The sequence below is a fragment of the Musca vetustissima genome, unplaced genomic scaffold (assembly GCF_032173495.1).
Source record: "Musca vetustissima isolate MV318-11 ecotype Yass unplaced genomic scaffold, APGP_CSIRO_Mvet_v1 utg29110, whole genome shotgun sequence".
In the NCBI taxonomy this organism is placed as follows: Eukaryota; Metazoa; Arthropoda; class Insecta; order Diptera; family Muscidae; genus Musca; species Musca vetustissima.
The window spans coordinates 11,923-84,011 of NW_026887431.1; the positions used below are offsets into that span (position 1 = coordinate 11,923).

Below are 72,089 nucleotides of genomic sequence, written 5' to 3' on the forward strand. Positions count from 1 at the left end.
TATATATACCCGGCAAACGTTGTCTTGCCTTAGCAGACCCCAGAAAGTATATGTATAACCCCACATATAACGGTACCCCCAATATTCGTCATTTTGTCTGTAATTTGGCATTTTTTGCGATATGGTCCCCATTTTTATACCCTTCACCACACTGTGGTACAGGGTATTATGTCTTTGTGCATATGTTTGTAACAGGCAAAAGGAAACGAGATAGAGACATGGTTCCTTTCGAGAATATGCATAGAATCACTTTCTAAGTCGATTTATGCATTTTCCGTCCGTCTGTCTGTCTGTCCATGTTAAATTGTAAACAAAGTACAGGTCGCATTTATGATCCGGATTGGATGAAATTTGGCATAGGTCACTTATTCGGTGCCCAAAGTCCCTATATATCTTTTGATTTGCACGAAATTTGGCATAACGTACTGAATTAAGCCTAGAGAGATGTCTGCCAAGTTTGGAGAAAATCGGTCCAGATTTAGATATAGCTCCCATATATAGTTTCGTCCGATTTGATGTAAATGGTCCACCAAAGTCCCTAAATATCTTTCGATTGGCACGAATTTTGGCATAACGTACTGAGTTGAGTCTAGAATGGTGTCTGCCAAGTTTCGTGAAAATAGGTCAAGATTTAGATATAGCTCCCATATATAGTTTCGTCCAATTTCATGTAAATGGTGCACCAAAGTCCCTATATATCCCTCGAGTTGCACGAAATTTGGCATAACGTACTGAATTGAGCCTAGAGTGATGTCTGCCAAGTTTCGAGAAAATCAGTCCAGCTTTCTATATAGCTCCCTTTTATTATAGATTGATTTTAAGTAATTGACGCACCAAGGAATCAATACGAACAAAACGTTCTGAAATTAGTATAACCTATCCTATGACAAGTTTGTTTGAAATTGCTTGATATTTGGATAGTGCTTCCATATATATTTTCGCCCGATTTTAAGTAAATTGGGCATCAAACTCCTCATGTTAGTTAGCCAATTTTATGTTAATATTCCTGTTTAATATACCCATAGTGGTGAAGGGTATCATATAGTCGGCCCCGTCCGACTTTACTACTTTCCTTACTGGTTTATGATAGCTCTTATATCACGGTACTACCCATTATTCCGTATTGTAGGATGTTTGGCTAATTCGGTTATAACCGGTTATATAATTCGGTTATAACATATGGTAGCAAATCTTTCTACCAAAAACTATGAATATTGGTTTAATTTTTAAGATATCCCCATATAACGCTACCACCATTAGTGTTTTGGTGTTTATGCACGTTTTCAACCAATTGCCTGTAATATAATACATTGAGTTCCCATGGGGTAACAAATCTCCTTACCAAAATTTATCGATATCGATAAATTAGGATAGTCTCCACAATCTCCGAACGACTGCTGGTATAAAGTTTGGCCCGGTCGAACTTAACGACGTTTTTACTTGTTATTAGATGTCCTCATTTTATATATCGGTAATTGGCATGTTGAGGTATTTGTAAAACGAATTGGTAACATCATGAGACTCTATGTTATAATGTATGTTTTTGACGGAAGTTTTGGTATATCCTTCACATTAGATATTATGTTTATTATGCATTTTTTATATTGATGGTTTACCGATATATCCCATTTGCAATATGAAACATCTAAGGAGTAATAACAATATATGTGCAAAACTTCAAAGCTCTATATATTTTTTATATTGCTGCTTTATATATTTTCATAGTCGAACTTTGCATTGAAGAGGAAAGTTAGAGAAAAAAATCGATTCAAAGTATCTTGTTATATTAGTTTTCTCTGTGATAAACATTTTGATATCGGATATATGCAAGGTTTTGTGTTGATATTGACCCTCGATCAGATATATAACCACCATATAATGGTACCTGATTTTATACTTCTCGTGGCATAGGTAATTCAAGGAATAACATGTTCCTATGGAATTATTATTATTATTTTCAAACAAAATAATCTAGGCATGGATCTTAAAATCAAAATTCTATGAATGGAGACATACTCGATTCACAATGTCTTCTAATTTTCCATCCTTGCATTTGTCCCAAAATTACGTGAATTCTATGTGAATCGCGTGTGCATTCAATAATATACTTTTTAAATAATTTTTTTTTTGTATTCTGACATAAAATATTTTCAATACAATGTCAATCTAATTGAAAAAATTAAATACTTTGAAAATTTTCAATAATTGACAAATGAGGGCTCAAAAGAATGATACGCTACCAATTTTTGATCAAAAATCTCAAAATAAAACTACGACATGGTGCAATCAAAATAGCTCGATACTAAATTCGTGGAAATGCAAATATGCTTCATAATATTTTTTTGAAAAATTTTCGCGGTTTTCGACTTTTTCTCACCTTTTAAACTCTCCCTGGAGCTCCACGAACATATCAAGACAATGATAAGAAAAATCCGTTCAGTCGTTCTCGAGTTTTAGTGAGACTAACGAACAGCAATTCAATTTATATACATATATATATATACATGGACGAACAGACGGACGGACATGCGTAAATCGACACAGAAAATGATTCTATGCATATTCTCAAAAGGAACCATGGGTCTATCTCGTTTCATTTGGCCTGTTACAAACATATGCACATATCTCCCATGTAACAGTACCCCCCAATTGTCGGTATTTTGGGGTTCTTGAGTGCGTTTTTCAACCGAATATGTTGAAATTTGGTACATTAAATTCTTATTGGGTACTAAATGTTCCCACAAAAAATTATAAATATTGGTCCACTTTTTCTGGTAGCCTTTCATATAACTCTACATCCTAATTTTCAGTATTTTGGGGGGTTTGATCGTATTTTTCCACCGAATTGGCTGTAATTTAGTATTTTGAGTTTATAATAAGTACCAAATCTCTCCACAAAAAATTATTCACATAGGTCAATTTTTTCGGATAGCCCCCATTTAAGGGTACCCCTAATTTTCGGTATTTTGGTGAACGCGTTTTTCAACCGAATTCGCTGCAATTTGGTATTTTGTAGTCGTATATGGTAGCAAATCTTTTTGGGGTAGCCCCATATAACTAAGTTTGGAAGAAATAATAAGATGGGCAAAGTTTGGATAAAATCTAAATTTCTAGAACCAAGTTTTTAGAAATGTCGGTATAGTTCCACTTTTTGGTATGTTTTCTATATTTTCATTTTTAGTAACTGTCAGTATATCTATCACTTGTTTTAATTGGTGACGATATATAGCTTCCTTATATATTTAAAACTGGTGTCTGATTGAGATAAAATTTTTAACAGTGCGGCATACCGCATAGCATTTATCAAGTGTGCTATAAATCGATTTTCATAAATTTTTCTTATTGTACACAAACGACTCCAAATCTGCCCGAATGAAATGAAATTTAGCATAGATTACAGGAAGGCATGTGCATGGATTGGTGTTGGCCGGTTCACTTATAGATCACATCGAAGGAGCATTGACATGAATTTGTTAGGATACATATCGCTCATTTGCTACAAAGAGGCATAACTCACAAAACGTGATTTTCTAGTTATACCCTACACAACTATGTTGTCAGGGTATTATAGCTTTGTGCAGCCCCAAGAGTTTGCAACGATTCCGAAATGACTATGTATTGCTACATTAGTTTTATATTTTAATTATGATACTGAAATACGATATTACAGACTGTTTGGATGAACAGGAATTTCGGCAATGACGTATTTATTAACAGTTGGTAAAACCAAACACACTTTAATGTGTTTAGTTTGTACATTCGATCTTGAAAATGGAAATTATTACAGATTCCGAAAACTGTAATAGATTAACCCTAATGTTTATATAATCGCTACTAACATTTGTTCTTTAACGTATCTATTCTCATTCTTCTAATTTCAGTTGGTATACACACAATGGCCCCGGTCCATTGCCTGTTTTAAGTGGTCCACGTATTCGTTTGCTGGGACCGATTTTAGCAATTGAAGCTGTTACCGGTGAAGATTCCGGCGTCTACAAATGTACGGCCAGCAATGTAGGCGGTGAGGCAAGTGCCGAGCTACGTCTTTCGGTCGCTACACCCATTCAAGTCGAAATTCAACCAAATATACTAAGTGTCCATATGGGTGGTACGGCTGAGTTTCGTTGTTTGGTGACCAGCAATGGCAGCCCGGTGGGCATGCAAAACATCCTATGGTACAAAGATGGCCGGCAGTTGCCATCGTCTGGCCGCATTGAGGATACCCTTATCGTACCACGAGTTGGTCGTGAAAATCGTGGCATGTATCAATGCGTTGTTCGTAGGCCGGAGGGTGATACATTTCAGGCTACTGCTGAGCTGCAATTAGGAGGTAATCTCACCATTAATTTAGCTTATGTCCATTATTGCTACAGCTAGTCGTTGTAGTTTATACGAATTCATTCCATTTCATATTTGAGTACTGTTGCTGGTCATTCGGCTTTTATTTATTTTGTGTTTTGTTTTGTTTTATTCATTTGCCTTTTTCATTCTTTTCTCTTTCTGTGTTTTTTCTCGTTTACAGATGCCCCACCCGTTTTACTGTACAGTTTTATTGAGCAAACATTACAACCGGGTCCGGCAGTAAGTTTGAAATGCTCGGCAGCCGGAAATCCAACGCCACAAATTTCATGGACACTGGACGGTTTTCCACTACCATCAAACGGAAGGTAATTGAACTTTTAGTTGAAGTTGCCACACGAAAAAAAGCAAAATAAACTTCACACACACTGAGTTACGGACAGGAACAACAATTTTAAAGCTATCAAAAAATCCGTCGAATAGCAAAACAAAAATATATTTTATTTGTATTCCAATACACAAATATTTGTGCAAATTCTACTCTGGCTTCTCAATTTATTCGCATAGCTTTACAAAAAACATATTTTATTTTAAACAAATATTTACTCCAGGAATATTTTATGGTTAACAAAACAAAATTTTCGATAAGAATAGTGCAAAATATTAGTTTTTGTACGGAGATCAAATGAATTGATATATACGCGTATGCATAAATTTTTGAAAGCAGAGATTGTGTTTCCCTGAAAACGAATAATCAAATGATTCTAAAAAAACAAATCTGGGTTAATATTAAAGAAAACATACATTATGTATATTTATATATTAATCTTAAAAAACGTCATTAGGGATATGCTCTCAAAATATGAACCGAAATTCGAAATACAATGACAACACATGCCATTGGTTAATTTTTTTTATGTCTATTCCAATACCGTGTCTTATATATATTTATTTTGTTGATAAAATATGCGAGCCTACGTTATGCACTTTTCAAGAAACATTTTTTAAGTTTCTCGGCACCTCAGAGTTGGATTAAATGTAACATAGTGGAAAGGATACGGTAAAAGATCGAGGTTCAAATGTTGTATATGAATCTGTCCGCCATATATACCATATATATCAGATCTGACAGTATCCAGAATTGGACACTGTAATTAAAATATGTAAAGTTCAATGATCTGTCATCCGTAAGTTTCATCATATATTGTCGAAATATGTGGGCTCAAGGTCCCGCCTTATTATCGTTCAAAATCTAAGCACAATTATTCAACCTGCGTGTTTTTAATTAGGCATTTCATTTTCCCAAAGATCAAAAAAAAAACTTATTAAAGAAAATATACAATGGTATGGCCCTAATTTTAATGTTCCGTCCTATTTGATAGCGTTTCCTATGAAAAATTTACAATATTGGTCCACTTTTTATGACAGCCTCCATAAAATAGGCACATCTCTAATTTCGGTATTTAGGGGAATTGGTCTGAAATTTGATGTTAGTTTGAGGAAAAAGAAATCCATTATTATTAGCATTATTTCATTGTGTAAATGGTTTAAAACAGTTTTGTGGCCGATTTTTAGCTCCTGGACGATGTTACGACTGCTAACATGCCGGTCAAGTTCGATCATATCTCCGATTTTATCGACATTTTCGACGACCGGCGACGTCTATCTTTAACACAATAATTCCTGAATGGAGTATCAGAACCATAAACACCATTCACATTTTTAGCCGCTTGTGAATGCTACCCAAGATTCTAACCTCATTGTCTATAATTTGGACATTATATTTTCAGAGCATGAACTACCAACTACCACATAATGCAACCAGTAAAGAAAGTAGTAAAGTCGGACTGGGCCGACTATACGATACCCTTCACCACTTTGGATATATTCAACATATGTACCCTAACGGACGTCGTCGGAACACAAATTTCAGTACGTTGTGTCAATCAATTTACATAAAATAGGACTAAAATATATATGGGAGCTATAACTAAATCTGAACCGATTTTCACGAAACTTATAACACTTCATTCTTGACCTAATTCATTACCCTATGCAAAATTTCGTGCAAATCGAAAGATATATAAAGATTTTGATACACCTTTACATAAAATCGGACGAAAATATATATGGGAGCATATATCTAAATATGAACCGATCTTCAGGAAACTTATAACACTTCATTCTTACACTAATTCATTACCCTATGCTAAATTTCGTTCAAATCTAAAGTTTTCCGGGACTTTGGTACACCATATATATAAAGTCGGAAGACACAATATATGGGAGCTATATCTAAATATAAGACATAATTCAGTACGCTCTGCCAAAATTCGTGCAAATCTGATGATTTCCAGGGACATTGGTGCACCATTTAGTTAAAATCGGACGAAACTATATATGGGAGCTACACCAAAAGATTTGCAGGGACTTTGGTGGAACATTTACCTAAAATCGGGCGAAACTATATATGGGACCTATATCTACATCTGAACCGATTTTCCCGAAATTTAGCACGCGTCATTCTACACTTAATTCTGTACGCTATACAAAAATTCGTGCAAATCTAATGATTTTCAGGGTCTTTGGTGCACCATTTACCCAAAATCGGGCGAAAATATATATGGGAGCTATATCTAAATCTGAACCGATTTTCTCCAATTTTATTTCATTTTCGTCCTGGGCCAAAACCTAATGTAATGATTTTCAAGGACTTTGGTGCCAAATTTCTAAAATTCCTATATATCGGATATATAAATCTGAACCGATTTTCCTGAAATTTAGCACACACCATTGTCGACTTAATTTTGTAAGCTATGCCTAAATTCGTGGGCTGTGCCAAATTTCATCCAAATCGGATCATACGGACGGACATGCGTAAATCGACTCAGAAAGTGATTCTATACATATTCTCAAAAGGAACCATAAGTCTATATCGATTCCTTTTGCCTGTTACAAACATATGCACAAAGACATAATACCCTGTACCACAATGTGGTGAAGGGTATAATGACATAGTCGCCATATAAAAGTCCCGATTGATTAAGGGCATGTTTTTACACGTTCCCTTTAAACTGGAGAATACTAAACATTTTTTTAATTACAAAACTCACAGACACAGACGATATTCATGTAAAGAAAAAACTTCTGATTAATCTGTGGTATTGTTGTTTACCTTGAAATGTGTAGAGAATCCCAATCGTCAGTTGGGTTACACAGTGTATCCTGAAATAATTACAATCACATAGCTGCATTTCTTCATTTGTTATATAAAACATTAATAAACCAGTACATAGATGTAATGATTAAACATAAATGAAATGTATATGGGCAATTCAATGTCAAATTGAAAATAATTGGTGTTTTGTCAATTCCGAATTGTTGTGTTTTTTTAAAAAATATTAATTATTTTTGCTGAACCTAACAATTTGGCCTTTATACTTTACATGTTTATACTTTACTTACACTAAATAACAAACGGACTCTGAAAGCTTTTTATATAGAATGACGATAATCTAAGTCCTTAACCATATTGTTGCCTGTGAACAACAGTGGGGCTTAGAGTTTTATTGTTACTTAACAAACATGCCTAAGTATGTTTAAATAAAAATATCATCGACCATTTCGACCGGGTCTTACTTTTGATATCCTCCACTATGAGGTTGGCATTCAAAACAACTTAAATCGGCAGATATTCCTATATGAGGGCTATGTCGAATCATGGATATACATCATATAACCGTACCTCCAAGTATTTCAGTATTTTGGAGAGTTTGGACACGTTTTTTCATCCGAATTGGCTGTAATTGGGTTTATTGAATTTTCATTGGTTAGTAAATTTTCCTACCAAAAAACAATCAATATTGGTCCACTTTTTATGATAATCCCTTAAAAATAAAAACCATCGAATTGTATATATCGACGCCTCCGAACCATAGTATGCTAAGTCGACTTAGCATGTTTTAAAGTTCTTCACGTTTTTAGATACTACGGTCCTTAATTTAAATTCACTGAAATTTTGGTAATCATCGGCCAATCCAAACCAAAGTTATAAGCAAAAATGTACTTAGCATGGCAAGTACGATTAAAAAAACTTCCATACTTTGAAAGCTTCTACTGAAAAGCTCACTTTTCAGACTTAGCATACTATGGTTGGGAGGCGTCGATATGTTGACAATAATTTCAAATAATAGCTATCTAGCATTACACTCTAATGTCAGACAGTATTCATGTAAACATATTTGTGTAGCTATTTTCAAACATTAATAGATGGATTTCTATATTCCCTACACAGGAGAATGACGAGGAAAAAAACAAATGACAAAAACAATGTATTTCAAATTAATTACTAAACAAATATGGCGTGATCCTCCCCTTATACTGTATACATAAATCTATGTGTGTATGTCGTTGATAATTATCTGGTATACACATATCCCTATACATGTACCATGACATTGTCGTATTAATCACTGCAAATGGCTTTGTTCATATCTGGAATGAGAATATTGTTGATTATCCGACATAGATATGCTAGAATTTATATACATACATATGTACATCTATATGTACTATAGATATAATGGGTAAAAAAGACAACATAATAATGATTACACTGACGAGAAATGAAGGTTGTGTTGGACGCTGCGAATGACATTGTGTCGTATACTCTTACATACATTCAGAATAAACTCTTATTAATCCAAAAAGCTTTTCCAATCAGATGTAAACAAAGGATATATCACATGGACACATATATACCAGACAACAGGAGATATGTATATGTAAAGATGTACTATCTACATATATATATGACTAAATAATGTGCTGTTATGGGTATGTTTCAATGGGAATCAATTCAATGTTTTTTTTTTCATCTTAGGTATGTTGTCATACAAAAAATTTTTAAAAATAAGAATGCGGAGTATCTGCACATTTCCATGCAATTTTCATAAAGAATAACGATTTTTAATATAAAGTAAAATTTATCGACGTTTTAAAATGGTCTTTAATGTTTCATTCGTAATTATTTTTAACCAATAATTTTAATTCACAGATTTATGATTGGCCAATATATAACGGTCCACGGTGATGTTATCAGTCACGTTAACATTACCCATGTCATGGTCGAGGATGGTGGAGAATATTCATGCACTGCAGAAAATCGAGCTGGACGAGTTCAACATTCTGCGCGTTTAAATATTTATGGTAAGTAAAAAATAATATGAAACTGAATATGCAATATTTCCTCTCGATAAAATTGAAAACAAAACGAAGAATTTTAACCAATAATAAGGTTGGTATATATGGAAAATTTGGCGGTTAAATTTTTATAAATTTTATTCCAATGTTAGGGCTAACCAAATAACGTCTAAAATAAAATTTATTGCACGAAAATTGGATTATAAATAAATTATTAATTAATAGAATACATCATAAACAATTTTTTTTTGAAATTTGAATTTTTTGTAACAAGTTAAAAAAAAAACAATTAAAAAAACGTTGAGTTCGGCCGGGCCGAACATTGGGTACCCTCCACCATAGATATACTGACAGTTACTAGAAATGAAAATATAGAGAACATACGAAAAAGTGGACCTATACCGACATGTCTAAAAACAGATTATGTAAACCATAATGTTAACCATAATAAAAATTTCAGAACTTTTTAATGGATAATTATACCCTCAGCCTAATGGCTAATGAGGGTGCATACACTTTAACACGGTGAAAATGTGCTTCATCGAAATATTGGTTCTAGAAATTTAGATTTCATCCAAACTTTGCCCATCTTATTATTTCTTCCAAACTTTGTTCAAATTCGAAGATGGTTAATATCAGTGCACTCCCTCTGGAACCTCCACACAAGAAATGATTACAACAGAGTCTTAGAACCAAACTCAAAACGCGGAACAAATCAGATAACTATTTTAATATAAAAAATTGTGTTATATGGGGACTACCCCAAAAAGGAGACGAATATTAAAAATTTTTGGTGGGGAGATTTGCTACCATATATGACTACAAAATACCAAATTTCAGCGAATTCGGTTGAAAAACGCGTTCAAGAACCCCAAAATACCGAAAATTAGGGGTACACTTAAGGGGACCCACCCATTCTCGAGGTCAAAATTTTTGTTGATATAATTCGAACCTACACTGATTAAATAATGTCCCTACAAAATTTCAAGTGAAAATCTCAAGAACTCTTGAAGATATAGCCGATTTATTGTGTCAGCATCAAGTGACGGCTGAAGGGTTCTCAAACTTTAAACGCGTTTTTCTCTAAAAATTTTTTTGCGAATGGCGGACACGATAACTCAAAAACTAATAATCCAATCGGTTCCAAATTTTGCAACGTTTCTCTGGGAGTGTATAGCTCTCGTATGAACTAGGATAAAGCCAATCGGTGAAGATCTTCCTTATTTTTTAACTTGTTTTTTGGTAAAAAATCGGCTATTTTCCAAAAATATTTTTTCAAAGGTCCACCATTTTGTTAATTTTAGAGCGAAGTCAATAATCCTAGTTCATACGAGAGCCAGGCATTTTTTTTCGGATTCCGATGTTCCAGTGAGGAGTTATAATGCCCTCCATCAAAAATAAGGACTTTTTTAATTACAAAAAACAACAACAAAACAGTAACAAAAATTTTTTGTAAATTATTTTTCTTCTTTTTTTATCTTCAATTATATATGTGCAAAGTTACAAACCTCAACAAGCATTGGTATTGATTTACCAGCCCATTGAAAATCTTGAAAAATTAAAATCGAGAATGGGGGGTTCCCTTAAATGGTGGCTATCCGAAAAAAATGTACCTATTTGAAAATTTTTTTGTGGAGAGATTTGGTACTTATTAAGAACTCAAAATACTAAATTACAGCCAATTCGGTGGAAAATACGATCAGTTATATGGAAGGCTACCAGAAAAAGTGGACCAATATTTATAATTTTTTGTGGGGACATTTAGTACCCAATAAGAACTCAATGTACCAAATTTCAGGCTATTCGGTTGAAAAACGCGCTCAAGAACCCCAAAATACCGAAAATTGGGGAGTACTGTTATATGGGAGCTATGCCTAAACGTGGACCGATATATCCCATCTTCGAACTTGAACTGCCTGCAGATTAAAGACAAACCTATGCAAAATTTGAGCACCCAATCTCAATTCCTTCAGAATTGACGGACAGACGGACGGACATGGCTAGATCGTCTTAGAATTTTACCCTGATCAAGAATATATATACTTTATAGGTCGGAAATTAATATTTCGATGAGTTACAAACGGAATGACAAAATTAATATAACCTCCATACTATGGTGGAGGGAAAGTTCAAAAGTCGAACGGGTATCACACCCTTCACCACTTGGGTACATAAAAAAGATGTTCATATGAATAATAATCGGTAAATAGAATAACCATGACATCTTTGAACCACTGAAATGGAACCGGACGAAATTACCGGGGTGAAGAACATATATATTTGAACCTATATTTGAAAAAAAGTGGCAACCAACATTTGGCATGCTGCGCTATCCAAAACTGATCTGGACACCAAATCTAGTACACGTTATTCTGGGTTCCATTTGGTACGTTGTCCACTAATCCGTCGTAATCGCACATAATTTAGTTATTTAGTACACCATTTAGATGAAATTGTGGGAGCTTTATCTAAATCTGAACGGATTTCCAAAAAGATTCGCACATACCATTCTGTGCCTAATTCAGTTTAGAGTTTAGTGCACCATTTACATAAAATCGAACGAAGCTATATATGGGAGGTCTATCTAAATCTGAACCGATTTCCTCCAACACGATTCGTCTTTAGGCCAAATAAGTGACTCATGCCAAATTATACCAATTTGGATAAATGCGACCTGTACTTTGTTTACAATATAAAATGGACAGATGGACGGATATGCATAAATCGAGTTAAAAAGTGATTCTATGCATATTCTCAAAAGGAACCATGTGTCTATCTCGTTTTCTTGTCCCTGTTACAAACATATGTACAAAGACATTATACCCTATACCACAGTGTGAAGAAGGGTATAAATAGGCTTCTGAACCAAAGCTTTCATATTTATACATTACAAAGTCAAATAAATATAACTTTTTATGCCCTCAACCACGTGTTGTTAACTCAAAATTCCCTAAGTCCGTTTGGAATTTTATATGGAGACTATATCATTGATAGACCATGCTCCGAATAAATAATGTCCAAATTATAGACCCTCAGGTTCGACACTTGGGGTGGGAGCTTCAAAATGCCGAAAATGAAACGAGGTATTTTTATGTTGTTGATTTTTTCTCCAAGAGTCGGACATAAGGAATTATAGTCACTTCGAGGAAAAAATTCGGTTAACAACAGTGGTCTGTTTAAAAACTCGGACCTATATAGACAATTTTTAGCAAAAGATATATATTGACCTCCAACATCAAGGAATGTCACATTAGTGTCACTACAATAAGAAAATGCCTCAAAATTTTTCAAAAAGGTCCTACATATGCTTAATTATTTTCATACAGGAAATGATCGACATATGTTCACAACAGCCTCCACGAAATCTTTATACCAAATTACATCCAAAACCTTAAAAGTACCGAAAATGTGTGGAGCCATTATATGGGAGCTATACCAAAAAGTAGCCTTATATTTGACACCCCAGGGGAACTTAAAAAATAATAATTAAATCCAATTATGTTGGAAATCGTGGCCAAGCCCCAGAATGCCAAAAAATAAGGTTGCCATTATGCGCAGCTAATTTGAGTGAAATATTGTATAGTGCTACCCTAAAAAGTGTAGCATTATTGATAATTTTTGTAGGGATATTTGCTACCCAGTGAAAATCCAATACCAAACATCGTAGGAGTAATATCAAAGTGCTATCTTCAATATTGCGATCTCTAACATGATTCCATCTGACGGACGGACAGGGCAAAATAGAGAACTTAATAATACTTTATATAAAATAAAACCAGTGAGCGGAGCAGTATAGTCGGACGGGGCCGACCATATGATACCCTACACAACTTCCATGAACATCTAACTTTCTGTGGTACCACACTCTGAGCTTGGGAAATATTTCACGAAGTTTGCACCCTCCTGACCCACCAGAGGTCCACAAATATTAATAATATTCAGTACAGTCCTTCTAATTACTTGTTCAGATTCCCCTCAGCGTGGGTTGTTTTGTGATGTTCGGCTTTCAATTGTGGCCTGTAGATCGACTCGAAAAAAAAAACAAAAAATACGTTTTCGGTCCACTTCATCCCAACATTATTATCTGGTCATCACCGAAAATTATGGGCGTTGTCCTTGACCATACCTGGATATTAGTTTCCGCCCTCTAGTGTGGTAATGGGTTACTAAATAATATCTGAGTACGTAAGCACCTGTAAACATTTAAGTGTAACTCCCACATCCGAGTACATACGACAATAAAATTGGTATCAATTTAAAGGTCAACCATTCCTCTTGGATATACTATCAACTTCCCGTGTTTATGTCCTTCAGGGGTAAATCTATACGCTATAGGATACAAATTTTGTTATTTTTCGCACAAAAGTCAGGGTGCATTTGACCCGCTAAATATTGACCGATCTTTATCAAAACAGGCATGGTTATTCTTTGGCCCGATCCCCTTCTCCATGCAACAATTTCCGGTTTTTAGGTCATAATTGCGGCCTCTGGTGCGACCAGAAAAACCGACATAAATAAAATTTTTGGTCGATTTCATCCCCTAAATATTAATCGATCTCTTTCACAATAGGCGTCTTCATTGGCCACAAAACATCCTACATGCAAAATTTCGTGAAGATTGGTCCATAGCTGTGCCCTGTATCGTGTTTACAAATTATAATGGACAGACGGACGGACGGACACACATGTCTAGATCGACTCAGCTAATCGAGATATGATCGGTATACTTAAAGGTGGGTCTTGGACCAATATTTCGCGGCGTTACAAACATTTGGGGCTGCACAAAGCTATAATACAATACAAACTTTCCAATGTAGATGTTAAATAGTACCAGTGTTTCCTATGCCAGCAATGTATATAGTCGCCCTCGTATTCAAAATAATACACATCCATACAAAACATGTGTATTTTGATTTGAAATAATATGTCACTGTGAGAACAACATTTTAATCGACCAACCGACTTATCATCTATAACGACGGCAACACAAATTCCCGAATTTCTGTCCCTTAAGAATGCCCACACAAGAGAGTTTACAAGCGATAACGACATCGGCTGTAACGACCTCTTTCTACGTTGATCGCTTGGCCGCCATTATAAGCAATTTCAATTGTATTTAGTTCTAATGTTTTAAGTGGTTATAATAAAATCTTTCGTAGTTCTATAAAAATAACATTTTTTTTGCTTGCAGGTCTTCCGTATATTCGCATTATTCCCAAAGTTACAGCAGTCTCTGGGGAAACATTAAATCTGAAATGTCCCGTTGCTGGTTATCCCATCGAAGAAATTCATTGGGAGAGAGGTGGACGTGAACTACCCGACGATATTCGACAACGTGTACAGCCGGATGGATCGCTGACAATATCACCGGTGCAAAAAAACACTGATTCGGGCGTTTATACATGTTGGGCACGTAACAAACAAGGACACAGTGCTCGTCGCAGCGGCGAAGTGACGGTTATTGGTTAGTATTTTCACAAAATTCCATAATTAATGTCGGTTTATACGAATAACCTGGATACATGCAATGATGCCTATTTAATATACATAAAAAATCATAATAAATAATATTTAGTTAGAATCCGTGAACCAGTATCAACTTGGATGTGTACAACGATGTAAGGATTAAAGGCCGGCCAAATGACTGTACTTCACAAAGAAACCAATAAAATATCACATCACCTGCTGGTGTTGCTGCTGCTTATTTTTTGTGTTTGCTTTGGTTATTTTGTTTTGTTCTAATTTGGTTTTTTTGATGTGCTTCGAAATTTGCATAAACAAATGAAAAAATGTCATTTGCAGAATTTAATTTCAATCATTTTTGTTGTTGGTATTTTCATAATTTGTTACGCTTTACTGCTTCACTACATTTATAACCCAAAACAATATTGTACACTACCTTCAATTCACAGTACCGCCGAAATTGAGTCCTTTTCAATCAGCACAATTGCAATTAAATATGGGCGACCGCGCATCGTTGACCTGTTCCGTTGTCAAGGGTGATTTGCCGCTGACCATGTCCTGGCGCAAAGACAATCGACCCATCGATGCCACCCAGCACATGTCCGTCAAACAAGTGGACCAATACAACAGCATACTGGTCATTGAAAACCTAGGCTCCGACCATACGGGCAATTATTCGTGTGTGGTACGCAATTCAGCAGCTGAAGTGGAAAACTCCCAATCGTTATTGGTTAATGGTAAACAAATGCTTTTGTCTGTCAACAAAAATGGCATTGTACTCTACTATGTAGTTTTTTTGTTTTGTATTCTTCGATTTTTTTTAGTTCCACTATGCGTATAATTAACAAGACTGAACCCAATAACCAATATTCACGTTATTCAAGTTTTTGTTGTTTGGTTTTTTGTTTTACATTAATGTAGTTTTATAAATACATACATATGTTTATAATAGATTAATACATATGTATATGTAAATATATATACCATACTATGAATATGTAGCAGAGTGGTTTTGAAATTGAAATAAATGAATGCAACTATTGATATTCTACGGGAATTTTAAATTGGATCATTTAAATGATTTTTTAAAGATCATCGGAAGGTTGATTTTAATTTATTTGTGTTTGCTATGATTATTTAATAAAAAATAACAAAGTGAAAAATTTACAAATATAAACTTTAGAAAATCTTTACAAGTTCTTTGAAAATTTGCGGAAAATCGCCAATGTGTGATTTTGTATTGAAATTTTCTGCAAAAGCATCATTCGATTGAAAATTTCACTTATAAATTTGTGATATAAAAATTCTTTTCAAGGGCTTCCCCATTTAAAATTTCAACGCTTAACATTATATGTGAAATACTACATTATTTAAATGGCCTCCAGGCGAATTGTTGCATATTTTTGTTGCAACTCTTTTGAGGCAATTTCCGACCACTATTTGAAATATATTGGGCCCTAAATTAAGGTATTTTTAATATTTTTGAACTATGATTTTTGTTAATAACTAATCTGTGGGTATAAGTCGGCATTACAAAAATTTGTGAATATAGGAGCACGTTCGGAATATAACGGGGCATTATGGTCAACTGAAATTTATTTCGCGGTGGCTTAATCGCGTTTAACCCATAATTCGAGAAGGTGTGTCCTTTCGAGAAGGTGTGTCCTTTAGATGATCATTCGTTTAAAATTGCAATAAAATGAAAATAGCAGATGGAAATTTAGGAGTTTATTTTTAGACTTTTATTCCTATTTTTATACCCTTCACCACACTGCGGTACAGGGTATTATGTCTTTGTGCATATGTTTGTAACAGGCAAAATGAAACGAGATAGACACATGGTTCTTTTTGAGAATATGCATCGAATCACTTTCTGAGTCGATTTATGCCTGTCCGTCCGTCCGTCCGTCTGTAGATGTTAAATTGTAAACAAAGTACAGGTCGCATTTATAATCCGATTTAGATGAAATTTGGCACAAGTCACTTATTTGGGCCAAGGACGAACCCTATAGAAATGGGGAAAAATCGGTTCAGATTTAGATATAGCTCTCATATATATGTTCGTCCGATTTTAGGTAAATGGTGCGCCAAAGTCCTTATATAACATTTGATTTGCGCGAAATTTGGCACAGAGTACTGAATTTGGTGCAGAATGATGTGTACCAAGTTTCGAGAAAATCGGTCCAGATTTAGATATAGCTCCCATAAATAGTTTCGTTCGATTTAGGGTTAATGGTGCGCCAAAGTCCATATATATTATTCGATTTGCATGAAATTTGGCGTAGAGTACTGAATTAGGTAGAGAATGATGTGTAATAAGTGAAAAATCGGTACCGACTTAAACATAGCTCCAACACGTATTTTCGTCCGATTTTATGTAAATGGTGCACTAAAGTCCCTATATATCTTACGATTTCCACGAAATTTGGCATATCGTAATGATTGATGTATAGATTTAGATATAGCACGCATATATAGCTTCGTCCGGTAAATGGTACACCAAAGTCCCTGAAAATCATTTGATTTGCACGAATTTGGGCATAGGGTATTGAATTAAGTCTAGAATGATGTGTGTTATGTTTGGTGGTAATTGGCTCAAATATAGCTCCCATATATATTTTCGCCCGATTTAAGGGAAATGGTGTACCAAAGACCCTATATATCATTCGATTTGCACGAAATCTGGTATAGCATACTGAATTGGGTCTTGAATGATGTGTGCTAAGTTTCGTGAAAATAGGTTCAGATTTAGATATAGCTTCCATACATAGTTTCGTCCGATTTTAGGTAAATGGTGCACCAAAGTCTCTGAAAATCATTCGATTTGCACGAATTTTGGCATAGTGTATTGAATTAAGTCTAGAATGATGTGTACACCTTCTATATATATTTTTGTCCGATTTTAAGTAAATTGTGCACTAAAGATCCAAAGCTAGGCCGATTGACACAACGCACTGAAATTAATATAAATTAATCTCTGGCAAGTTTGCTTCAAATCGGTTCAGATATAGATATATCGTAGCTTCCATATATAATTTCGACTTATGTTAATTGTACACAAAATAATCAATAGGTGTCTGATTGAGATTATATTTTAAACAGTGCAGCATACCGAATAGTGTGTGTCAAGTTTGCTTTAAATCGATTTACACAGGGCGCAAACGACTCTAAACTTGTCCAAATGAAATGAAATTTAGCATAGGTTCCAGAAAGACATACACATTACATATTTAAGTTCGTTCAATTTTATGTCAAAATTCCTTCAGAATGGCGGCGTCTTTTCGGATACATATGTAGCATATACCCAAAGTGGTGAAGGGTATCATATAGTCGGCCCAGTCCGACTTTACTACTTTCCTTACTGGTTATTTTATTAATTCTCACATCCCAACTATCTGATAAAATTAATACATGAACTATTAACAGGAACATTTGCTATACTACTTGGCAATAAAACATTAAAAAACGATTTTATCAGCCCCAAACAAAACCTTAAAATCTATTTTCTATGTTTGAGTCCACCAATATGTGTTCACGAATACTGTAAAAAAGTTTTTTTTTCAAATATGTGGATGTTAATTTTTGGACTTTTCCCCCGCTAGATCAGAATTTCGCCCACGGTGTGTCGCCACGATAAGAAAATACGAGGGTAGGAAATGTCTTTTGCAATAAAGCCATATTCGCTCCCTGTGGCTCCGTATTGCTGAAACCACATATTCTCCAAGTCATACTCTTCCATAGCAGGCAAAAAAGGTGATTATCATATTACCATAACGCTCCGAATTGACGGTGAGAGTCGTTCCACCGTCGTATTCGATGACGAAAAATCCAATCCAAATCGCACCTTGTCATCAAAGAGCATACCAAACATTGATGTTTTTTCCTGATTTTTGAGGATTTTCAGATCTCTAAATATGAACATTTTGTTTATTAACATATCCACCGCGTGAGATATGTGCTTTATCGCTGAAGAACATTTTTTCGAATTACCGCCCACAGCGTGTTTTTCAAGCACACATTCCTCTTATCTACGACTATGAGAATGGTCAGCTAGTTTCAGTTTTGCTTGAGCTGGGCTTTATATGGATGTAGGTGTAGACATAAATGCAAAATATGTCATAATGTGCCGTAAGGTAGTCCAAATTCCCGAATATGATGAAGAATTGACACATTCGGTTATTTTTCCACTTCACGAAACCATGATGCACACGCCTGACAATATTTGTAACCGCTTCAGTATCATCAAATTTCTTCACAATTTTGATATTGCTTGCGTAGCTGGAGGATTATGGAAACCATCACCTCCTCTTAAATCGCGATAAGTTCCTCGGCAGAATTTTTGTACAGATAAATTTTCTCCGAAATATAAAAACAGATAAAAAATATTTCGATTATTTTTTTCCACGAAATGAGTACATGATTTCTATATATCAATTTCAAAATCATCGATAACATATACATAATTATTTTTTTTTTTTTTTGAATTTTGTAATTTTTTTTTTATATTTTCAATATATATGTATTGCGAACTATTGCAATTTTTTTCATATTCACATGAATGTTTTTATCTAACATTTCAACTTTTTTGTAATTGTAAATTTTGTATTTAATATATATACATATAGTTTTTAATCGAATGCACAAATATGTTTATACGTAATTAAATATAAACAAAAGTTTTTTTTTCGTTTTATTCCTAACGAAGAAACAGGAAAAAATGGACATCATAATAATATTTAGATTTTAATTTTAAACAAATTTTTCATTCACATATTGATTTTTATTAAATCTTTTGTAATGTTGTTACATTTCTTTTTTCAACACTATTTACTCTGTTATATATAATATAACGTATATACAATTGTATATATAATTGATTCATTTAGTTTATAACACTTTTTTCTTCCATGTTATTTTATATATTTGTATATTATTATTTTGTTTTATAATCCATTATATATTGATAAATGTAAATAGGAAAACAAATCACCACAATAGATATATTTTTATGTACACACATAAATACATACATGCACATATCTAAATGTGTACATACACATATTTTCGCATACATAATTAAATGAATCGAAAACCAAAACCACTGCGAAGATTTATTTATATATTTGTTTAGCTCAAAACAAACGATTTTTTTTTGGAGAAAAATTTATTTTTTTAATAAAAAAAAATGAATACGTTTTTCTATAACGAGTTTTTAAAGCGCTGCAGTTAATTTGAAAACTAAACCAACCAATGTATTTTATTATAGATTTAATCATGAAAAATTCTATGTTCCACAGCATTGAAAACAAACTAGAATGTAAAAAAAAATCTACGTAAACAATATATACAGGATTATCTGCGGCGGCATCACCCATTCATTAATACAAACCTGGAGATGACAACGCAACACAATATAACCCCAGCCCACTACCTTAACAATGTCTTGATTCGATTCGATGGTTTTATGATTTTGGTTTTTATTTGGAAGAAAAAACTACGAGATTCAGTTGTATATTTTGTTTTTCGTTTCTTGTTGCAGTACCGCCCATCATAGAGCCCTTCGTTTTTCAAGATGGTCTAGCCGAAGGTATGCGTACACGCACCGTCTGTGGTGTATCACGTGGCGATCCACCTTTGAAATTAACATGGCTAAAGGATGGTGAACCATTGCCCGATTTGTTGGGCGCCAATGTCACCATGTTAGATCAATATTCGTCGTTGCTAAGCATACCTTCGCTGTCCGCTTCACATTCCGGTGAATATACATGTGTGGCCAAAAATCCAGCAGCAGAAATTAAATACAACGCTCTGTTACAGGTCAAAGGTATAGTATGACATTTGAATTATATTGTCCAACTTATCCAACTCATGAAAATATTACCCTCAAAAATCCTCAATCAAACGTCCTCAAAGCTATATAAACAAACAATTGTGAAAATGAAGTTTTTATTGAAACATACATTCTTTTGATTTTATTTAAAATAATGAAAGCCAACAACATGCAAATAATTTTTTATTGAATTATTGAAATAATGTGCGAGAGTGTATACAATATCCTTTCAACAGGACAGACGTAGGATCTTTACAGGGCCGAAATTAAATAAGTGATCTGTGGAGATATCAAAGGCTAGTCCTGTGGGGACAACCCCAACACGCGGCCCAAATCAATTAACTATGTTAATATAAAACAAGTGAACAAGCGTTAAGTTCGGCTGGGCCGAACTTTGGATACCCTCCACCATAGATATACTGACAGGTACTAGCAATGAAAATATAGAGAACATACCATGGATTATTATACCCTCAGCATTTTGGCTAAAGAGGGTTATACACTTTAACATGGCGAAAATGTGCCTCATCGAAATATTGGCTCTAGACCCCATGTTTCTTTGGACCAAATCCGTTTCAGTAAATTAAAGTTTCATCCAAACTTTGCCCATCTTATTATTTCCTCCAAACTTAGTTCAAATTCAAAGATGGGGAATATCGGTCCACTCCTTCTGGAACCTCCACACAGGGGCTAGGTCTAAATGCGGCTATACTTCATTGTCGAACCTTCCTTATAATTTTCTAACTCGCTATCCTCCTCAGGTGAAATTATTACAACAGAGTTTTAGAACCAAACCCAAAACGCGGAACAAATCAGATAACTCCCCCAAAATACCGAAAATTGGGAGTACCCTTATGTGGGGGCTATCCGAAAAAATGGACCCTATAGACTCTATGCAAAATGTTGGCGATCTATCTCAATTCGTTTAGACACTAGAGTGATTACAACAGACAGACAGACAGACGGACATTGCTATATCGTCATAGAATTTTACGATGATCAAGAATATACATATTTTATAGGGTCGGAAATGATTATTTCGATGAGTTACAAACGGAAAAACAAAATTAATATACTCTCCATACTATGGTGGAGGGTATAAAAAGGGTCTTTTTGGAAAGAGAAAAAAGAGAGCGAATATTAAACATTGTTAAAAAAATTGCAGCGCTAAACGCCCTTTGAAAAACGTTCTAAACGCCCTTGAAATACCGAAAATAGTGCGTACCGTTATATGTAGGCTACCCAAAACTATTGACCAATATTTAAAATTTTTAGGGTACTAAATCTCCCCGCCACAAATCCCTCCAAAACTCAAGTTGTCAAATTAAAACGATTACGGTCGATAAATGTTCTCAAAACCCCCAAAATAACGAAAATTCTGTGATACCGTTGTTATATAGGGACTACTAGAAATAGTGGGCCTATATTTATAGTTTTCAGTGGAAAGAACCCTCAATTGAACTCAAAATCCCCAAAATACCACAAAATTGTGGGATACCGTTATATGGCAAAATCGGAGTAAATCAGATTATAAAATAATTATACATAGTATGACACTCAAAGATCCTTTTTCAACACTCTGTAAGAGATTATCCCTATGATCAGAAGGTGGAAAAGTCTTTAAATCCAACTGGGAACAATAGATATCATTATACCACCAATTGATAAGGAAAGTGTTGGTAAAACCTCCAACATAGCAAAGTTTGGTTATGTGGATGTATTCTGCACAGATGTTTGTGTCCGATGTGGGCCACTAGATGATATAAATATATTAAATATATCACTAGAATTATGATGGATTTATTCAATAATTCAATGAAAATTACACAAATTTTCAAAATGAAATGTTTGGCTGTGAATATTTTTCGCTAAACATTATTCCTCCCATTGTTAATCTTTATTTTGTTTGTTTTCATTTCTACTCCAGCTTCTTAATGAAATGCCTCTTAAGTTCATTATGCTTTTGATATGTTAATTTCAATAATTCGTCTAGCCTAGATAACAGTGAATTAAACCAAGTGCTTTACATTTGAACAAATAAACCGAATCCGAAACCCCAACTTAATAAAAATGAATTGTAATAACCAATAATTCAATGTGCTTTTTATGAAATAAAAAAAAATAATAAAAATAAATAAATTAAAACAAAATACCAATGTACTGTTCAACATAATTTCATTTAAAATGCCCCACTCATTATTTTGAGAACGCTTTAAATATATTCCTTCTCCCCCACCCCTCTACTGTAACATCCTTAAGTCGCTTTTTGGCACGCTGTGGGTTTTACTTATTAATAACAGCCGATCACCATCAGGTAACCTTTGTTTTGCACTGCTTTAACGCTTCTTATATTTAAGTTTTATATGAAAAAAAAAACAAATTGTCAAATGAAAATTGTTAAAAAATAGAAAAATGTTTTTCTTTTTGTTTATTTTGGTTTTTTTAATTAATAAAAATAATACATATTAAAGTAATATGCTTGGAAAATATTGTAATAGTCAGATTGAAATTAAAATAATGTGTGCCATTATTATAATTATGGCACATATTATCTAATCAAAAAATTAGAAAAATTACGTACAAAACATATTCAATATATTGATTTTACAAATATTCAGAGAATGAAAAAATATATCCTAGAAATCTGGAAATTTACCAAAGGAGGACATAAAGGGCAATTATTGTGCTTACTCAGCTTCTTCATCGTCACGTGCTTCTTGCTATGAGTTTTGTAAACCAAACCAGTAAGGAAAGTAGTAAAGTCGGACGGGGCCGGCTATATGATACCCTTCACCACTATGGACATATTTAAAAGATGCATCCTAACAGAAGGGCCATTAACATGAAATTGGGTGAACTAAAATATGTGACTTTTATCTAAATGTGAATCGCCTTAGATCAATCCATAAACATGTTCATTGGGACAAAATTAGGTAAATGGATTTAATGCAAATATCAATCGTTCACCCGTTGAATACTTGGAACACGAAGTCGGTTTGAAATATATATGTGGGCTACATCTGTACTTCCACACGCAACTACGTCATTCTATTCTGAAAAAAAAATATGAAGAGTATGTGTAAAATTTACATAAAATCGGATGAAAATAGATATGAAAGCTATATCCAAATATGAACGGATTCCAACGATACTTGTCACGGTTTAGGTTACCTAAATTAATGCACAATAGACATATATATATATATATATATATCCATAAACATGTTCATTTTTACAATGGGACAAAATTAGGTAAATGGATTTAATGCAAATATCAATCGTGTACCCGTTGAATACTTTGAACACGAAGTCGTTTTGAAATATATATAGGCTACATCTGTACTTCCAAACGCAACTACGTCATTCTATTCTGAAAGAAAAACATGAAGAGTATGTGTAAAATTTACATAAAATCGGATGAAAATAGATATGAAAGCTATATCCAAATATGAACGGATTCCAACGACACTTGTCACAGTTTAGGTTAGATAAATTAATGCACGTTTTGTTCCTAATAGACATATTTTGGGTCCTACTTAAAATCAGACGAAACCATATGAGGGCTATATCTAAATCTGGACGAATTCCAACAAAACATGACACACGTTTTGGCGAAACTATGCTAAGTACGTTATGCAAAATTTTGTGTAAATCTGAACCGATTTTCACGAATCTTCACACACATCATTCTAGACTTATTTCAGTACGCTATGCCAAATTTCGATCAAATCGAAAGAAATGTAGGGACTTAGGTACATCATTTACATTAAATAGGGCGAAAATATATATGAAACGAGAAACGATTTTCACGGAACTTAACACACAGCGTTCTAGGGTTTATTTGGTACGCTATGTCAAATTTCGTTGAAATCGAAGGATATACAGGGACTTTGGGGCACCATTTACATTAAATCGGTGGAACACATATATGGGACCTATATCTAAATCTGAACCGATTTCAAGAAATTTTACATACATCATTCTAGACCTAATTCATTACACTATGCCAAATTTCGTGGAAATCGAATGATATATAGGAACTTTGGTGACCATTTACATTAAATCGGTCGAAAATATATATGGGAGCTATAACTAAATCTGAACCGATTTTCACGAAACTTAGCACACGTCATTCTAGACTTTATTCAGTATGCTATGCCAAATTTCGTGCAAATCGAATGATTTTCAGGGAATTTTGTGCACCATTTGCCTAAAATTGGACGAAACTATATATCGGAGCTATATCTAAATCTGAACCGATTTTCAGGAAATTTTACACACATCATTGTAGGCTCAATTCAGTACGCTATGCCAAATTTCGTGTAAATTAAAAGATATATAGGGACTTTGGTGCACCATTTACATTAAATTGGACGAAATTATATATGAGAGCTATATCTAAATCTGAACCGATTTTTCCCAATTTCGAATAAATGACCTATGCCAAATTTCTTTCAATTTGCACCATAAATGCGACCTCTTAATTAAAGCGTCAAAAATTTGAAAAATTGTTAATCCAATAATAAACGAATGGAGGGTCTGGATTTAATCAAACTAAGCACATTACAATGCTTTTAGCAAATTTTAAAATATCATGCAAACAAAGAATCCGATTTACTTTGCACAACCTAATAGTTTACCCATGCCTGTATAATAATGGAGAATGAAATCGGTCCTTTCCTTCTAGTCCGCTCCCATAAGGAGTAACACGTGTGAAAACTTTTAAAGTTAACTGAATATTCCATTTTCATCCAGACACCACTTTTTGCACTTCCACTAAGAAGGTTAAAAAATTTGATCAATTGATTACATTAAATGAGAAAGATAGGATAACCTTTTCTAGAACCTCCCTAAATACAGTCAACACTTTTTTGGAAATATATTTCTTATACCGACTTAACGCAGACTTTTGTGTAGAGAATGACAAAATTTGCCTTATATATCGATATGCTGTAAAATGATGCCCAATTTAATATAGACTCCATCGTAAGGTGGAGGGTGTGCTCACATATTTAATAAATAACAAATGCAAATATGTGTTTCTGCCATTATTACAATATTTTCCAATTGATTATTTAGTTGATTTACTAACGTATATAATTATTGTATACTATATGAAATTGTTAATATACATATTTATATTAATATTATTTTGCTTTATTTAACTACAGCTTAATGCACATTAATGCAGCGCTTTTTACACAACCCTATTCTTAAACAATGAAATTAATTAATAAAAAAAACAACAACAACTTGATCAATGTGAAAATGCCTAAATTGCTTTATTCCATTGAGATTCGAGGAAAAATATGCTAAGATGAAATAAAAATAACCAGCAAAAAAAAAATAAATGCAAATCACAAGATAATAACAACATCAACATGGAAAACAAAAACTCTCAATGAAATTAAATAGTCTATTAAAGCTTCGCAGTAAACTAAATTAAAACAGAAATTAACATTTGCTTGTTCGTTCATGATTCTCAATCATTTAGTTAATAGTTGTCATCCGTCATCCGTATCACCAATTCAATTCAGTACCACAAAAAAAGCAAATAAACAGATTAGCAAATGACGAATTTATATAACGAATATAACGAATGCATGATTGCAATATTCCCCAAACAGAAGCTGCATGAAATTGCATGTTCTGAGTTCTTCTTGCAATGTACTATTGATGACAATAATCCACCTTGGCATCCCCACCTGCTAAGTCCCATTGCAAAGTCACAGAGGATATGGATAATGATTTGAATTTTATAGCAAGAACATTGCGATGGCATGAACTATTTATTCTGCAAGGCTCCACATTGCTACAGAATCTGATTGCGGGTTGTGCATTTTGAGAATAAGTTTGCCAATGACAATTGCATTATCCATACCACCTGGTCATTTGTAATTATGGATTGCTTTGTCTGCCATTTTGATTTGCTTTGAAATTTTAGTTTATCTCTTTTTTTCCTATTATTTGCAAGCTTTATTTAAATGTACACTACAATTTAATTGCTTTGATTGAAATTGGTTTTCAGTTTCAAGGAAAGAAATACAATAGTTCAGGCAAAGAAAATGCTTTGAGTTTCCTTTTGATCAATATAAATGAAATTATAGTCTGAATTCTTATTTAGCCTTTTAATAATTATTTTCTTTTTAATTTGCAAAAATATTACACATACATATATTTAAAATTCCAGTTGCAATTCTATTGCCATCTTTAGGGCATGTCGTGTATACCTATATATACATCTGTATATCAATAAATAAAATTCCCATTAATCCCTTATAATTAGATGTTTGGTATTTGTTGCTGTGACTCATGAGTTTATTTACTTATTTTATTTTAAACAAAAATTCCGGCTAATTGGTGATAATTAGTTTTGTACTTTTATTTGCTGGCATAATTGTTTTTTAAGTTAAAAACAAAACTATATAATTTAAATATATACAGGCATACATATACATATTTTTATAATACATGTATACTATATAAACAACACGGAAAATCTGAAGTAACGCATACTGACTTCGGAAATCGTTTAACTGCACACACACTAAATTTGCGTTCTATGTATGTGTGCCTAAACGGAATATTAGTTTTAAACCCCATGTTTCTTTGGATCAAATCCGTTTCACACAATTTGGAGTCGATTTACAAATGTCCGCTCTGTCCGTCCGTCTGTCCATCCGTATTTCCGTCCGGCTGGTGCGCACGATAACGCTCAAAGGGAGCAATCGATTTTATTGAAGCTTGGCACATCGGAATATTTCTTTAAATTTAAATCAAGTTCGAAGATGGGAAATATCGGTCCACTCACTCTGGTCGTCGACTTTCAAGTGAACGATTATTTATGTGGGCAGTTCAAATCGTGGTATTGAAGTTTTTTTTAATTTCTTTTTGCCGGTCACAGTAAAGGAGACAGCACAAACGCATATTTTCTCGTAAAATAAAATAAATAAAAATCTAAAAATTAGTTGAATATGTACATTTTCCTGCATTATTTTAATGACAATTATATATTCTTAGAATGTCTCCGTTTTCTTATGACATTCATTTTTTAAAGATGCGATTATCTGTTCAGAAATTATACGCTTAGAGAGCTTGACTTAAAGAACTGATGATTTTTCGGTTACCGTGGCAACTTCGATAAGCTCTTTTGAACACTGTAGCGAAGAAAATATTCTGAGCTTCTGCAAACAATCATGGATACTGTATATTCTAAGCTATTAATATCCATGTTAATTATTTCTGTGTAATTACACTTTTTTGAATCATCCCTATCAGTAGAGGCACAATTGACGTCATTTGGCGTCATCTAGTAAATCGATTATGTATAATTTAAACCTCATTAGTTTTCCTTATAACTTTTAACCTACTGTATATTTTTAAATAAAATTGGTGCAATTTTACAATTTTATATTTTCTTGTGAACTAATTTTAATGCTTGGAAATTGCATGATGGGCGTGCTTTGCCATCAATAGATGGCACTGACGACGAACCCAAAACTCACAAATATTTTAAATTGTTGAAAAATGTCTGAATTTATATATGATGGCTATACCAAAAGAGGGACCGTTATTGATTTGTCACTCAATAACAATAGAAAACCAGTAAGGAAAGTAGTAAAGTCGGACGGGGCCGACTATATGATACCCTTCGCCACTTTGGGTATATTCAACAGATGAATCCTAACAGACGTTGAAGGACCATACACGAAAATGGATCCCTAAACATGTCATTGTGAACCGATTTCAATGAGACTTGCCAGAGATTAACATACAGTTCATTGTAAAAAGTTGTGTGACAATCGGACAAACTTTGGGTCTTTAGTGCACAATTTACATAAAATTGGAAGAAAAGATATATAGGAGCTATATCTAAATCTGAACCGATTTTCACGACACTTAGCACACATCATTCTAGACCTAATTCATTACGCTATGCCGTGCAAATCGAGAGATATATATTGACTTTGATACACCATTTACATTAAATGGGACGAAAATATATATTGGAGCTATTTCCAAATCTAAATCATTACGCTATGCCAAATTTCGTGCAAATCGAAATATATATAGTGACTTTGATACACCATTTACATTAAATCGGACATAAATATATAATTTCGTGCAACCGTATCTAAATCTGAACCGATTTTCAGTAAACTTAACATACATCATTCTAGACCTAATTCAGTACGCTGTGCCAAATTTCGTGCAAATCGAAAGATATATAAGGACTTTGGTACACCATTTACATTAATTCGGACGAAAATATATATGGGAGCTATATCTAAATCTGAACCGATTTTGATCAATTTCAATAGGGTTCGTCCTTGGGCCAAATAAGTGACATATGCCAAATTTCATCCAATTCGGATCATAAATGCGACTTGTACTTTGTTTACAAATTAACATGGACAGACGGACGAACAGGCGGACATGCGTAGATCGACTCAAAAAGTGATTCTATGCATATTCTCAAAAGGAACCATGTGTCTATCTCGTTTCCTTTTGTCTGACATCTCGTTTGCACAAAGACATAATACCCTGTACCACAGTGTGGTGTAGGGTATACAAATTACAGACAATTTGGTTGAAAACCGGACCAAAAAATCATTGAGTAATGACAACCCAAAACTCCAATTACAGCAATGTCGGTTAAGACACATGCCAACATCTCCAAAATACCGAATAAGAGTGGAATGATTAATCAAAATATATATCTATCTTAAATACTGCGATATTTATCGTGTGATCAAAACTATATACACCTTATGGAGTATGGAGAAATATTAACGTGTCGTTCAAAATATAAGCAATTTTCTATACAATATTTTCTATTAAGGGGACCCCCCCTCCCATTCTCAGGGTCAATTTTTTTTTTGGTTTAATTCAATCTAAACTAATTCAAGAATGTCCCTACAAAATTTCAAGAGAAAATTTCAAAAAATAGCCGATTAATTTTGCATCAAGTGACGGCTAAATAACTTTAAACGCGTTTTTCTCTTTTGTGAATGGTGGGCACGATAACTCAAAAACTAATGACCCAATCGATTCGAAATTTTTACACGTTTCTCTGTGAGTGTTTAGCTATCGTATGAACTAGGATTAAGCCAATCGGTGAAGATCTTCCTTATTTTTAACTTGGTTTTTGGTAAAAAATCGGTGATTTTCCAAAAATATTTTGTCAAAGGTCCGCCATTTTGTTAATTTTAGAGCGAAGTAAAAATCCTAGTTCATATGAGAGACAGACATGTGCTCTCTTTAACACCGTTGGAATTTTCGGATTCCGATGTTCCAGTGGGGAGTTATCATGCCCGCCATCAAAAATAAGGACAAAACAATAACAAACATTTTTTGTAAATTATTTTTCTTCTTTTTTAAATCTTTAATTATATGTTCAAAGTTACAAACATTAACAAGCATTGGTATTGATTTACCAGCCCATTGAAAATCTAGAAAAATTAAAACCCAGTGGGTTTCAATTGTTTCAAAAAATTTAATTTTGTATTTATTTATGTCAAATAAATCGTCATAAAGTAGGTTAACCCGGTAGAAAGTTCTAATGTATATGCCGTTTCTCTGTGAGTGCATAGCTGTAGTATGAACTAGGATAAACCCGATTCGAGTAGATCGAAATATAAATGCTGATCGATTTCCTTCGTTTTCGAGCTACAAAGCGTATCACAAACTGCAAAAGTCGCTCCAAATGTGAACTTTCCCAAATATAATTGCGTCATATAACACTTCCTCAATCGATAGGATAAGATTAAATTCAATTATAAGCAAAAATAAGCAATTGTATACATATGTATACAATCGTTGAATTATAATTATCAAGTTATGAATTCGTGTATGTGTGTATGCCACAATTCAATTAATTCCTTTTTTGCTAATTACTTATATTTATGTTGCATAACCGATCTAATATTATTTATGTGCAAGAAACAAATTTTTTTTTTTGTTTACCAACTTCCCGTAATATTATATTCAATTCCAACTAATCCATGCTAAATAGCCTGAAAACAATTCAAATACTTTTCCAATAGATTTCAAAATGATTTTTTCTCCTTTCTGTTGTGTTTTGTTTTGTTTTGCTTATCCACTCGTACTATTTTTATTGCTCTCTATTTCTCTATCTCTACAACTTCACTCTAATTATTACCATTTATCTACAACTTCTGTTCGATAATAAAAATAAATAATATTCCTTTATTCGTATCGTATCGTATTTGTTCATAATTAGTTATCACTACTAAATATATAGAAACTAAAACATCAGAAAACAAAATGAAAAAAAAACTTTTTCCCCCAATTTACTACTTCTCTAATCTATTACAACTGCTCTTTGGCAATTTTTCTGATATTTATTTTATTCCGTTCTAAATGAGAGTTGAATGTATTCTTCTTGTTTATCACTTAAAAAATTATCATTTGTATAATTAATAGATACATGAGAAAAATATAATTTTTTTTAAAAAAATAAAAAAATTTAAAAAAATAACTTGCCAGTCAGTAATTAATGTTTTTTAAATGTTATAATTTATTACGCGTTTTAGTTCCGCCACGTTGGATTGTTGAACCAAGCGATGCAAATGTGGAACGGAATCGTCATATTATGTTGCACTGTCAGGCGCAGGGTGTACCAACGCCCAGTATCGTTTGGAAAAAGGCTACAGGTAAGTTTCTTTTTTCGTTAGAAATACCACATTGGATACACATTATAAAACTTATAAGCGTTGTTTAATAATTCAAAATTGGTTAAATATTCAAAGAAATATAGTCAAGGACAGTCGGGTAATAATTAACAATGAATGCCATTACAGTGTGATTTGCATTTCATCTCTTAATGGTCGTGATACTTTAGGTTTAATATATATACTAGCATATACCCGCTACTTCGTTAGCGAACGTGGGGAATATTTAAACGTATATTAACATATTATTTAATTTCCGCAGACAAACTGCATATGCCAGAAAAACTAAACAATCAACACATTAATATCGACCATAAATTAAATTTGAGTACTATTTAGTACAAAATGTCATGACTGGAGCTCTAAAGGTTCACCCAAATCCATAAGTACCCACCTCAACCATCAAAAAAACTTCCTGCATACCCCGATCCTACAACGCCACAATGATTCCAAATTCAAATTTCTCTATTGGTTCACTTACAATTTCAATTGTACCAAACTTAGTACACAGTAGTACGAATTTCAAAAACTTCATACTTAACCCAAAACTACACCCCCATAGTGATCCTAAATCTAAGTTTCATAATTCCAACTCTATCGGTTCACCCACAATTCAAATTGTCCCATATTTAGTACACAATAGTACCAATTTCCAAAACTTCATACATACCCCAATCCTACACCCCCACAGTGATTTTTAATCCAAGTTCCATGGTTCCAACTCTATCGGTTCACCCATAATTCAAATTGTACCAAATTTAGTACAGTCGTACGAATTTCCAAAACTTCCTACTTAACCCAAACCTTAACCGACACTCTATCGGTTAAACCATAATTCAAATTATACCAAATTTAATACACAGTAGTACAAATTGCCAAAACTTCCTACTTAGCCAAAACCTTCATCCCACAGTGATGCTAAATACAAGTTTCAGGATTCCAACTCTATATGTTCACCCACAATTCAAATTGTACTAAATTTAGTACATAGTAATACCAATTTCGAAATCTTCCAACCTACCCCAATCCTACACCTCCACAGTGTTCCTAAATCAAAATTTCAGTATTCCAACTCTTTCGATTCACCCACAAACCAAATCGTACTAAATTTAGTACATAGTACTACCAATTTCCAAACCTTCCTACATACCCGAATCCTACACCTCTACAGTGATCCTAAATCAAAATTTCGGGATTCCAACTCTATCGCTTTACCCACAATTCAAATTGTACCAAATTTAGTACACATTGGTACAATCTTACACCTCAACAGTGATCCTGACTCCAAATTTTATGATTCTAGCTCTATTGGTTCTCCTAAAATTCAAATTGTACCAATTGTACCATTGTACCAAATTTAGTACCGTTTAGTACACATAAGTGTTATTTTCCTAAACTGCATCCTGACCCCAATCCCACATCCCTACAGTGATCCTAACTACAAATTTCATTGTACCCGCTCTATCGGTTCACCCAAATCCAAACTGTACCGATTATAGTACGATTTAGTACTTTTCGATCACATAAGTAACAAATTTCTAAAACTACGTTCATATCCCAATCCTACACTCCGACAGTACTTTTAATTGCAAATTCCAGAACTCCAGCTCGATTTGTATATCCAAATTGAATTTGTACCAAATATAGTACCATATAGTACTTTTCGTACACATGGGTACACGCTTTCCAAACTCTCCTCATATCGACCCTAATTCCCAACCTTAATTTGCAAATTTCAAGTTTTTAGCTCAATCCATTCACATGCTACGAAATTGTACCAAATTTAGTACATTTCAGTATTTTTCAGATACTTATAGTTCGAATTTCCAAAAAGTCCTTTGCTACATATATTCTACACTCCATCAGTGACCCTTAATCCAAAAATCAGAGTTCTATCTCTACTCGTTCTCCAAATAAAAATGGTACCACATTTAGTACGTTTTAGTACCTTTCGTACCGTTCTAGTACGAATTTCCAAAAACCTAGGCTTATCTGTCACCTTTGGACCAAGAGTGACCCTCGACCAAAATTTCAAGATTCTAGCTTCAGCCGTTTCATCTGTACGTTGATTAATCTTTAAATCAGTCAGTCAGTCAATCACTTTACTCTTTTATTAGTATAGATTAAATTTGCATCAAATATAGTACTTTTAGGTACACATGTGTACACGTTTTTAAAGCCATCTCCTTAAATGGACACTACTTCTCAATCATAATTCACACTCCAAATTTCAAGTTTTTAGCGCTATCCATTCACATGCTATAGAATTGTACCAAATTTAGTACATTTTCGTACTTTTTGGATAGTTATAGTTCGAATTTCCAAAAATCCTTTGGTAGATCTATCTTACACTCCATCAACGACCACCAAACCAAATTTCAGAATTCTACCTCCACCGGTTCGCCAAATACAAATGGTATCATATTTAGTACGTTTTAGTACTTTTTGTACCATTCTAGAACGAATTTCTGTCACCTTTAGACCAAGAGTGACCCTCACCCAAAATTTCAAGATTCTAGCTTCAGCCGTTTCGTCTGGGTGTTGATGAATCGTTAAATCAGTCATTCAGTTAATCACTTTACACTTTTATTAGTGTAGATTAGTACTTTTCGTACCATTCTAGTACGAAGTTCCAAAAACCCAGCCTTTTCTAACACCTTCGGAGTGACTTTAACTCCAAATATCAAGATTCTAGCTTCAGCCGTTTCGTCTGGGTGTTGATGAATCGTTAAATCAGTCAGTCTGTCAATTAGTCAGTCAGTCAATCATTTTACTCTTTTATTAGTATAGATTGGAAATAGTAGTGATCCAGTCTATATATTGTTGTTAATTGTATCCTACATTTGGTCTTACAAGAGCAATATTTTCAATACCCTTTCTCCCAAATGTTTGTAATTCTACCCTACAAAAATATATATATTCTGGTAGGGTATTGTAACTTGTGTAACTCCATGAAACATTGGTCTTAGAATAACGTTTTGGTATAGCCGTGCGTCCATCAAAGTCCAGACCGCAGATATGGAATAATCTTCACAAAAGATTGTATATATGTTCGGTTTTAATCAACGGCGAAACCTATAGTTTTTCATAATGTATCTGGACCTAGTCTTTTGAGTAAAAAAATAACAAAATGCCACGGATTTTAATTCCGGTGAAAAAATTCAATATGACCACCATCTCATGATTTACTATGGCAACATCTACTTAAAAAAATTTTATTATTTGAAAAGTCCAATACACAAACATTGCTGTCTATATTTGCACATTTCGAATGCAAATATGGTTGTCTTTTATATACATACTGACATTCATTCGTTTATTGCAAACATTTACATGTATGTTAACACGTTATTCTTTATTTTATCTCTTTATCGATTTATTTTTTTACAGGTAGCAAATCTGGCGAATATGAAGAGGTGCGTGAACGGCCATTTACAAAATTACTTTCGAATGGTTCATTACTGTTGCAGCATGTCAAAGAGGACCGAGAGGGATTTTATTTGTGCCAGGCCAATAACGGCATCGGTACTGGCATCGGCAAAGTGATACAATTAAAAGTTAATTGTAAGTTTGGTGTGGTTTTACGTTTCATTTTGCTCATACTTATGTTGCCACCGAACAACGACTGTAACATTTTAATTCATCAATCAGTCAGTCAAACGAAACCTTATACATTTGCGGAATTCAATCTTCGTTCAATGAATAATTAGCTAAATTGGAAAAGTTGGCAAAAATTGACTGAGGCCAAAGCGTATGGTTGGGCTGTACAGTAGTTAAAAAAAATTATTAGCGTAATGTTAACTAAAGTCATTAGTTCGGGCGAACTTTTTTAAATCCACTAATTTAAGATGCGCAGAAATACAAGAATAATGTGGCATATACATTCATTTTTTTGGACACAATGATAAAAAATTAATATCATCTCAAGCATGTTTTCAAATATTGATATGCCAAGGGTCAGCATACGGGGGGAGAGCAGACATATGTACTAAGGCACCGACAGTGAATCTGGATAAGTGAACGTTCAATTTATTATCGTCCTAAAAAAAAATCTTACATATGTATATATCGAATTGTTAAAGCCTACTACAGGTCGAAGTGCTTCAATCAATAATACGCTCCGAACCACAAAGGCCAATAGAGCCACCTCTTAACATGTATTCAGGATTACAATCCTAAAAAAAACTTACATATGTATATATCGAATTTTTAAAGACTACTACAGGCCAATCAATAATACGCTCCGAACCACAAAGGCCAATAGAGCCACCTCTTAACCTGTATTCAGGATTACAATGTGGGCTAAAAAAGGCTAGTTGTGGTACAACGGCATATAACTACACTTCAGTATCGGGTAGTATCAACTCAGAAATCTTCTATATATATATATATATATATATATATATATAAAACTACTTGAAAATAATTTTTTTCCAACTTTCCGTAATTTTTTCCATACTACTGTCATGGTTAAGTTTAATTTTAATGAAGTGCTGATTACATGACAGCCAACCAATTCCAACTAATTGATACGCATGAGAATTTCCAATGACATCATCCCAGAGAATTGCTTACCGTACACCATCCAGCTTAGCCGGTTGATCACCCCAGACGTATTTACTACACATTTACAATCATTATGTCGCCTGTACTTAATTTAATGTGCCTCTGTGGCCTTTTCGTATTTTTTTCGATCTTTTATTTTTATGCTCCCATTAATGATTTTTGCTGCACACCACCCGCCCATCACTATTCACCACATTGATGACGATGACATCGACGCCCTTTTGCTGTTCGACCTGTTTGACATGCTGATGTAAAATTTTTGGCGTGGTGGCTCAAATGGAATATGAAAAGCTTCGCCCTATTTCCAATCGACTTCACGTTCGGTGACGGTGAAAAAGGGTGATACGGCAATACTGCAGTGTTCGGTAAGCGGTGACAAACCGATTAATATCGTTTGGATGCGTTCGGGCAAGAGTACACTGAATCCATCGACAAATTACAAGTACGTAAAACCTCTTCATTACTTTTGTTGTGTTTTTGTTCCTATATTTTATTCATTATTTTCTTTCGTTGATTTTTTGTTGCAATTTATTCTGTTGTTGTTAATTTATATGGTTTGTAGTCATGTTTTACAAGTCCCCACAGAGAGTATCGTAAATAAATTAAAGACACAGATTAAAAATCAAAATATTAAAAAAATGTCTTAATACACCTTCAAAAATTACAAAGTTCCAAACTTTATGTTTCAAGTGTCCTTGGAAAATTATATTCTTAGGATTTTTGGTAATTAAAATGAGAAATATGTGTCCACTTTTTAGGGTAGCCCCATGTAAGGAATCCCCCTAATGTTAGGTATTTTGATACTTTTGATACTTTGCAATAATTTATTATCCTTGTTTTCCATTGGGTAAAAATCGCACTATCAAAAATTTATATTGGTCCATGTTTCCTGGTAGCCCTCATATTACGGTACCGTATATTATATATTACTATTTTATTGTATTTTACACTACTTTATTTTTCGTTTTTATACCCTTCACCACACTGTGGTACAGGGTATTATGTCTTTGTGCATATGTTTGTAACAGGCAAAAATAATCGAGATAGACACATGGTTCCTTTTGAGAATATGCATAGAATCACTTTCTGAGTCGATTTATGCATGTCCGTCCGTCCGTCCGTCTGTCCGTCTGTAGATGTTAAATTGTAAACAAAGTACAGGTCGCATTTATGATCCGATTTGGATGAAATTTGGCACAAGTCACTTATTTGGCCCAAGGACGAACCCTATTGAAATTGGGAAAAATCGGTTCAGATTTAGATATAGCTCCCATATATATTTTCGTCCGATTTAAGGTAAATGGGGCACCAAAGTCCCTTTATATCTTTCGATTTGCATGAAATTTGACACAGAGTACTGAATTAGGTCCAGAATGATGTGTGCCAAGTTTCGAGAAAATCGGTTCAGATTTAGATATAGCTCCCATATATAGCTTCGTCCGATTTAAGGTAAATATTGCACTAAAGTCCCTATATATAATTCGATTTGCATTAAATTTAGCACAGGGTACTGAATTGGGTCCAGAATGACGTGTGCCAAGTTTCGAGAAAATCGGTTCAGATTTAGATATAGCTCCCATATATAGTTTCGTCCGATTTAAGGTAAATGGTGCACCAAAGTCCCTATATATCATTCGATTTGCATGAAATTTGGCATAGAGTACTGAATTAGGTGCAGAATGATGTGTGCAAAGTTTCGTGAAAATCGGTTGAGTTTTAGATATAGCTCCCTTTTATTATAGATTGATTTTAAGTAATTGACGATTTAAGGTAAATGGGGCACCAAAGTCCCTTTATATCTTTCGATTTGCATGAAATTTGACACAGAGTACTGAATTAGGTCCAGAATGATGTGTGCCAAGTTTCGAGAAAATCGGTTCAGATTTAGATATAGCTCCCATATATAGCTTCGTCCGATTTAAGGTAAATATTGCACTAAAGTCCCTATATATAATTCGATTTGCATTAAATTTAGCACAGGGTACTGAATTGGGTCCAGAATGATGTGTGCCAAGTTTCGAGAAAATCGGTTCAGATTTAGATATAGCTGCCATATATAGCTTCGTCCGATTTCATGTAAATGGTTCACCAAAGTCCCTATATATATAGTTTAGTCCGATTTAAGGTAAATGGTGCACCAAAGTCCCTATATATCCTTCGATTTACACGAAATTTGGCACAACGTACTGAATTGAGCATAGAATGTTGTCTGCCTTGTTCGTGAAAATCGGTCCATATTTAGATATAGCTCCCATATATAGTTTCGTCCGATTTCATGTAAATGGTGCACCATAGTCCCTATATATCCTTCGATTTGCACGAAATTTGGCATAACGTACTGAATTGAGCCTAGAATGATGTCTGCCAAGTTTCGTGAAAATCGGTCAAGATGTAAATAGAGCTCAAATATATAATTTCGTCCGATTTAATGTACATGGTGCATCAATATATATCTCTCGGTTTTCACGAAATTTGGCATAGCGTACTGAATTTAGTCCAGAATGATGTGTGCAAAGTTTCGTGAAAATCGGTTGAGTTTTAGATATAGCTCCCTTTTATTATAGATTGATTTTAAGTAATTGACGCACCAAGGAACCAATAGGCTGATAGGAACAAAACGTACTGAAATTAGTATATCCTAACCCGTGACAAGTTTCGTTGAAATTGATTCATATTTGGATATAGATTCCATATATATTTACGCCCGATGTTAAGTAAATTGGGCATCAAACTCCTCATGTTTGTCAAATTGACATGCAATTTTGAACAGTTTCCAAAATTGAGCATAGAATAACGTAGTTGCGTTTTCTAGAAGTACAGACATAGCCCAACGGATGTCCTAATGCTTTGTTTGAAGTCGATTTATATAATTTTGTCCCATTGTAACAAACGAATGACTTGTTTACGGATTGATCTAAGGCGATTCACATTTAGATAAGTATCACATATTTTAGTTCGTCCAAGTTCATGTTAATAGTCCTGTTTTATATACCCATAGTGGTGAAGGGTATCATATAGTCGGCCCCGTCCGACTTTACTACTTTCCTTACTGGTTAATACATGTTTTACCTTCCACTTATAACATCCGATTTCAATCGTTTCACTTCATAGAATTTCAGTCAAACAGGAGGCAACGCCCGATGGAGTTTCGGCAGAATTACAAATTCGCTTAGTTGATGCCAGCGATAGTGGCCCCTATTTTTGTCGTGCCAGCAATTTATATGGCAATGATCAGCAACTGGTACAACTAATGGTACAGGAGCCACCGCAACCACCAACGGTGTTAGAAGCAGCCATGATCTCCAGTCGTTCGGTCAATTTGAAATGGCAGCCCAAGGTACAGAATTCCGGAGATGTTTCCAAATACATAGTGGAATATAAAGAGATGGATGGTAAGCTGTCGACAGACATTAAGCGTTAGAAATAAAATTAAAAAATACATATTTTCCCTAGCAGCTACATTCATGGACCAATGGCAGCACATGGAAGTTAAGGATCCACCTAGTTTCAATGCCTTAATTGAAAATCTCAAGCCGGCAACTCGTTATGCATTTCGTGTAATAGCTGAGGGTACTGCAGGTCGTAGTGCACCCAGTCAAGAGTTAGTAATACGCACCGAACCACAAAGGCCAGCAGGGCCACCACTTAATCTCTCAGTGCGTCCATTGTCGTCGACGGAATTACTTGTTAGCTGGATTGCACCATTGGCCGAACTGAGGCATGGTGATATTCAGGGTTACAATGTGGGCTATAAACTGGCCAGTTCTGGTACAACGGCATATAACTTCACTTCAGTTTCGGGTGATGGCGATGGTGGTACGGGCGAATTACTTTTGACTGGGCTTCAAAAATTTGCCCGCTACAATGTTGTGGTGCAGGCATTTAATCAAGTTGGACCTGGGCCTCTCTCTGAACCAGCTTCAGCACAAACTATGGAAGATGGTATGTTATGAGATGAAAAACTCAGATTTGCTTTGTTTTTGCAATAAATGTTAATTTTGATTTTATTTTTAATTTACAACCATTTTTTTCTTTTTTCAAGTACCCAGCCGTGCTCCCGAAGACATACGCTGTGCCGCATTGACATCACAATCCCTGCAAGTGTCATGGCAACCACCACCGATTCACCACACCAATGGCATACTACAGGGCTATAAATTGATATTTGAACCCATTTTAGACGATTATTCTCCGAACAAGGATGAAGTAGAGTCCCGCAAGACAACGGCACTGACAACTGTGCTCACGGGATTGCGCAAGTTCACCAACTACAGCATCCAGGTGCTGGCCCATACACGAATGGGCGATGGTGTTCTTTCGAATTCCATTTATTGCCACACCGAAGAAGATGCTCCTGAGGCACCAGCCGACATCAAAGTTGTTGTTAGTTCCCCTCAATCTTTATACGTTTCGTGGCTTCCACCCAACGAACCGAATGGCGTCATTACCAAATATAATCTCTATACAAGGGTGGTAAATGGTCGCGAAGAACTGAATAATGAAAAGCGAAGTCTTCCCTCCCAGCAGTCTTATTATGAAGCCAAAAACCTACATCCCCACATGGAATATCAATTTTGGGTAACAGCTTCCACACGTGTCGGTGAAGGTAAAAGTTCCAAGGTGGCTTCACAAATTACCACAAATCGTGTACCGGCACGTATTGTCTCATTTGGTGGGCCAATTGTTAGACCATGGCGTTCAACGGTGACACTAGCCTGCACTGCAGTTGGTAAACCCAAACGAGAATGGTTTAAGACGGATGTCCCCTTGCGACAGGGGGGTTTGCACAATACCCAGTTATTGGATTCTGGTGATTTGATAATATCCAATTTACAAGTATCGGACAGCGGCAATTACAGCTGCCAAGTGGATAATGGTATTGGCACAGACCGCCTAACCCATATGCTTTTGGTACAAGTACCTCCTTCCGCTCCCGTCCTCTACGTAACAAGCGCTACCACCAGTAGTATTCTGATGCATTGGAAATGTGGATTTACCGGTAATGCTCCGATAACGGGTTATACCTTATACTATCGGCGAACACCAGGAAATATAGAAGAGAAGCAATTGTCACGTCACGCTTCCAGCCATGAATTGAAGGGATTGGTTTGTGGCAGTACATATCAAATACACTTAACGGCCACCAATAAGGTGGGCACATCTCCGGCCAGTATAACGTTACATGTACGAACTCAGGGTCAAAGTCCGGGTGTGCCTTCAACTACAACGTTAATAGCTCCCAACTCAACATCGGTTAGCATAAGATTACATACATGGCCAGATAATGGTTGTCCCATGTTATATTTTGTATTACAATATCGTCCTGTCACGGATGGCCCCGAAAAGGATTGGATATTGGGTAAGTAGAAGATCGGAAGAATGTAGACATGTGGATATGTACAGTTAAAATATTATATAAATTCAATTATTGTATAAATGTGATATTAGAACTTGCTATATTTGGAATATCTTTAAATTCCTCCGAAACGAAACATAAAGGAGTACATTAAATATCTCTACTTTTCTGATACCCTTATATAGGGGTCAAAACATGGACATTTTATTACAATTTTTGCAGGAAAGTTTTTTATCCGCAGAGTAAATAAATTGCCCAATTACATACGCCTAGTAGGGGAAATTCGGAATTTTATATGTGGGTTATAACGTTGACCTACACATAGGGAAACTATTCTGCACACAGGTAAATTCTGCTCGGAAGAAACTGAATGCCTATTTAGAATATTATGCTAGATCCATCAACATATCTAAGATGTTTTGAAAACCTTTATGGAAAGATTTGTACGATTTAGGGGAAATTTTGTACAGGAAACTAAATTCAACCAGCAATGACTTCGGGTAGTTTCATCAGTCTTTGTGTAGTTTTTATTTAGTTTAGACAATTGCTGTGTTCAACATATTGAACAACAACAACAAATAGGGCTATAACGAAACCTGTTTGAAAAACAAGTGAAAAAAGCGTTTGGATACCCGCCACCAGTTTATTGATAGTTACTTAGAATTACAATTCTAACCGCACCTGGAACTATACTATAGGGAATGTTCATGGGAAATATTTATATTAAATTCCTCAACTTTTGATGATGTAAGGATTAACATACCAAAATTTGGACCTATACCGACATATGTTGTAAGCCATTATGAACACGATTTTTAATGGGGATTTCAACAAAATCTTAAAATCCCAAAACGAGGTCCGATATTCATAACACAAGATGGAACATGTGTATACAAAACTCAAAATATTGCAATTTGTAGTGTAGAGTTATATGTGGGGCTATACCTAAATGGGGTCCAATAATGATTACAATAATGATTATAATGATTACAAACGGAATAACAACATAATCCAATTTATCCGAATATATATGTCAACGTTTCATTTCAAATTGTTGAAATGAGTCCCCGTCAAACGATTTTTTTTATAAAACGATTTATGTAATTAAAGCAAACAGCCCAAAATGACACGCTTCCAAACGAACTCGTCTTAATCTACTTAACTATGTAATTGAGAATACAGAGTATTCATACATTGGCAATTAACCTCCTCTTGAGTGGTACGTGACATATACAAACGAACAAATTACAAATATCTCCCCTTTGTTGTTATCCGAATTACCCATACAGAAAATAATAAAAAAAAACAATGCAGATAATTTAGTGCATGACACTTACAAAAGAATTTTTGCATTCATTGAACAATAATTTACCTATTTTTTGCTCTATCTTCCTTTATACATTTTAATTGGTAATTTCTCACATACTAATGTTTGCCTGTTTCTCTACTCTTTTTTTGCCTTTTCTGGTGTTCTCTTTTGTTTACGTAATACACTTGATTTGTACATGGTCAACCGAATGCTAACGTGGCTGGATCCATTGCTGGATTATGCAGTGTCAAACGCCCTGAAACCACAGCGACGTTTTACCATATCTGGTCTCCAACCATCGACACTATATCAATTGCGCATGGAAGCGCACAATGTGGCCGGTGTGTCACAGGCCGAGTTCACATTTGTCACACTCACCAAGGACGGTGATCCACCCCCACCAGAGATAGTGCAGCGCGGACAACGTGGCACGAATGTATTCTACGGAAATGTCAACCTATTGATACCGAGCATAGCTACCGTATCTGGGATGATATGCACCATAGCACTGGTATTCATGTGCTACCGACACAGTGAGTATTTAGAACAACAATAAATATTGTGAAAACAAACAATAGTAGTAATGCCAACAATAACAACAACACGACGACAATAATACGAACAACCACTGCTTCGAAAACAAAAATCCATATAAATGGAAGCCAACAATCAGTAACAGGACCTAAGGCATTTTGTTTGTATAGATTTCGTTGGAATCGAGTCCTATATTCCGTTATACTGGGCTGTTGTTGTTTGAATATGGTAAACAGCGACATACAATAGAAATCTGCAGGATACTTCGAATAGCATAATACAATTGCTTAACGTACTTCTCGCATGCACAATGTATTTCTCGTATACCCAACCTCAGAGTAACGAGTGTGTATATATACAATACGTGTGTACACATTACTCCATGTAGCTGAAATTAAATAAAAATCTGAAAATATAAGATACGATAGAAGAGAGGAAATAAACTTTATGAAGTTGTTATCTGAAAATAAATTGGTCGATCTGTCATATTAACTGTATCTACGTAAGAGTCCACAGTTTCGGTAAAAGTAAAAAAGTCGTTAAATTCAGCTGGGACGAACATTTTATACCCTCTACTGCTTGGTGCATTCGAAATTCCACAAATCGGTCGGGACCTTTATATGAGAACTATATGAGGGACCGTTTAGGAACTTCCACATACAGAAAATTAAACGGTGTTTTTGTATGGGAATATTTTAAAACATAATTTCTGATTTTTTTTATGCCACTTCTGAAAGAAAATTAGGTACGTATATGTGGGGGCTATACCAATAATTGGATCTATATTGACAATTTTCGGCAAATAGAATTTCAGTCAATTTAGAAGGTGGTACCCAATAATGGGGGATGCCCATAAAAGTGACCCAATATTGTGACCCAAGAGAATTTTCAAAACAAAGATCATGTGGATACACATTCCCAAAGGCTTCAAAATCCCAAATATTTTGGGGTACCGTAATATGGGGACTACCGCGGAACATGCGTTAATATTGATCATTTGTGGTTGGGAGATTTTCTGCTCAATGATAGTCAAAAAACTCGGTTATTTAGAGGCTACCGTAAAAATTTCAACAGTATTGATAATTGTTATACCCTCAGCATAACATACATACCTAATGGAGGTACGACAAGTATGCCCTTCGACCAAATCTGTTTCAGACCATTTGTTCGTCAGTCCGTCCGTCTCGCTGGTAGGCACAATAACTCTCAAAGGAATGAACCGATTTGATTCAAACTTTAAGCCTCGTAATATTTCTTCCAAACTTAAATCGAAGTTAGGGATTATCGGTCCACTCCACTGGTACCATTCACACAAAATGATGAACATATTGCTGAAAATTAATTTTATGATATCCGATTGGATACAAACTTTGAAAAGCACAATATTTTTACCAAGCCGGTTTATTATTGGAAAATGAGGCTTATAGGCGCATGTCCGATTTGACCTAAACTTTACACATCATCTTATTTTTACCAACTCTAATTCAATTTCGGTCCATTCCCACCCGTACCTTCCACACAAAATTGTCAACATATTACTGAAAATGAATTTTATAATGTCATGCGAACGGACAATCCGATTTGAATTACATTTTGTGCAACCTAATTCTCTAACCATGTCTGTATAATATTGTAAGAGGGTACTTATTGGTCCTCTTCTTTAGTACCTCCCTCACAAAGGGCCATCATTTGAAAACTCATATGGAGCGAATGGGATATCCAATTTCATCGAAACTTTGCACATCGTAATATGTTTACCTTGCATAGATCGAGTTTGAAGCTGGGACCCGTCTGTCCCCACCTTGTTGTATCTCCATCACAAAGGGTCAATATTTAAAAAATGTAAATTTAAATCGAAACGAATTGAATTGAATAACAGATTTAATTCATTGTTTGCACATCGTAATATTTTACCAAACCTACTTTAAATCCCTCTACACAGATGGCCAATTATTTGATTAAAATATACACCTTTTATACAAAAATAATATCTGTCGGCAATGCGGTTACTTTTCTGTTGTCAGTAGGGACATATTTCGAAATCTATTGTGATTTCAACATACAGACATAGACTACTTTTTTATCTATCAAAACCACACTGACAATCTAAAATAATAAAAACAGAAAACTTCAGAAATAAACCAGTAAGGAAAGTAGTATAGTCGGACTGGGCCGACTATATAATACTCTTCACCACTTTGGGTATATTCTACATATGTCTCCTAACAGACTCCGCCTTTTCGAAAGAACATTGGCATCAAATTGAACGTACTTGAATATAAGATCTTTACGCCTTTCTGAAACCTATGCTAAATTTCATTTCATTGAACCGATTTTCATGGACGAAATATATATGAGAGCAATACCTAAATCTGGAACGATTTTCACGAAGCTTATCGCACATCATTCTACGCTATGACGCTATGGCACATCATTCTACGCCAAATTTTGTGCAAATCGAAAGATATATATATATATATATATATATATGGACTTTGTTGCACAATTTACTTTAAATTAGATGAATATATATATATATATATATATATGGAAGCTATATCTAAATCTGAACCGATTTTCACTAAACTTTGCACACATCATTGCAGACTCAATTCAGTACGCTATGCCAAATTTCGTGCAAATTGAATGATATATAGGGACACTGGTGCACCATTTACATAAAATCGGCGAAAATATATACGGGATCAATTTCGGCAAATCGATAGGACATTGGTGTACCATTTACATAAAATCCGACGAAAATATATGTGGGAGCTATATCTAAATCTGAACCGATTTTCACGAAACTTTGCACACATCATTCTAGACTCAATTCAGTACGCTATGGCATATTTCGTGCAAATCAAATGATATATAGGGACATTGGTGCACCATTTACATAAAATCGGACGAAAATATATATGGGAACTATATCTAAATCTGAACCGATTTTCACGAAACTTTACATACATCATTGTAGACTAAATTCTGTACGCTATTGCATATTTCGTGCAAATCGAATGATATATAGCGACATTGGTGCACCATTTACACAAAATCGGACGAAAATATATATGGGAGCTATATCTAAATCTGGACCAATTTTTCCCAATTTCAATAGGGTTCGTCCTTGGGCAAATAATTCTCCAATTCGGAGAATAAATGCGACATGTACTTTGTTTACAATACAATTTAACATGGACAGACGGACGGACGGACATGCATAAATCGACTTAGAAAGTGATTCATGCATTTTCTCAAAAGGAACCATGTGTCTATCTCGTTTCTTTTTGCCTGTTACAAACATATGCACACCACACTGTACCACAGTGTGGTGTAGGGTATAAAAATACGTAGCTCAAAAAATAATGGTTATTTTTGAATCAGACCTCGTATATAACACGATGTCATGCCTGTCTACACACAGATCCAGGCTTTCTTTATGACCTATCATTTGTGATCACACCAGCTGTAAACATAATTAAAATTGAATGTCATTCAATTAAAATTGCTCCTTTTTTCCCTACAGAACAAACCGGACGCATACAAAAGGAGTCGTTGGAAAATCGCCAAAATTCCGAAGCTGCACAGCGTGAACGTTACTATGCCACAATTCATAAGGTTTCAATGCAGAACAACGATAAAATTCCAGGTATGGCATAGACATAATAAAACAATATACACTATATGCATACATATTTATGTATACATTAGGAACTGGTATGGCATAGCCAAAAAAGGAACAATATACACTATATGTATACATATTTTTGTATACATGAGGGACATTTTAATGGAGATGGGAGTACACAAAGTTTTATAATAAACCTTATTAAACTTTTTTTATGAATAGATCGGGAAATTTAATGTTTTCAAATACAGTTCTAACCATCCTTCACACATTATTCTCATTGCGTTTGTTTCTTCATATTTGCTTTTTTATTTATAGAGACCTCCGAGGATATTTCTCCTTATGCCACATTTCAGCTGTCCGAAAGTGGCAACATGTCCCAACCACATCACGCTGGCCCCGCAAATACCTTGCTGCATTCGTTTATGTATCACGAGCGTGCTCTGACGGAGGGCTGTTCGTCGACACCACCTGCTGCGGTATTAAAACCCACCACCCACCATCATTACCACCATAACCACCACAGTCAAAATCAACGTCCAACCCAGACAATTCATAATCATTATCAAACCTCACCGTTTCATAATATCGTGCGTTTATTTAATACTTCATTTGGGGTTTTTTCTAGTTTTTATACGTTTTGGTTTTTAGTAACTATGCGGGTGTAATTATGAGTTCAGTTGGTTTGTTATTTTTTATTTTTTCTATGAAAACGCTAATTTCGATATTTTTATAGGGCAAAGGATTTTGCAAACATCACTGTTTACTTTTAAAAGTCATAATGATTTGTTTGTTAATCATGGTGCAACCATTCGTATTAATGTGCATTTCTGATTTATTTATTTATCATTTTTTTTAAGAAGTGCTAGTATTTTTAATTTTAATCAAAATCACATTGTCATTGGTGGCGTATATTTCTGGTTATGTAATTTATTTTTTTACTTTCATTTACATATATTTATATAATTTTATTTTTATGGAACAAAGGCTAAATGAACGCTAGATATTATAAGCTACCACTGTATATCCTTTTTGTTTGTTTGTTTGTTTGTTATTGCCAATAAAATGAAGCCCTAGCTATGGCTCCAATGTATTTGTTGTTTGTGGCAACATGACAATCATCAACATCATCACTGAGCACAACCAGTTAACTCCCCAGTAGTATGCTTTGACCGGCTTTAGCCACTTTGATCCCATAACTAACCTCCATTATTTGTTCAACTGCTATTCGGCTAAACATTGTTGCTATAATCAATTATTTTTGTTCTTTTGCTTTTTTCTTGAAAACATTTTGTTTTTTTTTTTATATATTTAGTCTTCCAAAAATCGCCGACGACATTCACGAAAAACCGAACCGGAAAGTGAAGAATCCGAATCGGATCAGGATCAATTGACATCAAGTCGTACCGAGTCTTCCAATCAACATGAAGGAAAAATGAAGCATAGTAAGTTGATAATTATGTTTATATGGATAACATAAAGTATTTGATTGGTATGAAATAAATGAAACAAGTGAAAAATTTTGAGAAAATTAAAAAAAAATAACAAAGAAAAAATAATTAATTTGATGGCACTGAGAAATGCAAATATCAAATTACAGGCGTTTCAGCAAAGACATATGTACTTTTAAGTCTTGACAAAATGCATTTCGGAAACATAGCTTGCCGAAAAATATGTAGGAGAGGGGGTCAGGAACGAGTACTATTAATATTTAGAATTTTTATTTGTTAGGCCCAATTTTCTAATTTTTGTATCCTTAACTTCGACTTCCTTTCTTCCTGTACCACTTCCAACATGTGTCAAAAATTAGAAATTTTCTAATTCCAATATTCAGCGATTTAATCCATCGTAGCATTTTACTTAACATAAATCAAGCTAAAATATGGTAACCACAAAATTTGAAATTTTAGAAATCTATATATACATATACATATATAAAATAGAAAAAAATTTGTTTGTTTGTGTGTATGTTCCCGATAGACGCTAAAACCGCTGAACAGATGTTAATGATATTTACACTGTATGTCGGGGCATGCCCTGAAAGTAACATAGGCTAGCTAAACTTCTAAAATTCCGCGTGGATGCAGAGTTATAGCGTCAATAGTAAACAAACCTCATAATTTCGGAACATGTAATATGCGTATATCTTAAGAACGGTTACAGATACCGTCTTCAAAATTTGTGTGAATAACGTAGGTGTAAATACACATCATCCACATGAAAATGAGCATGGTACGATAAACGGAAAATGCACTTTCCATTGCATTTTAAATATTTGAATATTAAAAATAGAACACATTTTGGTTGTAGACTTAAAAATCGCTGAACAAATTTTACAGAGACTTTCACAGAACGTCATGGCAAGCCCTGGGAAAAACATAGGTTATATAAACTTCTAAGATTCCGCGTGGATCCGGAGTTATAACATCAAATGTAATCATACCTAAAATATTATGAACATGTAATTTCTGCATATCTTAAGAACGGTTACAGATACCGACTTTGAAATATGTCTGCGTAATGTAGGAGTAAATACACATCATCGACACCACCTAAGGGTGGCGCGATCAAGAGAAAATGCCCACCTCATTGCATTTAAATCTATACGTAGAAAATAGAAAACATATTGTTTGTGGAATCTAGAACCATTGAACAGATTTTACTAAAATGTTCACAGGGCATCAAGCGATCCCATGGAAGTAACTAACATAGGTTAGTTAAATTTTTAAAATCCGCCTGGATGGGGAGTTATAGTATCAAAAGTATTCATATGTACATACATATGTATGTATGTATATCTGAAAGAATGTATGTATGTTAATTTTCTAAGATAGGTTGGTTACATGTAGCGACTACATTTAGATTAATAACCTGGAAGTAAATACGCTTCATCCGATGAGAATAAATTTTGGAACAATTACGATATAATTTGAAATATGAAAATAAAAATAAAATAAAATTGAAAAAAAATTATTGGCATTATAATTTTCTATTTTGTCAGTTTGTGAAAAATGTTACTTGGATAACAAAAATATATGGATTATAATAAATACCATTTTGTGGGGAAGTAACAGATGGATGTGATCGATAATAAGATATGCAAAATTGTAATTTTGATTATTACGTGCCATTATCTGTTTTTATGGACATACAAATTGTGTAAAATTGATAAAAATTATTAACGGTGTGTTTTAGTTTCAAAAAAAAAAAAAAAATTGCCAATATGTAGGGTTAATGGGAGCATATAAAAGTCCAGAGTTTTCCTAATTTTAAAATTAAAATTAGTATATATTATATTGCAGCTGCATGTAGGTTGCTTATTAATTGATCATTGGTATATGCTTGATAACTTTAGCAGGGGCAGCGAATGGCCGATAGACGCCAAAACCGCTGAACAGATCTTAATGAGATTTACACTGTATATCGAGACATGTCCTGAAAGTAACATAGGCTTTAAAAATTCCGCGTGGATGCGGAGTTATAGCATCAATAGTAAACATACCTCAACATTTCTGAACATGTAATATGCGTTTATCTTAAGATACCGTTTTTTTTTTTTTTTTTAATTTGACTGAATAACGAAGGTGTGAATACACACCATCCATACAAAAATGAGCATAGTACGATCAACGGGAATACACTTTTTACTGCATTTTAAAAATCAGCATATTGAAATTTGAAAATATTTTGTTTGTATACTCTAAAAATTCTGAAATGATTTGAAGTGAGTAGTGTGAATTTTTTATTATAAGTCGTTTTATCATCTGGAAAATGCCAGAGACTGAGATATGATAAATTCAGATACAGCCAGAGATTGGGATAGGATAAATTCAGATACAACACTATTTTTTTTAATGTCATTTTGTGGAGGAAGTAACAGATGGAGGTGATTGATTGTGTAAAATTTATAAAAAGTATTGACATAATTTTTGAATTGTTGTTACTTTGCGAAAAAATTGTGTTTCAAGAAAGCAAAAATTACAACCATTATAGAAAACAGTAAATTATTTAATAACTACTATACAACTACTACAACATGGACATTTCACACTTTTTTGTAGTGTTAATGCGAGCATATACAAATACCAGGGTTTACCTAATTTTAAAATTAAATTTAGTAAATATTGCAGCTGTATATAGGATGCTTATCAATTGATCATATCTAAATTTTAATTTGATCATTTCAGCAGGGGCAGCGAACCGCCACGGGTCCCGCTAGTATAATATAAAGCTAATTATCAAATTCTTCTGGTAATTCTTCCTCAATGTGCCAAGATTATGAAAATTTGAATAGAAGAGCTGAACGTTATCGAAGAACTGGAGCTCTTTTTATACCCTTCACCACACTGTGGTACAGGGTATTATGTCTCTGTGCCAAACTCCCAATATTGGTCCGATTGATACAAAATTTTGCACAGAGTATTGAATTAGGTCTAGATTGATGTGTACCAAGTTTGGTTGAAATCTGTTCAGATTTAGATATAGCTCCCATATATGGATTCGTCCGATTTTCGGTGAATGATGCACCAAACTCCCAATATTTGTCCGATTGGGACAAAATTCTGCACAGAGTACTGATTTAGGTCCAGAGTGATGTCTGCGATGTTTTTTTTATCGGTTCAGATTTAGACATACCTCCCATATATAGTTTCGTTCGATTTTTGTGAATTATACACCAAACTCCAAATATTTGTCCGACTGAGACAAAATTTTGCACCGCTTATTGAAATTCCTACAGGTCGACGTCCTTGAAGTTTTGTTTAAATCGGTTCAGATTTAGATATAACTTCTATATATAGTTTTATCCGATTTTTTGTGAATGATACACCAAACTCCCAATATTTGTCTGATTGAGTAAAATTTTGCATAGCGAATGCTATTGAGAAAAAAATTATGCGTGATAAGGTTTGTTGAAATCGGTTCAGATTTTGATATAGGTCTTATATATATTTTCGTTCGATTTTATGTAAATGGTGCATGAAATTTGGCAGAGGCTATTAAATTGAATATAGTGATTACAAAACAAGAATCGAAGTCAATCCGGTTGACATGCAATTTTTCAATGATTTCAGAATGGTATGTGTATGGGGTTTTTCAATTGGTTCAAACATTTATCTAGATAGCACATCTAATTTCGCCCGATTTCATCTCAATGGTCCTCCAAAGATTCTATGACCGTTCTATCTAAAGGATATTGTAGATATTAACATGTCTTGCATGTACCCAAAGTGGTGAAGGGTATCATATAGTCGGCCCCGTCCGACTTTTGAACTTTCCTTACTGGTTATTGAAGATTTCGTGGTGTTCTTATGGCTGACCTAAAGCTCTTATTTCGCAGACATGGAGCTCTTCTTTTCGCAGACCTGAATATCGGTCCATGTTCTAGCGTAGCCTTCATACAAGGGTGGGTCTCAATATTCGGTATTTTAAAACTTTTGGACTCGTTTTTCAAAGGAATTGGCTCAAATTTGATATTTTGATCCCTCACTGAATAGAAGATGTCCTACCAAAAATGATCAATATAAGTCCATGTTTCGGGGTATCTCCCACATAACGGTACCCCAAAATGTTCCACGTATTTCCTAGTTTTTAATTTATTTGTCTCGTCCTAAATTCTATGATTTCAAAACTAAGAACCAAACCAAATTTCTATGATCTCTAAGCTAAGAATCCAACCAACGTTTTCAATAAAAAATTATACCAGCGATGTCGAATTATTTAATAGAATTGATAACCCTTTAAGAATTCAAAACTAATTTGCTAAGCCAATCAAATAGGTTATGTTACAATAAACAATATATTATAATACATGTTATGTTCAATATAATATTATATGTTTTTTTTTATATTTTTCACAATCTTATTTTTTCGCAGAATCTAGTAACACACAACATTTTCAAAATCACAATATCTCAATAACATACCTGTAGTATTAGTTGGACAAGTAATATTGATTGATGATTTGTTAGAATCATTTGATTTACAAAACAAAAACAACAACAAAAAACCAATAAATTAACAACAAAAGACTACAATTTTTACAAATTCATCGCTGAACAACTGAATTCATTTGATAGTATTAGAATTATACATATTTTCGCATATATTCTAAAAAACTCCAACACACACACACTATATTACATACAGTTTTTATTTGTTTGTTTGTTTTTAAATATAGATTTCCTGAGCAAATTTTTTATTTGTTGTTTGTTTTTTTTTTTAATATGAACCATTGTGAAAGTGAGTTGAATTGTTAATTTTGTTTTTAATTTCTTCCTCCCCTACCACAGGTATCATCTACCATGGGGCACAATCAAGCACATCCTCTGATCTATCACCAATGTCCGAACAAAAATCATTGCCACGTCGCGGTCGTTCAAGGTATCATCATCAATTATATCAGTTTTCCACCAACACAACACCGCGACATCATAACAATAGTAAAAACTCTTCCAGCAATAATCCAAACAAGATCCTCTCACCACGCAGTGGTGTCGGCAATCTCAAGTCCATATCGAGCACATTCAAATCACAAGACTCCATACAGTGTCACATACCCACATTGGTTAAGTCACCTTCCATTACACAGCAACAAAATAAACACAACAACCAACAACAACATCAGCAGCAACAACAACAACATTCCTCAAACATAAACACATCCAGTAGCTTCACCAGTAGTAATTGTAGCAAAATCTCACAACAACCCCTACTTGTAACACCTAAAATTGCACCACACCACTCCCAGCAACTTCAAATGAACACCGACCTGCTAGACGGTAGTAGTTGTAACAATTCCCTTGCATCTGTAGCCCCCTCCCTGGCATGCATGCAGCCATCATCACAATTTCGTCCCATTGCCCATAAAGCCGATGAAGGTCTGTCGGGCGGCACTCTTTTGAATCCCTCAACAGCACCATTATCGTCGAAATTCTTTACGGCACCGACCCTGCCCAAATAGGATACGGCCCATGGGGGCAATGTAGACGGCAGCAGTCTGGTCGACAGTGATGGCATTGTGAATAGTTTTGGCTATAACATCGGCGAGATTTCGTGCACCTACATGAACCCCATTGATCAGAAAATCGACTATGAGTCATAGGTATTTGGACTTGGTCAAAGTCAGTAGGTTTAGATAGCTAGAAAAAAAGACGGCTTAATGAATTGTATCGATATGAAATTGATTATTGTAAGATATGTATGTATGTGTGTAAGTAAGTTGAGGTAAATATTGACTATTACAATGTAGTGGAGGATTCTGAAAATAAATTTCTGAAGTGTATCGCTTCACTTCGGTGTGTCATTGAAAAATATATATTTTTTAATTCATTTTACCTATGAAGGGTGAATTTATTATTTTTTTTTATTTCTTTAAATTTTTTCGAAATATAGTATTAAAGGTAATAAAATTGTTCAAATGCTACCAAATCCTACCTAAGAGAAAAATTAAGTATTTTCTCAAATGGGGAAAATTTTCGAATAAGGAGGCCTGTCACGGCCACACCTTCCAATAATGTGACCCATTTTTCGATTATCTTCGTTCTAATGTATTTTCTTTCGAACCCCATATTGAAGTAATAAATCGTTAAGGAAAAAACAAGGGGTTCTGGTCAGGAAAATCGATTTCTGAGCCACCCCGCATTTCAGTGAAAAATAAAAGCACAAATTGCCACTATAGGGTGAATATGATTACTCCGGGGGCTTCCACCTATTTGGAGCCCAGCTATGGGGCAATTTCCTATCACTATACTAATTTGAATGTAACTCTTTTCCATTTCCAAAAGAACATTTTTGGCAAGACTGCATTTATTGAACCGATACAAAACCAATTATGTACTCAAACTGTACGTTTTCTTACAACAAAATTCCAGTTAAGGTCAACATATGACCGCTATGTATGACTTCAGCCTTTGAACGGATATTATTGTTTATCCCATGTGCTACGATATAATCGCAATGATTTAAAAACTAAAAATATAAAATTAATATATTCGCCATCATATGGTACAAAGTGTCTTATTTTTCAAATGGTATTTATATTCTCTTCCTTTAAAATGTCGACACTCGAAATTCAAGAACTTGCTTTTTAATCGAATATTTTCTCATTTTAAATTGTTATTGGATGATATCATTGTAAAAAGTTGTCGTCATCATCATTTATTTTTACCAACGTCTATTCTCTCTTTCCACTTATTTGTTTATCCAATCGCAAAATGTTATTCTTTCTTTAATAATTGTAACTGACATTGAAATTTCGATGCGGATCAGCAACATTTCATCATACTGCTTTTTTGGTCTTCTCTCCACTGCAGTGGCTTTCACCAACATTCGACTAACAAAAAATAAAAATAAAAAACACAACAAAATACTTTCATTGTCAGACCACATAAAAAAATTGATTGCAAACTTTTTAACGGAATGATGACATTTCAATTATTCCTCTCTTCTGGTATTCTCTTTTTTGTCAATATAATGTATATCTATGTACACATGTGTATGGGTGTTTGTGTATATGTACATACACCACTATATAGGCCTGGAGGTGTTATACGCACCCTGCATCCATTGCAGTTACAAGCTGAATGCAATGTAATCCCCACCGGTGGATTTCATCAAATTCCCGTCGAAGTGGCTCTGCCATCTGCAACGGAACGCTCTGATGTGGCACAGGTTGAATGTGATGTGGAAACATTGAAGAAATTAAAGTTGGGCCTAAGGTCAACGTTGTGGTCTAGGCCAGCTTCGACCACATCGCATTTGCTACAGCAACAACAGCAGCAGCAACAACAACAGCGGGCCCAAGAGAATCGACCCATATCACAGCCCCAATTGCAACAGTTACATCAGCAGCAGCAACAACAACAACAGCAGCAGCAACAACATCTCTCCCAAACACCTTCTCAACAACAGTTACCAGCCCATGTTGCTGCAATCAAGTCTCAACAATCACCATCCACATCACAAAAACAACAATTGCAACCACGTCAAAATTCCCCAGCTCCCACCCAGAAACTTCTCAAGGAGAAGTCGGACTATTCAATATCTGTGTGAAATATTTATACGCCATACAAGAGTTGAGCGGATTTTCGTAGTCGTTTCCGTTTTCTAGCGAAACGTATGCGATTGCCAAATATCCAAACGAACTCAGACGTAGGCCGAACGTTCACAGTCGATGATAGTCGGCTATAACTCGTACATGAGTAGACTGTTGTGTTGTGCTCCAAATAGGTTAAATACTATCACCTGTTAATTATTCATTCGATTATTTGTTTTGACTTGCGCTGCAGCAATGAAAGTTACAAAAAAATAGAGAGAAAAAAAAACAGAAACAGAAACCCTAAAAAGGAAGAAAAGAAGGTGATGAAGATGAAGTTGACAAAAACAAAATTAAAGTTATATGTATAGTTGTGTATATGTGTGTGAGTGTATGTATGCCCACTAACACATTGTTATGTTTGACAATGATACGTGTTAACAACGGATGAAGCCAAACGAAATTTCTATGTGTATCTGTTAGAGTGTCGTATAGTATCGTACGTATATTTGAATATGAGTGGTCTATTCTGTGTTTAGCCTGTGATTAGTTAAATATTTCATTTTCGAAAAGATAAAAATAGGAATATATGATCACATATGAATTCAATGTCATATATGATAGTACCTACAGAAGACTTTGTGTGTAAAAGTATTTTTCTTTTCTTTTGTTTTTACAATATAAACCAAGGTATGAAAGTATGTTTCCGCTTGTATACCATAATAAAATTGTATACCATAAAATAATAAAAAAATGTAAACCATTTACCCTTTACATTTACATTAGATAATCTATATAGATTTTTTTGGCATATAACAGGGTTTCTTAAATACCTTTAAATTCTTAATACCATAACCATAAATTTAAATATCCAACATGTTGAGGTACATTCTGAGGTACATAATATAAAATAGGTTAACACTTTTACCAATTCTGGATTTCGATTGAATATGTTAAGCCATTAATCGCGTTTTTTGTTGGTTTTTTTCTCTTCATTGAAGAAGTTGATTAAAACTTCAACACATGAAGTTTTAAGAAAAAAAAATCTCCCGAATATTACTGTGATCATATTGGCTATAGATTTATATATATAGAAAGTAGAGAGGTATATAGAGGAATTTACCTAATGTAGAGAGGTATATAGAGGAATTTACCTAATGTACTTGGGTGATTAGAATGCACGTGGTAGGCAATTCATTTTTTTGTGGGCAGAACCTTTTTAAGGCATATTGAAACTCTGGGTAATGATAAGGCTACGGAATCGAGTTATCGTTAGATCCTTATGAGCTCATTAACTGCATATATGTGTCATGTTGAAGTATTGCCGAGAGTTTTATTAAGGAATGTTGTTCTTTTTTTGTAGGCATTTATGCCATAAACAATTTTACATTGTGCATAGTATTTAGGTATTATTTCTCATCAGAAGAATTCTAACGTCACCACCATCAATTTGGATGCCTCGTCGTTACAAATTTATAATAATACTAATATTTATAATAATATGGATATCGGATATAAGAAACTCAAAAAAAAACGGAGATTTCTTTCTTATATGGAATTATCGGATATAAGAAAGTATAAGAACGGTTTTTTTGATAATCATTCTTATATGCGTTTTTTTCTTATATGAGATGTGCTTATATCCGATATCTACTGTACATCGTAACCTTAATTGGTTTAATATATTCTGGTGGTTCAGGTTTTAATAATTAATAACTTTTGAGTGTTCATGCCAGATTTTTAAAGCAGTAAAGGATTATGACTTGAAAAGGATATAAAAAATACAAGTGGAATATACTTTCATATTTTTTTATATTGTGTTAAGTTAAATTTTAAAATAAAACCCCATAATATTTTTTTATAATACATATGTGTGAATATTTTCCCCCTCCGTTGAATGATTATATTATATCCCTCACATAATATCCCAACCCTTGAAACTTCAAACCCAACTCTTGATATATGTGAATGAACAATAAAAATACTTAAAAAAAAACAAACAACTTTCGGACAATCAATCAAAATTCTTATTGAAACACACCAACTCATTCACTTTTACATAAACCACTACATAAATGCATTCTCTTTATACAAGCGAACAAAAAAAAAAAATAATTTAATAAATAAAAACAACAATAACAACAAATCCTATATACACAATATATATATCCCAACAAAAATATACATAAATAAAAAATCTATTAAAAAACACACACTCACACAAATAATGCATGCAAATCCTGAATGCATTTTCCTTTCTCCAGACCTCCCAGTCTCCCACAATTGCATTGTATATCACCACCCATTATTGTTAATATACTTTTAAGAGTATTTTTGATATGTATTCAAATATTAAAAATGTGTTTTTTTGAATCAGGTTGTATTTAAAAACTTGTTAATGGAATATATACATTGAATGAATAATAATAACAATAATCGGATAATGATTCTATTAAATTATAATGTATGAATATTTTGTTTTAAGTTTAAAAGTTAATACCTACTTTTAATGAGAATTTCAGTACAGTGGTTTATCAAATGCTGATAAAATGTCATATTAACCTAACTGAAGGATGTTGAGTGATTTCCAATATGTAAATACATGTATGTAAAAGTCAATTATGTTTGTATCTTCTTCCTGATTTGTTCATTGAACATTTTGGACAAGCATGTATACAGGATTCCATAACGGGGACAGCCTGCTCTATTGCAATAATACATTTTTTTGTAAAGAGAAGAAATATTTTCTTATGGGGCCCGAGCCTCAAATCCTTGTGTATGCCCCCAATATTTTGCGCAATTCCAAAGAAAATTTGCATAACAGGCAACTTTACTTAAAAAAAAGTAAAAACAGCGTTGAGTTCGTTCCGGGCCAAACTTCGGATATATATGTGCACTGACATTTACTTGAAATGAAAGCTCTAAACCCATGTGGAATGGGCGCAAATAAGGATGAATCATTATACGAGGGGATGCCGAAATAAGGAAGATATATCATATTTCTGAAGCTTACTTTGAAGATTTGTATCACGTACCAGAGATTTGTATCGAGATGTACAAAAAGATGTTGCCCTATAGATCCCATCTTCAGATTCAATGTAGATTTAATTTAGATTTTATTAGATTTATTCAATACGAGACGTACCAGAAGGTAAAAATATCACGATGTGCAAAGTTTCGATGAAAGTGGGTACTCCGTTTTCAAAATATTGACCCTTTGTGGTATATGTACAACATTATATAGGCGTGATTAAAATATTAAGCTGCGTAAAGCTCGTTCATTTCGGTAAATCTGTTTGCACAATATTACGAAATTAATTGCATCAAAATATTGACCATTTCGTGTGGGAGGTACCATATTCCCATCTAGAATCTGTATGGGGCCTACCGCCAAGAGGGGCAAGTATTAATAATTTTTGGTAGTGAGATATGTAACGTAGTAAGAATGCAAAAAATTAAATTACAACGAATTCTATTGAGGAACGCAGTTCAAAAACCAAAATTAAAAAAACAAGTAAAAGAGCATTAACTTCGCCCGGGCCGAACTTTGGATACCCTCCACCACAGGTATACTGACAGGTATTTGAAATGAAAAAGTGGACCGATATTTATAATTTTTAATAAAGATATTTGGTACCCAACAAGAACCGAATGTACCCAATTTCAGCGAATTCGGTTGAAAAGCGCGCTCAAGAACCCCAAAATACCGAAAATTAGGGTGTACCCTTATATGGGGGATATCCAAAAAATTTACCTATATTCATTATTTTTGTGGAGAGATTTGATACCCAATAAGAACTCAAAGTACTAAATTACAGCAATTTCGGTGAAAAAATCCGGTCAAAACCCCCCAAAAAATGAAAATTGGGAGGTACCGTTATATGGGGAACTATATTTATAATTTTTAGTGGAGATATTTTGTATCCAAAAAGAATCCATTTTACCAAATTTCAGCAAATTTGGTTGAAAAACGCGCTCAAGCACCCAAAAATACTGAAAATTTGGGGGTACCCTTATATGGGAGCTATGCATAAACGTGGACCGATATAGCCCATCATCGAACTTGACCTGCCTGCAGACAAAAGACGACTCTATGCAAAATTTTGGCGTTCTATATCAATTCGTTTAGACGCAAGAGTGATTACAACAGACAGACGGACATGCTTAGATAGTCATAGAATTTTACGCCGATCAAGAATATATATACTTTATAGGGTCGGAAATAATTATTTCGATGCGTTGCCAACATACCAACCTAGAACTATATCGGTTGAAAAATATGTCCAAAATCCCTTTACCTTTCTAGTGTTGCTACCCGAAAAAGTGAACCAACATTGATAATTTTTAATGGAGAGACTAGGTACCCAATAAGAATCCAAAGTTTCAAATTACGATTAAAAAACTCACTCGAAATCGCCAAAATACCGAAAACTATATAGTGCTATTCCTAAACGTGAGCCGATATATTATATTTTCAATATCAAATATCATAGGAGTAATATCAATATATGTATATGCAAAATATAAAAGCAACATTTTAAATACCGCGTGATTCTTCGTGATTTCCAAAATATGGAGGATTTGAAACCCTTAATAGACCGTTGTGATCGGGCTTCAAAAGTGTTCTCTGTCAAAAAAGAAAACAAATAATTAATTCAAAATATGTTTATCATCAAATACGCAGACAATGACATTTCCTTGGACCTGATAATGTCTTATAAACCTCTCCCTATATTTAGAGGAGGTTTTCTGGCCATCTATTTCGGACCAAGGCTTTCAAAAATGTAAAATCGCTTGATATGGTACCTGGAGGCACCGCTGGGTCTGTATTGCATATTTTCACAATAAGGTTGATATGTCGATATACAAAATTGAATCCCTTCGTGTTTACGTTCGCAGACTACCTTTAAACTAAGACTTTTGTCTTCTTCCCAGGAAGCCTTCTATATAGGAGTTTTTTGAAAAACACAACTATAACATTATGAAGCGCCAACGTAATTTATGTGTATATTGAAGCCCTGGCCAATACTAAGATGACGGAGTCGAGTTAGTTTTGCCTAGCGATATATAAAATATCGATAGTTTGCGAACACTAACTTAAATATTTAAGTGAATTCCCCTTTAGCGCGAACAAACAATTTTTACAGGTCAAAACAAATGTGAATATCACTAATTTAGGGGAATTCCCTTTTTTACGCGTTTTTTCACACGGCTTCTTCTGGAACCAATCTACCGTGTAAAAACAATCTTAGGTGTATATATTCCTGATCAGCGTAAAATTCTATGACGATCTAAGCATGTCCGTCTGGCCGTCGGTCTGTTGTAATCACTCTAGCGTCTAAACGAATTGATATAGAACGCCAAAATATTGCATATTTGTCTGCGTTTAGGCATAGCTCCCATATAAGGGTACCCCCAAATGTTCAGTATTTTGGGGTCCTTGAGCGCGTTTTTCAACCAAATTCGCTGAATTTGGTAAAATGGGTTCTTTTTGGATACCAAATTCAACCACTAAAAATTATAAATATAGGTCTACTTTTTCTGGTAGCCCCCATATAACGGTACCTCCCAATTTTCAGTTTTTGGGGGGTTTGACTGGATTCTTTCACCGAATTGGCTGTAATTTAGTACTTTGTGTTCTTATTGGGTATCAAATATCTCCAAAAAAATTATAAATATAGGTCAATTTTTTCAGTTACCCCCCATATAAGGGTTCCCTCCATTTTTCGGTATTTTGGGGTTCTTGAGCACGATTTTCAACCGAATTCGCTGTAATTTGGTATTTTGTAGTCGTATATGGTAGCAAATCTCCCTACCAAAAATTATTAATATTCACCCCATTTTTATTTTAATATAGTTAGCTGATTTTTTCCGTGTGTTGGGGTTATCCCATATAGCTGTATTCCACCATAGTAGGGGGGATATTCGGTAGACCAAATTTTCAGTTCATACCCCACATAGTATGGAATTCTAAATCGATTTAGTCGATTTAGCCATATGTTGTAATCATTTTTCTTTCGGAGGATATCGACATAAAAACTAAAACGTGAGGTTTGAGAATGAACTGTATCGACCCGCATTTAGGACCAGGTCCTATATAAAGCATCCAGTCTATTTAATATTTAGCGTGATGGACGGTATTGCAATTCAAAACTAAAATATTAGCTTGGAACTTGAGCTACATCGGCCTTTAATTAGGTCTAACCACTTATCTAATGAAAACACCAAGTAGTTGCTAATTCCTACACAATGTTGTCAATATTGGTACGGCTTTAGTATGCCTCATATATATATTGCCCTTTAAATTGGAGTATTTTCAGGATTTTATACACATGTTTCACCGTACCATGCGTTAATAATATATGTCAACATTTTAGGGATTTGAGATTTTATGAAAACCCCCATTGAAATTGCTGAATTTTCTATTTGGTTTACAACAATCGATTGGAAGAATTGTCGTTATATGTATGTTCCCTATGTTCCAAAGTTCGAACTTAACGCTTTTTTACTTGTTAATGTTCTGACCCCTTTTTTGTGTGGTAGTAGACCGATATCATACATCTTCAAGTATGATCTAGCATTTAAAATTTGTTGCATTGAAGCATGCTTGAGTGTTATCGGATTTCCATTTCACTTTAGATGAGATCAATTACCTTCCCAAAGGTTATAGCTCTTTGAAGAAAGGATGAACCTATGTGTGATCAAAACAAAAAAAAAAACACTGTACTTTCCATTATATATATATATATATATATAAATTGAATCAATATTCACAAGCCTATTATGTAAGACCAATACATTTTATTTTCGGAAATGTGATCTATATTTATTGTCATGTAAATTTCCACCCTTAAACAATACCCCCTTTTCAACTATGCGCACTGCACTACACCTTTTTAAATAACTGACAAATAGGGGACCAAGCCTTATTTCAAAATTGGTCTTATATAAAGAGATTGCCAAATGTTGTAAGTTTTATAAAAAAATAAAGAAATACAAAATGTTTACAATTCTTTGTTAATATTAATATGTGAAATAAACAAATAAATATATATAGGAAAAATTCCATAAACTAATTATTATCTTATTAAACTAACGACTGAAAATACTCTCATGTTAAGCATTTAATTTTTGTACTTTATGTATTTTATTAATTTTATTAAGTTAAGTATTTTTCTAAGCCAGCAAACAAAGTAAGATAAAGCAAGATAAAATATATAACTTGTAAATATTAAAAAAAAAATAGAAAAACACAATTTCTTAAGAAATCAAGTAAACTATTAAACAAATAACTATTTAATTTTATCTATAGACTACTGACCTATAATTAATACAGTAATAGGTACATAATTTTAATTGCGAAGAAAACGAACAAATACCAATCTCAATGTGTAGCGATCAATGAAAAACCATGTACAAGCAACTATTAATTTTAATCAAAAAATAAAAATGGAAACATGAAAAATAATTATAACTAATATTATATAACAAATATATAAAAAGTAGAAATATATACCGTTCTGACTAGAATTTGTACAGGACTAAAAGGAATAACAAACAAAAAACAACACAGACTTTTGAATGCATTTGTAAATGTTAAACAAAAAATTGTATTTATTTAGTTATTTTTTACAAAAATAGTCTTTCGGAAACCATGTGCCAAAATTCTCACAGTTTATAACAAAAGTAATTATTAACAATAAGAAACAGAATCTTAAATACAATTTATACACGGAAATATGCCAAATAAAAAAAAAAAATAAACATGCATTTTTAGAAAAAGAAAAAAAAAACTAAAATTTTTATAAAACGGCAATATTGTGGTTAAAAAACAGACCTCTAATTTTGCAATGGAGAACGTGTAACTGAAGACAACTTAAGAAGAGCACTAAATTAAATTATTAAAATATTTATTTATTTCGAAGAAAATTTATTTTATTTTTTCTGTTCCCACGACATAGTTATGACAAAAAGTTTCTTTTTTGCTATATATTTCAAATATATATAGCAAATACTGTCACATAGTGTACATGCTTCATCACACAAAGAATCCGGCATATGACAAGCAAAACAGACCATTTTGATATTTTCTTATATCCACCACGACGGGGGAAAGGCCAACTGTTAGTATTTACTCCGTAATAGAAATTAAGTATATGTTAAAAACAAGGGTTATATGAAGGCTGACTGGAATCAGACCATAATAAACACCTGGATAAAAAAGTTGAATTTATGAAAATTCCAAAAAAAATAAAATAATAATAAATAAAGCTTGGCCGGTCTGAAATTTTTCTAAAACCCCGCGGTAGACATTCAAAGTTCCATAAATAGGTCGGGGTCTTTATATTGATACTATATTTTTGGTTTATATATAGGTTGTTCATGATCCGATAAAAAAATGATCCGAATCGCAAACGCTCAGATTAGGGATTATTTTAAACCATTTTTGGAATATAAAACCAATGAGCAGGGCAGTATAGTCGGACGTGCCGACCATATGATACCCTACACAACAATAACGAAAATTTAGCTTTCTTCGTTTCTATATTCTGAGCCTAAGTAATATTTTACGATATTTGCACCATCTTGATCTATTATAGGCCAACACATACACTTTCTAACCGTGTTTTTCTCGAGTTGAATATAATAAAAATATAATAAAAATTTGCGCACTTTAGGTTTTGGAATATTTACCGACCACAACACTGTGCAACACAAAAAATAATTACCGGGAAATTCCACGTCAAAATCCACTTCCAGTCTCAGAATAAACTATATATTTATATTCAATAGTATTTATATACCTAAAATGCAAGGATTTCAAGAAATCATAATTCGAAAATTCTTGAAAAGGGGAAATATTGCCCCGCCTTTTTAGGTTACCTCCCGACGTTAACTTTCAAAACGCCGAGATAACTGTCTTCTTTTTTTAGCCCCTCTTTCATAATCTGTTGGAATTTCCCGGTAATTATCAAAAAAATTTTAATTTGTCGCACAGTGTAATCCAAAATGCCATTCAAAGTATTTGGTCATATCGCCTTCCCCAAAAAAAATAAAGTTTTCGGTTCATTGCACACCCGAAATATCATCTCAACATCACCGAGAATTACAGGCGTCCTTGACCATTTTTCATTTTATCCCCTGATCCATTCATCCCTTAAATATTAACGGATCATTACCCAAAAAGATCTTTGGGCAGAACCCATCCTACATGCAAATAACTGTGATTTGTATCGTGTTTACAAATTATAATAGACAGACGGACATGTCTAGATCGACTCAGCAAGTGGGTGGTGGGTCTAGTTTAGTTTCGCGGCATTACAATATTTTTGGGCTGTACGAAGTTGTAATGCCCTGACAGCATAGTTGTGTAGGGTGCAAATAGAGCCGATTTGGTTGAAAGAGACGTCAAAAATATCAAAATTCAAGTTAGCACCTGCATTTCAAGGGGGCTATCCTAAAAAATTGACTAATATTGGTAATTATAAGTATGACATTTTGAACAAATAACTGTTGATTATCGAATATTAGGGAGCACCGTTATATGTGTGGTCCGATATATCAAAAAAGTGGTCCGGTATATCCCATTTTCAATACTAAACATCCTAGGAGTAGTAGCAATGTATGTGCACCTTGGATCGACTCTATCGGATCCAAGGTGAATATTTCAATGTGTTGCAACCGGAATGTCAAATTTACACTCCACCTTGTTGTGGAAGGTATAAACAATAGCTTTCTTCCTATTTTCAGACCCTACAATTTAGATAGTCTAGTCGTTTTGGAGGAGAATTTATAGGAATCCTAGGGCATGAGAATTTTGTCTATTTTATTATAATTAGTTGCAGTTTCTTCACTATATGGTGAATATACGAAAATATCGAAGGGCGTCGCTCCAACAATCGTTTACGAATATTGTGCATTATGTTTATATCGTATTATTAAAAGATTATATTTCCTTTTAATTACTATTTTTTATTATTACCAACTGCTGTTCGTGTCATTGATTTATTCCAGTAATCAAATAAAAGCAATTATTATGGTGTTCAGTAACTTACATGTACTATATTCAAAAATAATATAAAACCACAGCGCTACAATTGAATTTTCTATTTATTTTTTTATTAAATATCAATTGAACCAAATTTATTTATTGTACATCGAAGATAACGAATTTAAATGTAAATTTTATACAATGATTTATTTATTATCTGGTTTCAACGACAACAACAACATCAACCACAATGCAACATAGTGTTGTTTTATAAAGAAACACAAGAAAACACACACAAAGAAATAACAACCTTATTTTATCGAATATTATCATTATTACAGTTATTATTATTATGATTAGCATAGAAGAAATAACCAATTAATGTAACAACCAATAACAAATGTAAACTCAAACAAACAAATAGCACAGAGAGACGAGATAATACATCAAAAGCCAAAAATCAAACATTTATTAATTGAACTACAACCAAATGTCAAACGATACAAAAAAAAAATAATAAATTGAAAATGAAAAACATTAATAAATAACAACAAAAAATCAACTGAAATCATAAATTTACAAAAGTAATATTAATTATTAAAAACAAAAAAAAACAAAGAAGGAAGGAACTCATTATTATTGGTCGTAATTCGTAAATTAATTTATGTAGCACAAAATATTGAATTATATGGTATGTGTACAAATAAAAAAATAACAACAACAACAACAAGAATGAAAACAAATAGAAATAAAACAAATAAAATAATAAAAAAACAAAGAAGACATTTAAATGTATTTATTGATCCATTGCAATAACTGTATGAAGGTAAGTTGTATTAAAGTCTGTGTACATAAAAATCTAGTTATATAGGTTTCCAAATATAAAACAGTAAGAAAAGTTCAAAATATATATTACTAATCGAACAACCACAGGATCTTTGGTGCAAGATATGATGGCTATATATAAATCTGAATTGATTTCAATGCAACTTGACACACGTCATTCTAGTCTCAATACTATTCTAAATTCTGTCTCAATCGGACATACCTTGAAAGTTTACCTTAAGGGGACCCCCCCCCCCCATTCACGGGGTCAAAAATGTTGTTGATATAATTCGAATTATATTAATGAATGTCGCTACAAAATTTCAAGTGAAAATTTGAGTCAGCATCAAGTGACGGCTGAAGGGGTTCTCAAACTTAAAACGCGTTTTTCTCTAAACATTTTTTTGTGAATGGCGGGCACGATTACTCAAAAACTAATAACCCAATCGTTTTCAAATTTTTACACGTTTCTCTGTGAGTGTATAGCTATCGTATGAACTAGGATAAAGCCAATCGGTAAAGATCTTCCTTATTTTTATACCCTCCACCATAGTATGGAGGGTATATTAGTTTTGTTTTTCCGTTTGTAACGCATCGAAATAATTATTTCCGACCCTAAAAAGTATATATATTCTTGATCAGCGTAAAATTCTAAGACGATTTAAGCATGTCCGTCTGTCTGTCTGTCTGTCTGTTGTAATCACTCTAGCGTCTAAACGAATTGAGATAGATCGCCAAAATTTTGCATAGAGTCGTCTTTTGTCTGCAGGCAGGTCAAGTTCGAAGATGGGCTATATCGGTCCACGTTTAGGCATAGCTCCCCTATAAGGGTACCTCCAAATTTTCGGTATTTTGAGGTTCTTGAGCGCGTTTTTCAACCGAATTCGCTGTAATTTGGTACTTTGAGTTCTTATTGGGTAGCAAATCTCCCCACAAAAAATTATAAATATAGGTCCATTTTTTCGAATAGCTCCCATACAAGGGTACCCCCCAATTATCGGTATTTTGGGGTTTTGAGCGCCTTTTTCAACCAAATTCGCTGAAATTTGGTACTTTGAGTTCTTATTGGGTAGAAAATCTTCCCATTAAAAATTATAAATATAGGTCCATTTTTTCGCATAGCCACCGTATAAGGGTACCCCCCAATTTTCGGCATTTTGGGGTTCTTGAGCGCCTTTTTCAACCGAATTCGCTGAAATTTGGTACATTTCGTTCTTATTTGGTGTCAAATATCTAAACTAAAATTTATGATTATAGGTCATATTTTTCTGATAGCCCCCATATAACGGTACCACCAATTTTCAGTTTTTCTTGGGGTTTTGATCGCATTTTTCCACCGAATTGGCTGTTATTCAGTACTTTGAGTTCTTATTGGGTAGCAAATCTCTCCACTAAAAATTATAAATATAGGTCAATTTTTTCCGGTAGCCCCCATATAAGTGTACCCCCATTATCGGTATTTTGGGGTTCTTTAGCGCGTTTTTCAACCGAATTCGATGTAATTTGGTATTTTGTAGTCGTATATGGTAACAAATCTCCCGACCAAAAATTATTAATATTCACACCCTTTTAGGGCAAGTCTCCATATAACCCCCTTTTTTACATTAAAATAGTTAGCTGATTTGTTCCGTGTGTTGGGGTTATCCCCTTATACCTGTATTCCACCATAGTATGGGGATATTCTGTAGACGAAATTTTTAGTTCCTACCCTAAATAGTATGGAATTTTTCAACGATTTAGTCGATTTAGCCATATGTTGTAATCATTTTTCTATCGGAGGATATCGACATAAAAACTAGAACGTGAGGTTTGAGAATGAACTATATCGACCCGCATTTAGGCCCAGGTCCTATATAAAACATCCTACCAATTTAAAATTTAGCGAGATGGACGGTATTGGGATTCAAAACTAAAATATTAGCTTGGAACTTAAGCTATATTGGCCTTAATTGGGCAAACCCCCTTATATAATGAAAACATCAAGTATTCGCTAATTTCTACACAATGTTGTCAATATTGGCCCTGCTTTAGTATGACTCATATAAATGTGTCCTCTAAATTGGAGTATTTTCAGGGTTTTATACACATGCTTCACCCTACCATGCATAGAGTCGTCTTTTAGGGAAAACCCCCATTGAAATTGTTGAAATTTCTATTTGGTTTACAAGAATCGATTGGTATAATTGTCGTTGTATGGTCCTTATATTTTCATTTCAAAAATTTGTCAGTATTCCTATGGTGGAGGGTATCCAAAGTTCGGCCCGGCCCTTTTTCACTTGTTTAACTTGGTTTTTGGTAAAAAATCGCCGATTTTCCAAAAATATTTTTTCAAAGGTCCACCATTTTGTTAATTTTAGAGCGAAGTCAATAATCCTAGTTCGTACGAGAGCCAGACGTGTACTCTTTCTAACACCGTTGGAATTTTCGGATTCCGATGTTCCAGTGAGGAGTTATCATGCCCGCCATCAAAAATAAGGACTTTTCTTTAATTACAAAAAACAATAACAATTTTTTTTGTAAATTATTTTTCTTCTATTTTAAATCTTCAAATATATATATGCAAAGTTACAAACCTTAACGAGCATTGGTATTGATTTGCCAGCCCTTTGAAAATCTTGAAAAATTAAAATCGAGAAAAATCGGACAAAAAAATATATTGCAGGTTTTTTTAAGTGATTATTTATTCTCTTTCGAGTTGAGCTTGATGATCTAAGTTTTGCAATGAAAAGAAAGCCAGGAGAAGAACCTACTATTATGCGACGCGTTTCGCCGTTGGTTAAGCGGCTATGTGGCTTTACAAAGGTCGTACGTTGATAACTTGTATTTATTCCGCCCTGATGCGAAACTTGCATATGGGAATTAATTGCAGCTATATATAAATCTTAATGGACTTCGACAAATATGAACCGATTTTCAACAAATTCAAGAGGACGAACATTCATTCAATAGACTCTAAATAGTGATTCTATGCATATTTTTGGGACTACCTCCTTTGCTTTTGCATGTTACAATCATACGCACAAAAAACTTGATACCACAGTCCGATAACAGGCAAAACCAATCGAGATAGACACATGATTACTTTTAAGAATATGCATAAAATGACTTTATGAGTCGCATTTATTATCCGATTTAGATGGCATTTGGCACAGGTCACTTATTTGGCGCCCCAAAAAAGAACTTGGAGAAAATCGATTCAGATTTAGATATAGCTCCCATATATAGTTTCGTGCAATACTATGTAAATGAACCGCCAATATTAAGATAACATTTTGCACAGGGTACTGAATTAGGTCCAGATTGATGTATGCGAAGTTTTGTTTCATATAGCTCCCACATATCGACGCCTCCGAACCATAGTATGATAAGTCTGAAAAGTGAGTTTTTCAGTAGAAGCTCTCAAAGTATGGAAGTTTCATATATCATACGGACCATGCTGAGTACATTTTTCCTTATAACTTTGGTTTGGATTGGCCGATGATTACCAAAATTTTAGAGAATATAAATTAAGGACCGTAGTATCTAAAAACGTAAATAACTTTAAAACATGCTAAGTCGACTTAGCATACTATGGTTCGGAGGCGTCGATATAGTTTCGTATAATTTTAGGTAAATAGTGCACCAAACACCCAATGTTTTTTCGATTGAGACAAGGTTTTGCACAGCGCACTGAATTAGGTTAAGAGTAATGCGTGTGAAGTTTTGTTGAAATCGGTTCAGAATTAGATAAAGCTCCCATATATAGTTTCGTCCGATTTTATGTAAATGGATCACCATATAGCCAATATTGGTCCGACTGAGACAAAATTTTTGCACAGGGTACAGAATTAGGTCCCGATTGAATTATAAGAGGTTTTGTGGAAATCGGTTTAGATTTAGATATATCTCCCATATATAGTTTCGTCCAATACTGCCAACATTGGTCCGATTGGGGCAAAATTTTGCACATGGTACGGAGTTAGGTAAAGATTAATGTATGCGAAGTTTGGTTGAAATCGCCTTAGGTTTATATACGGCTGCTATATATATGTTCGTCCTAATTTAGATATAGTTTTCATTGTACAATTTCGCCTAAATGGTGCACCAAAAATATATTCTACTTTTGTTCCATTCAGATAAACGCATGCTTTATTGTAAAATTTGCTTCAAATCGATCCCTATTTACATATTACTCTCATACATAGTTTTGCTCGATTGCATGCAAATGGTACAACAATATGCACGATTAACGGATATTTTGCATAGTTTTTAGAATCATATGTTTATGGGTTGATTAATTTGGTACATATATCTATGTAGATTACATATTTAATTTAGTCCGATTACATTCTGTGTCTGTTCTATCCACAGGACATTTTTACATACATTTTTACAAACATTGTGTGTACCAAAAAAAAAAAAAAAAAAAAAATATGTGGTGACCGGTATCTTATAGTCGGCCCCATCCGACCTTACTGGTTTTCAATATGAAAATTTGTAATTAGATATTTCATTTTCTCAGAGAATAAAAAGCCAAAATACAAGCATATAAATACATACTCCCCACATATAAGTCCCAAGTACAAGGGATTTTTAATGCTTACTTCTTAATGGATAAAATGGAAATCGTGAAAAACACTTCAGACAATGAGGGCAAAATACCGTTCTCGATTCCCGAATTAAATGAGGCTTAATTTAAAATACCAAAAAAAATATATCCGCGGCATTGGTTGCAAAATTCACACCAATTGTTGAACGAAAGTTGCACTTTATGAAAACTGCATATAACATTTAAACTAAATCAATGATCTGGACTCAAAATTACATTTCCATATATGTTTCCAACTTATATAATTGCAATATAGAGCTTAAACACGCTTTGCATGGCTTGCTCTGCTATTACGATGTCATAACAACAGACCAAACGCCATCTATTGGAAATTCTTGACTCACGAATGCCCTATCTTTATTTTATATATATATCTCTAGCTATTATTTGGTAACAACGTTGTTTATAGTAAACAGTTTTATCATTATGTTATACATATATACATGATGAAAATTGTATTCTTGCACCCTGTCTGCAATATAATTTATCTGCGCCATCAATAAAATCATATTGTTCGCATTAAGCTAAAAAAAGCTCTACTGGCTGTGAATACGAAATTAGCAGATACAAATTATCTGAAAAAAATTATATATATATATATATATATATATATTTCAGCAAACTGTGTTATCAACTCCGAAAAGCAAATGTTATACCGACTGAAATGTGAAAAATTATCTACATATTCTTAGGGGTGGAACATGTAGATTATTTTTCAGGTTAGCAACACCAATTATCTGCGCCATTTATAAAAGCTCGTTTTTCTT

The 72,089-nt window shown here is 33.9% G+C and overlaps 1 protein-coding gene across 1 annotated transcript; it reads left to right on the forward strand.

Annotated features, from left to right (window-relative positions):
• The first annotated feature begins 3,925 nt into the window (after positions 1–3,925).
• On the forward strand, positions 3,926–56,008 carry LOC133335004 (cell adhesion molecule Dscam2). Its single transcript, XM_061543307.1, has 17 exons — positions 3,926–4,330; positions 4,523–4,667; positions 9,356–9,507; positions 14,693–14,965; positions 15,414–15,701; positions 31,351–31,470; positions 34,879–35,052; positions 36,346–36,496; positions 39,166–39,446; positions 39,511–39,996; positions 40,097–41,413; positions 42,965–43,252; positions 46,783–46,905; positions 47,203–47,360; positions 48,200–48,329; positions 53,175–53,265; positions 55,419–56,008. Exons 1-17 carry the CDS (start codon positions 4,102–4,104, stop codon positions 55,933–55,935), a joined length of 4,923 nt encoding a protein of 1,640 aa, XP_061399291.1. The 5' UTR covers positions 3,926–4,101; the 3' UTR covers positions 55,936–56,008.
• The last annotated feature ends 16,081 nt before the right edge of the window (positions 56,009–72,089 follow it).

Coding starts and splice junctions, on each gene's coding strand:
- LOC133335004 (XM_061543307.1), top strand. CDS start 4,102: ATGGGTGGTACGGCTGAGTTTCGTTGTTTGGTGACCAGCAATGGCAGC. Junction 35,053..36,345: donor GATACAATTAAAAGTTAATT/GTAAGTTTGGTG, acceptor GAATATGAAAAG/CTTCGCCCTATTTCCAATCG. Junction 36,497..39,165: donor AATCCATCGACAAATTACAA/GTACGTAAAACC, acceptor TTCACTTCATAG/AATTTCAGTCAAACAGGAGG.